The sequence below is a fragment of the Lissotriton helveticus genome, chromosome 5_1 (assembly GCF_964261635.1).
Source record: "Lissotriton helveticus chromosome 5_1, aLisHel1.1, whole genome shotgun sequence".
Lineage (NCBI taxonomy): Eukaryota > Metazoa > Chordata > Amphibia > Caudata > Salamandridae > Lissotriton > Lissotriton helveticus.
In genome coordinates, this window is record NC_136065.1 from 1,659,927,582 (window position 1) to 1,659,999,163 (window position 71,582).

Below are 71,582 nucleotides of genomic sequence, written 5' to 3' on the forward strand. Positions count from 1 at the left end.
CACTGGTACCCTACCAGAAGGGATACTTGTTTCATGAGCTCGGATGAGAATGGCTGGCCGTTATCTGAATACACGACCCTAGGTAATCCATAGCGGGGAAAATACTCACGAACCAACTGCCTGGCAGTGGTCGCAGCTGTGTAATCTGGAACTGGATATGCTTCTGTCCACCTGGACAAAGCGCATACAACTACGAGGACATACTTGAAACCTCGACATCGCTCCATCTGAATATAATCCATCTGGAGGACTTCAAAAGGGTGATCAGGAGGATGGAATCCACCTTGTTCCACCGGGACACTTTTACCTGGATTGAACTGACAACAGATCATGCAGGTACGCACTTTCTGCTTGGCTGCTGCTCGTAAATGCTTGTTGAACCAGAGGTTCTGGATACTGTCTAACATGGCTTTTTCTCCTAAGTGTGCTGGACTATGTGCGGTGTTAATAATGACTTGAACCATAGAGTCGGGGAGAAACCATGTGGCTTTTCCCTTCGTCAACCATCCTTGATCTGTCTGGACCCCTCCTTGTTCGGACCATTTCTTTATTTCATCGGGAGTAGCATGTGACTGTATATCTATTACATCTTGTGTAGGGTCCTTAACTGTCATACAAGTAGTCTGATCTGGAGTGTCTGTCTGTGTCGTGTTAACTGGAATGTCTGGAGTCTGAGCTGTGAGCTTGGCTGTTCGATCTGCTAGATCGTTACCCTGGGAAATGATGTCAGTGGCTTTCGTATGTGCCTTGCACTTCATGATGGCGATAGCTGTCGGTAAATGTATTGCATCTAACAGAGCTTGAATGAGGGGGCCATGCTGAATCTTGGTTCCATGAGAAGTCATAAAACCTCTTTCTTGCCAGAGCACTCCAAAGTCGTGTACGACTCCGAATGCATAACGTGAATCTGTGTATATGTTTACTTTCAGGTTCTTAGCTCGTATGCAGGCTTGGGTCAGAGCGACAAGCTCTGCTGCTTGAGCAGACAGGGTATCAATACGATGTGTTTCTATAACTTCAGTTTCAGTAGTCACTGCATACGCGGCTACTAGTTCTCCTGTACTTGTTCTCATACATGAACCATCCACATAAAGTGTCAGGTCGGGATCAGGTAATGCAATGTCTGTCAAGTCTTGTCTTGGCTTTGTCATGGTGTTAACAACTTCCACACAGTCATGTGTGGCAGGATTTGAAGTAACTGACGGTAACAGTGTAGCTGGATTTAAAATGTTGCAGCGTCTGATTTCTATGTGTGGCTGAAACAGTGTCAGTTCATAACCTGTTAAACGTGCAATTGTCAAGTGCTGAGTCTGTGTTCGGTTTAAAAGAACTTCCACGGAGTGTGGAACTTGTACTGTCAGGGAGTGTCCTAACACTATGGAATCACTTTGTCTGATAGCTAGAGCTGTGGCTGCAACTGACTTGAGGCACGCAGGCAGAGCCCGGGCCACCGGATCTAATGTGCTAGAAAAATAAGCACAGGGCTTGTATTGTCCTGCTTGATCTTGTGTGAGAACAGATAATGCAGTACCATCGCGTTCAGTAACAAAAAGTGTGAAAGGCTTACTGTAGTTCGGTGTTGCTAGAACAGGTGCTTGGCATAAAGCTTTCTTTAACTCATTGAAAACAAGTGTATGTTCCTGGGTCCAAGGGAGGACAGTCGATACGGCTGCCTCCTGTGTCGTTAACTGTATCAGTGGCTTGGCTAGAAATGCGTACTGAGGAATCCATTGTCTGCAGTAAGAAGTGAGGCCGATAAAAGCTCGTACCTCCTTCTGTGTCTTGGGCTGTGGAAGATGTGCTATTAACTGGATACGGTCTGGTGTCAACTGCCTACCCCTCTTGGACAGTAAGTGTCCTAAGTAGACCACTTGCTGGACACAGAATTGCAATTTGGAAGGGGACACCTTGTGCCCCATCTCGGCCAGGAAATACAAGACTGTAAGTGACGCACGCTCGCAGTCACGTTCAGAACGGGCTGTGATCAATAGATCATCGACATACTGGAGCAGGGCAGTGTCAGTTGGCATGTGAATATTGTCTAGTTGTCTTTTAAGTGCTTGACTGTAAATGCTAGGACTTTCTGTGAAACCTTGAGGTGCTCGTGTGAATTTATAGCTTCTTCCATTTAAACAGAATCCGAAAAGGAACTGGCTGTCTGGATGAATGGGGATACTAAAGAATGCGTTCTTGAGATCGATAACTGTAAAGAATGTAGCTTCAGAATCAATAGCTGTCAATAGGGAAGAAATATCTGGAACCACTGGGCACTGGGGTATGATACATTTATTAAGTTCTCGAAGGTCAATCACTAATCGATAAACTGGAGGTGCATTTGGATCAGTACGTTTCAGAATCGGAATGATAGGAGAATTACATACATTGGAGTCAGTTTCTACAACTACTCCTTGAACAATAAGCTCGTAAACAATTTTGGATAAGGCTGCTACAGCCTCAGGTGGCAATTTGTACTGTCGGATTCGTGGTAATACAACACCTTTCTTCAGAGTGACACGATGGGGTGTGATGTGCATACAACCTACATCAGTTGGACCTTGCGCCCATAAATGCTGTGGTACATTCAATAATCTTGGATCAAAATCTCGTAATACATAATGACCTTTAAAATCTCTCAGGAACAGTCTTACCCCTTCTGGGGAGCAGCATATGACGGCTCCTAATTCTTTCAGAGTTTTAATGCCTAATAAATTTTCTGGACAAGATTTCGTGAGTAACAAATCTGTAGTTCGGGACAATGGACCAACTTCTAGAGTAACTGGTTTCGATATTTCATTAACAATAGGCTTTCCTGAAAATCCAAGGGAAACATTTCTAGAGCCTGAGAGTGGAGCCCCTGGAACCTCGTCATGACTGATGGTAGTCCTACTTGCCCCTGTATCAATCAGAAACTTTCTGTCTTTCCCTAATACTTGACTGTGTACATAGGGACCCTCTTGATCTACAGGAATCTCGATGAGAGGCAAGCCTACCTCCCTCTCTAGGCTGTTTCATGAATATGGCTGATAATCTGGATACTCTGACTGTGCGTACTGGTACATCTGCTGTGTAACATGTTGTGTTGCAGCTATAGGCTGCGGTACTGTAACTGTCTGTTGTGCATTCTGTGGTGGCTGGGAATTCTGTGAAACTTGTTCTTGTCTAGGCGGACGTGGTCTTTCTTTAGTTTTACCAGTAGCTATGTTGTGTTTCAGAACTGCACATTCGTTTATATAATGACCTGGCTGTTTACAGTAATTGCATGTCCCTTTAACGGGAGCTGCAGGATGACTGGCTTGATTCGGACCCCTCTTCTGACTGTCTTGCGGAACAGACTGTGCAACTAGTACTTTCATTTTCGTGTCTTTCATACGTCTCCTTTCGTGTTCCTGCTCTTCCCTGATTCTGTTCTGGTGATACTGGAGCATCTGGAGCATCTGTGACGGAGTATTAGCTTGCAAGGTACTTTCGACTTTCAGTACTCGATTTTTAACTTGTGGACTTGAATTCTCGACTAGTTTGGTGACAAAAAGATGGGGATACGATTCACTACTTGTTTTCAGACCACTATTAATAATGAAACATTTCTCAAATCTAGAATAAAAATCACTAGTGTCTTCGTCTTGTTTCTGTTTACAGGCTGAAATGGCATCCCAATCTTCCTTTTTCGTGGCTAGTAATCTTGGCAAAACTTGTATTAACAATTCGGGCAAAGCTTTAGCTTTATCCCCAAGACCGGTACCTGGAACTCGTGTATTATCTTCAGTTTCTAATGCTGTCCAATCTATCTTTTTCTCTCCCACCTCCCATTCTTTTTCTTTGAGTTTTTCATATATGCCCGCAGGCAACAGGACCTTTAACATTTTAATGATATCTGGATACGTGTATTCTCCCATACGGAGCATGTCCTTTAATTCACGGTGGAACCCTGCTGGATCTTTATCGTGACAGGGAATTAACTTTTTCATTTCCAAGAGTTCTATTTTCGTGATAGGGGTGTAAACAAACACTCGATCTAGACCACCCCCCTCTCCCTTTACTGGATGCACTTCTCGTAACGGATTCTGTCTGTCTATGTAGAATGATTTTCTTTCTGGGGGTGAGACGGGAACAAAACTTGGATTCAGAAACGTTCTGTATTTGTGGCGCTGTTCTAATATGACGCTAATTAAATCGGTACCTAGACCTTTCCATCTGTTTTGGAGTAACTCGTTTAATACATCGTGTAAAGGACCTGGATCAGAATGCTGTTCCTCATACAGTGTAATGAGGTGCTGGATCATATACATACCCACCAGACGTTGCTCGGCTGGGGGCAGTTTCAGAAACGTTTGGGCCACTATTTCATCTGGAAACGTGGTCGAATCACTAGTCCATCGGACTGCTGATCGGGCTAGTTCTTGTTCATGCATAGTACTAAGCTCGCTATAACCTATTCGTGATTTCAGAATTTGATCGGTGGCCTGGAATACTTGCTCAAGAGAACACTGTTCTGGTGCTGGAGGAGGAAAAACTTTCTTGTAATCTAGGCGTGAATGTCGGTCGGAAAGTCTAGTTCTACCTACATACGCTATTCTGGAGGGATTCTCGCTGTCTACCTCTTCACTAAAAGAGTCATATTCTTTCTCGGTTCCTCTTTTTGCTTCTTCCTTCTGGTGTATACTTATGATTTCCTTACGAATTTTCTTGTACATACTCTCTACACTAGCTTGTGTCTTGTGTTTTCCCTCGGGTATATTGTCACTCCACTTAGTCAGACCTTTCATCTCGTCTTGGTCTTTATCTGGATAATCTTGCTCTCTTATTAAACAGTTAATCAAGAACTTTAAAATCATAAGTTGAACCTCGGCTTTCCTGTGAGCCATAGCTTCGTGAATACTTCCTGGATTCTCTCCTGTTCGAACGAAATGATATATTCTGTCTAGATGTTCCTTCATGTCGGGTAGGGTGGCCAGAAAGCTGGCAACCCGTCTTAAACGTACTGAATATAATACCATGTGATCTTCGCCGGGAACTGGGTCATATATACAGTCAGTAAGAAGTCGCTTGAGATCTGTGTATGTAGTCACTTTTGGCGTACGCTGTAACGCTGCTTCGTGCAGCGTCAGTCGTCTTGCTTGAGGCGGGGTGTCAGGAGCACTTCCCCCTACTGCCCCTGAACCAGAATCGTCGGTTAATACTGGACGTGCTGGTAAAGTAACTGGCAAAGTGACTGGCAAAACGGGTACATTTACTGTGGGCTGGTCCGGGGGTGCTGGCACATTAACCTGGCCCCCGGGACCAGTGGCTGGAGGAACAGGAATTACATTATTAACGGGAGGCTGTGGGTGAGCAGGCGGAATAGGATTTGCATATTCTGGGACTGTGTCGTCCAAGTAGGACGAAAGAAAAATTTCAGCTGCGGTCGGTTTATGACGTAGCTTAATCGGGACCAATGGTGGCGGTAAATTACAGGGTGCTTCCGGGGTTGCATTCGGCAAGCCCTCGGCAAGAAGAGGATACATACCTTTAATAAGGGCATTTCTCTGTCTGTCTGACTGTTCTGCTCTAACTCGTTCACCTTCTTCGATTAATTCCCTTTCTTGGGCTTTTTCTGAGGATTCCCTACTTAATTCTGTTTTTCTGAATTCCTTTTCGGTTCTTTTATGAGATTCTTTGCGCCATAACTCGATGGCATCTTTCTGGGACTGTCTGGCTTTCTTTTTCCATAATGCTTCTTCTACTCGCATGATGCACTCGGCATCCCATGTACCTGATACAGGCCATCTATATTTCTCTTCAAGATCTTTAGTATAATCCGCCCATAAGTCTAGATATAATATGGCATCTAAGCCATGCTTGTGATACATGAAATGTCCAGGACTGTCCCTAGGGGGGACAGGAACTGCTTCTTCGAGTAACCCTTTTCTGGTTTTTATCTGACGTAATTTCGAGAACAGAGGCATTTTCAGAAATCTACTTGCGAACACAATACACATTAATCACAATAATGAAATGGCAAACAAATCACTCATACCACGACATAGAAATACATAAATAACAGTTCGAACAGAATATTACCTGATACACTGAAAACATAACACTTGGATTTCTCGAGAACGGACTTACTAGAATTACTGGATGCACTGCTAAAACAGTACAGAACATACCGGTCCCATAAAGAGACACGTCATACCGTATCCACCTAGGTGAATACTTCGGACTGGATCTGCGTACCCAAACCCAACGGACCAGGAACAAACTAATGATCCTGTCTAGATACTTCCCCCGCAACGGTACTCACCGGGAAGCAGAAACTGGAAGGCCTCGGACTGGACTGGACTGCTACGACGTCGGACTACGAACTTCGGACTTCAGAAACAGGTGGGCCTCCGGATACCTCGGACCTTGCACTCTCGGCTTGGGCTCTGGTCGGGACGAACCGCATTCCACACCGCTTCGTCTGGATGCCGGACCGCAGTCTCCGTCTCCTCCGTGGGCCTGAGGGAGACTTGAAGCAGAAATATCTGCACGTGCACGGTATTGTTCCGTCACGGCTGCAGAGGGTCAGGGGGCCTGCGCTACATCGCCAGCGCATGGGGAAGGGGCTCGTCCCTATTCGGGCGCCATTTATGTGGTAAATAAATAATTAAATGCCGGTACTATTTTTGAATACATTAACAATGACAGATAGCTCAATAAATAAGAGGCAGGATCCGATGTATCCGAGTCGAAAGGGATTTATTCAGGCAAAAGGGAAGGGACAGAATCGGGACAGCCTGAAATAAAATAGAGAGGCAGCTGCAGCAATTCATCAACAGTTCAGGTTATATATATATAGTAAAACATTTCAATTACATTACATACAGTAGGCGTAACTAGTGACAAGCGTAAGATAAGAAGACATGGGCGCGAAAAGAAGGCGTGCACAGGGCGTGCACGTAGACATGTGATGAGAACGTCACAGAAGTGTCATGAGTGGGCGGAAACATGGAGGGGGCTGTCTGAGCAGCTGGGACCTTTAACCTAGTGGTGCGAGCAAAACGGGCAATGACGTGTTACCGGGGAGAACTGGGGGCTATGACTTCTACACTAGAAGAGGAGACTAAAGTCTGCGGTGTCAGGACAACATGTACCTATATCATATCTGGTATCTGGTGTTTGGAGTACATGTTGATAGAATCTAAAAGTTATCAGGGCAAAGGCTACTTGACACTAAGGCTGGTGCATGCATATATTCTACATGTATTGCATGTGCTATGAATCTTCTATGAATATTAATACAGTATTTCTCTTGCATGGAGACAGAAAGACTAGACTATAGCTGAAACTGTTTATGCGGTTCAGTAGCTTAGGAATGCAAAGAAGGAGGGCTGGACTGATAACTAGAAGCATAACATACTCTTGGCAGACAGGCAGGCAGAGCCAGGCCGGGCACCGCGCTGCTTGGCAGGAAGTAAGTGAAGGGTCAGGTATGCAGGTGGGGGCTGCATCGCTCCTCGGAGTGGGTTCAGGAGACTGAAGCTTGAATCTGGTGTCCGGGCCCTTTGAGGCCTAGAAACGGGGACAATTCAATGAATTAACATGCACACTGTAAAACGTGGCAACATAGGCCTAATACTCGTTGCTTTCACGAGAACTGGATACTGGCATACTAGAGTTGGACACAACTATAATTGCGTCTTTAATCGATCATAGGGGGATATATGCATATCGATCAGGCACATATAACATAGGATGGGGAACACGTAGGCACATATAACAAGGCAAAATTCAATTTTCCTCACGGCTGGTGGTGTGTGTTCCTGGTGGAAGCGTGCACTGAAGGCTGGTGGTGTGTGTGCCTGGTGGAAGCGTGCACTGACAGCTGCTGGTGTGTGTGCCTGGTGGAAGCGTGCACTGACGGCTGGTTGTGTGTGTCTGGTGGAAGCGTGCACTGACGGCTGGTGGTGTGTGTGCCTGATAAAAGTGTGCACTGATGGCTGGTGGTGTGTGTGCCTGGTGGAAGCGTGCACTGACGGCGGTGGTGTGTGTGCCTTGTGGAAGCGTGCACTGATGGCTGGTGCTGTGTGTGCCTGATGGAAGCATGCACTGATGGCTGGTGGTGTGCATCTGGTGGAAGCGTGCACTAACGGCTGGTGGTGTGTGTGCCTGGTGGAAGCGTGCACTGACGGCTGGTGGTGTGTGTGCCTGGTGGAAGCGTGCACTGACGGCTGGAGGTGTGTGTGCCTGGTGGAAGCGTGTGCTGATGGCTGGTGGTGTGTGTGCCTGGTCAAAGCATGCACTGATGGCTAGTGGTGTGTGTGCCTGATGGAAGCTTGCACTGACGGCTGGTGGAATGTATGCCTGATGAAAGCATGCACTGACTGCTGGTGGTGTGTGTGCCCTGTGAAAGAGTGCACTGATGGCTAGTGGTGTGTGTGCCTAGTGAAAGCGTGCACTGACAGCTGGTGGTGTGTGCCTGGTGGAAGCATGCACCAAGGGCTGGTAGTGTGTGACGGCTGGTAGTGTGTGTGCCTGGTGAAAGTGTGCACTGACGGCTGGTGGTGTGTGTGCTTGGTGGAAGCGTGCACTTATGGCTGGTGGTGTGTGTGCCCGGTGAAAGCGTGCACTGATGGCTGGTGGTGTTTGTGCCCGGTGAAAGCGTGCACTGACGGCTGGTGGTGTGTGTGCCTGGTGGAAGCGTGCACTGACGGCTGGTGGTGTGTGTGCCTGGTGGAAGCGTGCACTGACAGCTGCTGGTGTGTGTGCCTGGTGGAAGCTTGCACTGACGGCTGGTGGTGTGTGTCTGGTGGAAGCGTGCACTGACGGCTGGTGGTGTGTGTGCCTGGTGGAAGCGTGCACTGATGGCAGGTGGTGTGTGTGCCTGGTGGAAGCGTGCACTGACGGCTGGTGGTGTGTGTGTCTGGTGGAAGCGTGCACTGACGGCTGGTGGTGTGTGTGCCTGGTGGAAGCGTGCACTGACAGCTGCTGGTGTGTGTGCCTGGTGGAAGCCTGCACTGACGGCTGGTGGTGTGTGTCTGGTGGAATTGTACACTGACGGCTGGTGGTGTGTGTGCCTGATAAAAGCGTGCACTGATGGCTGGTGGTGTGTGTGCCTGGTCAAAGCATGCACTCACGGCTGGTGGTGTGTGTGCCTGGTGGAAGCATGCACTGATGACTGGTGGTGTGTATGGCTGATGAAAGAGTGCACTGACTGCTAGTGGTGTGTGTGCCCAGTGAAAGCATGCACCGATGGCTGGTGGTGTGTGTGTGCCTGGCCAAAGCGTGCACTGACGGCTGGTGGTGTGTGCCTGGTGGAAGCATGCACCGACGGCTGGTAGTGTGTGACGGCTGGTAGTGTGTGTTCCTGGTGAAAGTGTGCACTGATGGCTGGTGGTGTGTGTGCTTGGTGGAAACGTGCACAGACGGCTGGTGGTGTGTGTGCCCGGTGAAAGCGTGCACTGACGGCTGGTGGTATGTATGCCCGATGAAAGCGTGCACTGACTGCTGGTGGTGTGTGTGCCCTGTGAAAGCGTGCACCGATGGCTGGTGGTGTGTGTGCGCCTGGTGAAAGCGTGCACTGACGACTGGTGGTGTGTGCCTGGTGGAAGCATGCACCAAGGGCTGGTAGTGTGTGACGGCTGGTAGTGTGTGTGCCTGGTGAAAGTGTGCATTGACGGCTGGTGGTGTGTGTGCTTGGTGGAAGTGTGCCCTGACGGCTGTTGGTGTGTGTGCCCGGTGAAAGCGTGCACTCATGGCTGGTGGTGTTTGTGCCCAGTGAAAGCGTGTACTGATGGCTGGTGGTGTGTGTGTCTGGTGGAAGCGTGCACTGACGGCTGGTGGGGTGTGTGCCTGGTGGAAGGGTGCACTGACAGCTGCTGGTGTGTGTGCCTGGTAGAAGCGTGCACTGATGGCTGGTGGTGTGTGTCTGGTGGAAGCGTGCACTGACGGCTGGTGTTGTGTGTGCCTGGTGGAAGCGTGCACTGACGGCTGGTGGTGTGTGTGCCTGGTGGAAGCATGCGCTGATTGCTGGTGGTGTGTGTGCCTGGTCAAAGCGTGCACTGACGGCTGGTGGTGTGTGTGCCTGGTGGAAGCATGCACTGATGGCTGGTGGTGTGTATGCCTGATGAAAGAGTGCACTGACTGCTAGTGGTGTGTGTGCCCAGTGAAAGCATGCACCGATGGCTGGTGGTGTGTGTGTGCCTGGCCAAAGCGTGCACTGGCGGCTGGTGGTGTGTGCATGGTGGAAGCATGCACCGACGGCTGGTAGTGTGTGACGGTTGGTAGTGTGTGTGCCTGGTGAAAGTGTGCACTGATGGCTGGTGGTGTGTGTGCTTGGTGGAAACGTGCACTGACGGCTGGTGGTGTGTGTGCCCGGTGAAAGCGTGCACTGACGGCTGGTGGTGCATGTGCCCGGTTAAAGCGTGCACCGACGGCTGGTGGTGTGTGTTTGCCTGGATAAAACATGCACTGCCTTGTGGAAGCGTGCACTGACGGCTGGTGCTGTATGTGCCTGATGGAAGCATGCACTGATGGCAGGTGGTGTGCATCTGGTGGAAGCGTGCACTAACGGCTGGTGGTGTGTGTGCCTGGTGGAAGCGTGCACTGACGGCTGGTGGTGTGGGTGCCTGGTGGAAGCGTGCACTGATGGCTGGTGGTGTGTGTGCCTGGTGGAAGCGTGTGCTGATGGCTGGTGGTGTGTGTGCCTGGTCAAAGCATGCACTGACGGCTAGTGGTGTGTGTGCCTGATGGAAGCATGCACTGACGGCTGGTGGCATGTATGCCTGATGAAAGCGTGCACTGACTGCTGGTGGTGTGTGTGCCCTGTGAAAGCGTGCACCGATGGCTGGTGGTGTGTGTGCCTGGTCAAAGCGTGCACTTACAGCTGGTGGTGTGTGCCTGGTGGAAGCATGCACCAAGGGCTGGTAGTGTGTGACGGCTGGTAGTGTGTGTGCCTGGTGAAAGTGTGCACTGACGGCTGGTGGTGTGTGTGCTTGGCGGAAGCGTGCACTTACGGCTGGTGGTGTGTGTGCCCGGTGGAAGCGTGCACTGATGGCTGGTGGTGTTTGTGCCCGGTGAAAGCGTGCACTGACGGCTGGTGGTGTGTGTGCCTGGTGGAAGCGTGCACTGACGGCTGGTGGTGTGTGTGCCTGGTGGAAGCGTGCACTGACAGCTGCTGGTGTGTGTGCCTGGTGGAAGCTTGCACTGACGGCTGGTGGTGTGTGTCTGGTGGAAGCGTGCACTGACGGCTGGTGGTGTGTGTGCCTGGTGGAAGCGTGCACTGATGGCTGGTGGTGTGTGTGCCTGGTGGAAGCGTGCACTGACGGCTGGTGGTGTGTGCCTGGTGGAAGTGTGTGCTGATGGCTGGTGGTGTGTGCGCCTGGTCAAAGCATGCACTGACGGCTGGTGGTGTGTGTGCCTGGTGGAAGCAAGCACTGATGGCTGGTGGTGTGTATGCCTGATGAAAGAGTGCACTGACTGCTAGTGGTGTGTGTGCCCAGTGAAAGCATGCACCGATGGCTGGTGGTGTGTGTGTGCCTGGCCAAAGCGTGCACTGACGGCTGGTGGTGTGTGCCTGGTGGAAGCATGCACCGACGGCTGGTAGTGTGTGACGGCTGGTAGTGTGTGTGCCTGGTGAAAGTGTGCACTGATGGCTGGTGGTGTGTGTGCTTGGTGTAAACGTGCACTGACGGCTGGTGGTGTGTGTGCCCGGTGAAAGCGTGCACTGACGGCTGGTGGTATGTATGCCTGATGAAAGCGTGCACTGACTGCTGGTGGTGTGTGTGCCCTGTGAAAGCGTGCACCGATGGCTGGTGGTGTGTGTGCGCCTGGTGGAAGCGTGCACTGACGACTGGTGGTGTGTGCCTGGCGGAAGCATGCACCAAGGGCTGGTAGTGTGTGATGGCTGATAGTGTGTGTGCCTGGTGAAAGTGTGCACTGACGGCTGGTGGTGTGTGTGCCTGGTGGAAATGTGTACTGAAGGCTGGTGGTGTGTGTGCCTGGTGAAAGCGTGCAGTGACGGCTGGTGGTGTGTGTGCCCGGGGAAAGCGTGCACTGACGGCTGGTGGTGTGTGTGCCTGGTGAAAGCGTGCACTGACGGCTGGTGGTGCGTGTGCCCGGTTAAAGCGTGCACCGACGGCAGGTGGTGTGTGTTTGCCTGGATAAAACATGCACTGACGGCTGGTCGTGTGTGCCTGGTGGAAGCGTGTACCAACGGCTGGTAGTGTGTGACGGCTGGTGGTGTGTATGCCTGGTGGAAGCATGCACTGACGGCTGGTGGTGTGTGAGCCTGGTGGAAGCGTGCACTGACGGCTGGTGGTGAGTGTGCCTGGTGGAAGCATGCACTGACGGGTGGTGGTGTATGTGCCTGGTGGAAGCGTGCACTGATGGCTGGTGGTGTGTGTGCCTGGTGGAAGCGTGCGCTGATGGCTGGTGGTGTGTATGCCTGGTCAAAGGGTGCACGGACGGCTGGTGGTGTGTGCCTAGTGGAAGCATGCACCGACGGCTGGTAGTGTGTGACGGCTGCTGGTGTGTGTGCCTGGTGAAAGTGTGCACTGACGGCTGGTGGTGTGTATGCCTGGTGGAAGCGTGCACTGACGGCTGGTGGTGTGTGTGCCTGGTGGAAGCGTGCACTGACAGCTGGTGGTGTGTGTGCCTGGTGGAAGCGTGCACTGATGGCTGGTGGTGTGTGTCTGGTGAAAGCGTGCACTGATGGCTGGTGGTGTGTGTGCCTGATAAAAGCGTGCACTGATGGCTGGTGGTGTGTGTGCCTGGTGGAAGCGTGCACTGACGGCGGTGGTGTGTGTGCCTGGTGGAAGCGTGCACTGACGGCTGGTGGTGTGTGTCTTGTGGAAGTGTGCACTGACGGCTGGTGGTGTGTGTACCTGATAAAAGCGTGAACTGTTGGCTGGTGGTGTGTGTGCCTGGTGGAAGCGTGCACTGACGGCGGTGGTGTGTGTGCCTGGTGGAAGCGTGCACTGAAGGCGGGTGGTGTGTGTGCCTGTTGGAAGCGTGCACTGATGGCTGGTGGTGTATGTGCCTGCTGGAAGCGTGCACTGTTGGCTGGTGGTGTGCATCTGGTGGAAGCGTGCACTAACAGCTGGTGGTGTGCGTGCCTGGTGGAAGCGTGCACTGATGGCTGGTGGTGTGTGTGCCTGGTGGAAGCGTGCACTGACGGCTGGTGGTGTGTGTGCCTGGTGGAAGCGTGCACTGATGGCTGGTGGTGTGTGTGCCTGATCAAAGCGTGCACTGACGGCTGGTGGTGTGTGTGCCTGATGGAAGCGTGCACTGACGGCTGGTGGTATGTATGCCTGATGAAAGCGTGCACTGACTGCTGGTGGTGTGTGTGCCCTGTGAAAGCGTGCACTGACAGCTGGTGGTGTGTGCCTGGTAGAAGCATGCACCAAGGGCTGGTAGTGTGTGATGGCTGGTAGTGTGTGTGCCTGGTGAAAGTGTGCACTGACGGCTGGTGGTGTGTGTGCTTGGTGGAAGCGTGCACTGATGGCTGGTGGTGTGTGTGTGCCCGGTGAAAGCATGCACTGATGGCTGGTGGTGTTTGTGCCCGGTGAAAGCGTGCACTGACGGCTGGTGGTGTGTGTGCCTGGTGGAAGCATGCACTGACGGCTGGTGGTGTGTGTGCCTGGTGGAAGCGTGCACTGACACCTGCTGGTGTGTGTGCCTGGTGGAAGCCTGCACTGACTGCTGGTGGTGTGTGTCTGGTGGAATTGTGCACTGACGGCTGGTGGTGTGTGTGCCTGATAAAAGCGTGCACTGATGGCTGGTGGTGTGTGTGCCTGGTGGAAGCGTGCACTGACGGAGATGGTGTGTGTGCCTTGTGGAAGCGTGTGCTGATGGCTGGTGGTGTGTGTGCCTGGTCAAAGCATGCACTGATGACTAGTGGTGTGTGTGCCTGATGGAAGCTTGCACTGACGGCTGGTGGAATGTATGTCTGATGAAAGCATGCACTGACTGCTGGTGGTGTGTGTGCCCTGTGAAAGCGTGCACCGATGGCTGGTGGTGTGTGTGCCTGGTGAAAGCGTGCACTGACAGCTGGTGGTATGTGCCTGGTGGAAGCATGCACCAAGGGCTGGTAGTGTGTGACGGCTGGTAGTGTGTGTGCCTGGTGAAAGTGTGCACTGACGGCTGGTGGTGTGTGTGCTTGGTGGAAGATTGCACTTACGGCTGGTGGTGTGTGTGCCCGGTGAAAGCGTGCACTGATGGCTGGTGGTGTTTGTGCCCGGTGAAAGCGTGCACTGACGGCTGGTGGTGTGTGTGCCTGGTGGAAGCATGCACTGACGGCTGGTGGTGTGTGTGCCTGGTGGAAGCGTGCACTGACAGCTGCTGGTGTGTGTGCCTGGTGGAAGCCTGCACTGACGGCTGGTGGTGTGTGTCTGGTGGAATTGTGCACTGACGTCTGGTGGTGTGTGTGCCTGATAAAAGCGTGCACTGATGGCTGGTGGTGTGTGTGCCTGGTGGAAGCGTGCACTGACGGAGGTGGTGTGTGTGCCTTGTGGAAGCGTGCACTGACGGCTGGTGCTGTATGTGCCTGATGGAAGCATGCACTGATGGCTGGTGGTGTGCATCTGGTGGCAGCGTGCACTAACGGCTGGTGGTGTGTGTGCCTGGTGGAAGCGTGCACTGATGGCTGGTGGTGTGTGTGCCTGGTGGAAGCGATCACTGACGGCTGGTGGTGTGTGTGCCTTGTGGAAGCGTGTGCTGATGGCTGGTGGTGTGTATGCCTGATGAAAGAGTGCACTGACTGCTAGTGGTGTGTGTGCCCAGTGAAAGCATGCACCGATGGCTGGTGGTGTGTGTGTGCCTGGCCAAAGCGTTCACTGACGGCTGGTGGTGTGTGCCTGGTGGAAGCATGCACCAACGGCTGGTAGTGTGTGACGGCTGGTAGTGTGTGTGCCTGGTGAAAGTGTGCACTGATGGCTGGTGGTGTGTGTGCTTGGTGGAAACGTGCACTGACGGCTGGTGGTGTGTGTGCCTGGTGAAAGCGTGCACTGACGGCTGGTGGTATGTATGCCTGATGAAAGCGTGCACTAACTGCTAGTGGTGTGTGTGCCCTGTGAAAGCGTGCACCGATGGCTGGTGGTGTGTGTGTGCCTGGTGAAAGCGTGCACTGACGACTGGTGGTGTGTGCCTGGTGGAAGCATGCACCAAGGGCTGGTAGTGTGTGACGGCTGGTAGTGTGTGTGCCTGGTGAAAGTGTGCACTGACGGCTGGTGGTGTGTGTGCTTGGTGGAAGTGTGCACTGACGGCTGTTGGTGTGTGTGCCCGGTGAAAGCTTGCACTGATGGCTGGTGGTGTTTGTGCCCGGTGAAAGCGTGCACTGATGGCTGGTGGTGTGTGTGTCTGGTGGAAGCGTGCACTGATGGCTGGTGGTGTGTGTGTCTGGTGGAAGCGTGCACTGACGGCTGGTGGTGTGTGTGCCTGGTGGAAGCGTGCACTGACAGCTGCTGGTGTGTGTGCCTGGTAGAAGCGTGCACTGATGGCTGGTGGTGTGTGTCTGGTGGAAGCGTGCACTGACGGCTGGTGGTGTGTGTGCCTGATAAAAGCATGCACTGACGGCTAGTGGTGTGTGTGGCTGGTGGATGCATGCGCTGATTGCTGGTGGTGTGTGTGCCTGGTCAAAGCGTGCACTGACGGCTGGTGGTGTGTGTGCCTGGTGGAAGCATGCACTGATGGCTGGTGGTGTGTATGCCTGATGAAAGAGTGCACTGACTGCTAGTGGTGTGTGTGCCCAGTGAAAGCATGCACCGATGGCTGGTGGTGTGTGTGTGCCTGGCCAAAGCTTGCACTGACGGCTGGTGGTGTGTGCATGGTGGAAGCATGCACCGACGGCTGGTAGTGTGTGACGGCTGGTAGTGTGTGTGCCTGGTGAAAGTGTGCACTGATGGCTGGTGGTGTGTGTGCTTGGTGGAAACGTGCACTGACGGCTGGTGGTGTGTGTGCCCGGTGAAAGCGTGCACTGACGGCTGGTGGTGCGTGTGCCCGTTTAAGCGTGCACCGACGGCTGGTGGTGTGTGTTTGCCTGGATAAAACATGCACTGACGGCTGGTCGTGTGTGCCTGGTGGAAGCGTGTACCAACGGCTGGTAGTGTGTGACGGCTGGTGGTGTGTATGCCTAATGAAAGCGTGCACTGACTGCTGGTGGTGTGTGTGCCTGGTGAAAGCGTGCACTGACGGCTGGTGGTGCGTGTGCCCGGTTAAGCGTGCACCGACGGCTGCTGGTGTGTGTTTGCCTGGATAAAACATGCACTGACGGCTGGTCGTGTGTGCCTGGTGGAAGCGTGTACCAACGGCTGGTAGTGTGTGACGGCTGGTGGTGTGTATGCCTGGTGGAAGCATGCACTGACGGCTGGTGGTGTGTGAGCCTGGTGGAAGCGTGCACTGATGGCTGGTGGTGAGTGTGTCTGGTGGAAGCATGCACTGATGGGTGGTAGGTGTATGTGCCTGGTGGAAGCGTGCACTGATGGCTGGTGGTGTGTGTGCCTGGTGGAAGCGTGCGCTGATGGCTGGTGGTGTGTGTGCCTGGTCAAAGGGTGCACGGATGGCTGGTGGTGTGTGCCTGGTGGAAGCATGCACCGACGGCTGGTAGTGTGTGACGGCTGGTGGTGTGTGTGTGCCTGGTGAAAGTGTGCACTGACGGCTGGTGGTGTTTTTGCCTGGTGGAAGCGTGCACTGACGGCTGGTGGTGTGTGTGCCTGGTGGAAGTGTGCACTGACAGCTGGTGGTGTGTGTGCCTGGTGGAAGGGTGCACTGATGGCTGGTGGTGTGTGTCTGGTGGAAGCGTGCACTGATGGCTGGTGGTGTGTGTGCCTGATAAAAGCGTGCACTGATGGCTGGTGGTGTGTGTGCCTGGTGGAAGCGTGCACTGACGGCGGTGGTGTGTGTGCCTGGTGGAAGCGTGCACTGACGGTGGTGGTGTGTGTGCCTGGTGAAAGCGTGCACTGACGGCTGGTGGTGTGTGTCTGGTGGAAGCGTGCACTGACGGCTGGTGGTGTGTGTGCCTGATAAAAGCGTGCACTGATGGCTGGTGGTGTGTGTGCCTGGTGGAAGCGTGCACTGACCGCGGTGGTGTGTGTGCCTGGTGGAAGCGTGCACTGAAGGCTGGTGGTGTGTGTGCCTGTTGGAAGCGTGCACTGATGGCTGGTGGTGTATGTGCCTGCTGGAAGCGTGCACTGATGGCTGGTGGTGTGCGTGCCTGGTGGAAGCGTGCACTGATGGCTGGTGGCGTGTGTGCCTGGTGGAAGCGTGCACTGACGGCTGGTGGTGTGTGTGCCTGGTGCAAGCGTGCACTGATGGCTGGTGGTGTGTGTGCCTGATCAAAGCGTGCACTGACGGCTGGTGGTGTGTGTGCCTGATGGAAGCATGCACTGACGGCTGGTGGTATGTATGCCTGATGAAAGCGTGCACTGACTGCTGGTGGTGTGTGTGCCCTGTGAAAGCGTGCACTGAAAGCTGGTGGTGTGTGCCTGGGTGAAGCATGCACCAAGGGCTGGTAGTGTGTGACGGCTGGTAGTGTGTGGGCCTGGTGAAAGTGTGCACTGACGGCTGGTGGTGTGTGTGCTTGTTGGAAGCGTGCACTGATGGCTGGTGGGGTGTGTGTGCCCGGTGAAAGCCTGCACTGATGGCTGGTGGTGTTTGTGCCCGGTGAAAGCGTGCACTGACGGCTGGTGGTGTGTGTTCCTGGTGGAAGCGTGCACAGACGGCTGGTGGTGTGTGTGCCTGGTGGAAGCGTGCACTGACGGCTGGTGGTGTGTGTCTGGTGGAAGCGTGCACTGACGGCTGGTGGTGTGTGTGCCTGATAAAAGCGTGCACTGATGGCTGGTGGTGTGTGTGCCTGGTGGAAGCGTGCACTGATGGCTGGTGCTGTGTGTGCCTGATGGAAGCATGCACTGATGGCTGGTGGTGTGCATCTGGTGGAAGCGTGCACTAACGGCTGGTGGTGTGTGTGCCTGGTGGAAGCGTGCACTGACGGCTGGTGGTGTGTGTGCCTGGTGGAAGCGTGCACTGACGGCTGGTGGTGTGTGTGCCTGGTGGAAGCGTGTGCTGATGGCTGGTGGTGTGTGTGCCTGGTCAAAGCATGCACTGATGGCTAGTGGTGTGTGTGCCTGATGGAAGCATGCACTGACGGCTGGTGGAATGTATGCCTGATGAAATCATGCACTGACTGCTGGTGGTGTGTGTGCCCTGTGAAAGCTTGCACCGATGGCTGGTGGTGTGTGTGCCTGGTGAAAGCGTGCACTGACAGCTGGTGGTGTGTGCCTGGTGGAAGCATGCACCAAGGGCTGGTAGTGTGTGATGGCTGGTAGTGTGTGTGCCTGGTGAAAGTGTGCACTGATGGCTGGTGGTGTGTGTGCTTGGTGGAAGCGTGCACTTACGGCTGGTGGTGTGTGTGCCCGGTGAAAGCGTGCACTGATGGCTGGTGGTGTTTGTGCCCGGTGAAAGCGTGCACTGACGGCTGGTGGTGTGTGTGCCTGGTGGAAGCGTGCACTGACGGCTGGTGGTGTGTGTGCCCGGTGAAAGCGTGCACTGATGGCTGGTGGTGTTTGTGCCCGGTGAAAGTGTGCACTGACGGCTGGTGGTGTGTGTGCCCGGTGAAAGCGTGCACTGACAGCTGGTGGTATGTATGCCTGATGAAAGCGTGCACTGACTGCTGGTGGTGTGTGTGCCCTGTGAAAGCGTGCACCGATGGCTGGTGGTGTGTGTGCGCCTGGTGAAAGCGTGCACTGACTATTGGTGGTGTGTGCCTGGTGGAAGCATGCACCAAGGGCTGGTAGTGTGTGACGGCTGGTAGTGTGTGTGCCCTGTGAAAGCGTGCACTGATGGCTGGTGGTGTTTGTGCTCGGTGAAAGCGTGCACTGATGGCTGGTGGTGTGTGTGTCTGGTGGAAGCGTGCACTGACGGCTGGTGGTGTGTGTGCCTGGTGGAAGCGTGCACTGACAGCTGCTGGTGTGTGTGCCTGGTAGAAGCGTGCACTGATGGCTGGTGGTGTGTGTCTGGTGGAAGCGTGCACTGACGGCTGGTGGTGTGTGTGCCTGGTGGAAGCGTGCACTGACGGCTGGTGGTGTGTGTGCCTGGTGGAAGCATGCGCTGATTGCTGGTGGTGTGTGTGCCTGGTCAAAGCGTGCACTGACTGCTGGTGGTGTGTGTGCCTGGTGGAAGCATGCACTGATGGCTGGTGGTGTGTATGCCTGATGAAAGAGTGCACTGACTGCTAGTGGTGTGTGTGCCCAGTGAAAGCATGCACCGATGGCTGGTGGTGTGTGTGTGCCTGGCCAAAGCATGCACTGATGGCTGGTGGTGTGTGCATGGTGGAAGCATGCACCGACGGCTGGTAGTGTGTGACAGCTGGTAGTGTGTGTGCCTGGTGAAAGTGTGCACTGATGGCTGGTGGTGTGTGTGCTTGGTGGAAACGTGCACTGACGGCTGGTGGTGTGTGTGCCCGGTGAAAGCGTGCACTGACGGCTGGTGGTATGTATGCCTAATGAAAGCGTGCACTGACTGCTGGTGGTGTGTGTGCCCTGTGAAAGCGTGCACCGATGGCTGGTGGTGTGTGTGTGTGCCTGGTGAAAGCGTGCACTGACGGCTGGTGGTGTGTGTGCCTGGTGGAAGCGTGCACTGACGGCTGGTGGTGTGTGTGCCTGGTGGAAGCATGCGCTGATTGCTGGTGGTGTGTGTGCCTGGTCAAAGCGTGCACTGACGGCTGGTGGTGTGTGTGGCTGGTGGAAGCATGCACTGATGGCTGGTGGTGTGTATGCCTGATGAAAGAGTGCACTGACTGCTAGTGGTGTGTGTGCCCAGTGAAAGCATGCATCGATGGCTGGTGGTGTGTGTGTGCCTGGCCAAAGCGTGCACTGACGGCTGGTGGTGTGTGCATGGTGGAAGCATGCACCGACGGCTGGTAGTGTGTGACGGCTGGTAGTGTGTGTGCCTGGTGAAAGTGTGCACTGATGGCTGGTGGTGTGTGTGCTTGATGGAAACGTGCACTGACGGCTGGTGGTGTGTGTGCCCGGTGAATGCGTGCACTGACGGCTGGTGGTATGTATGCCTAATGAAAGCCAACACTGACTGCTGGTGGTGTGTGCGCCTGGTGAAAGCGTGCACTGACGGCTGGTGGTGCGTGTGCCCGGTTAAAGCGTGCACCGACGGCTGGTGGTGTGTGCCTGGTGGAAGCGTGTACCAACGGCTGGTAGTGTGTGACGGCTGGTGGAAGCGTGCACTGACGGCTGGTGGTGAGTGTGCCCGGTTAAAGCGTGCACCGACGGCTGGTGGTGTGTGTTTGCCTGGATAAAACATGCACTGACGGCTGGTCGTGTGTGCCTGGTGGAAGCGTGTACCAACGGCTGGTAGTGTGTGACGGCTGGTGGAAGCGTGCACTGACGGCTGGTGGTGAGTGTGCCCAGGTGGAAGCATGCACTGGCGGCTGGTGGTATGTATGCCTAATGAAAGCGTGCACTGACTGCTGGTGGTGTGTGTGCCCTGTGAAAGCGTGCACCGATGGCTGGTGGTGTGTGTGTGTGCCTGGTGAAAGCGTGCACTGACGGCTGGTGGTGTGTGTGCCTGGTGGAAGCGTGCACTGACGGCTGGTGGTGTGTGTGCCTGGTGGAAGCATGCGCTGATTGCTGGTGGTGTGTGTGCCTGGTCAAAGCGTGCACTGACGGCTGGTGGTGTGTGTGGCTGGTGGAAGCATGCACTGATGGCTGGTGGTGTGTATGCCTGATGAAAGAGTGCACTGACTGCTAGTGGTGTGTGTGCCCAGTGAAAGCATGCATCGATGGCTGGTGGTGTGTGTGTGCCTGGCCAAAGCGTGCACTGACGGCTGGTGGTGTGTGCATGGTGGAAGCATGCACCGACGGCTGGTAGTGTGTGACGGCTGGTAGTGTGTGTGCCTGGTGAAAGTGTGCACTGATGGCTGGTGGTGTGTGTGCTTGATGGAAACGTGCACTGACGGCTGGTGGTGTGTGTGCCCGGTGAATGCGTGCACTGACGGCTGGTGGTATGTATGCCTAATGAAAGCCAACACTGACTGCTGGTGGTGTGTGCGCCTGGTGAAAGCGTGCACTGACGGCTGGTGGTGCGTGTGCCCGGTTAAAGCGTGCACCGACGGCTGGTGGTGTGTGCCTGGTGGAAGCGTGTACCAACGGCTGGTAGTGTGTGACGGCTGGTGGAAGCGTGCACTGACGGCTGGTGGTGAGTGTGCCCGGTTAAAGCGTGCACCGACGGCTGGTGGTGTGTGTTTGCCTGGATAAAACATGCACTGACGGCTGGTCGTGTGTGCCTGGTGGAAGCGTGTACCAACGGCTGGTAGTGTGTGACGGCTGGTGGAAGCGTGCACTGACGGCTGGTGGTGAGTGTGCCCAGGTGGAAGCATGCACTGACAGGTGGTGGTGTATGTGCCTGGTGGAAGCGTGCACTGATGGCTGGTGTTGTGTGTGCCTGGTGGAAGCGTGCACTGATGGCTGGTGGTGTGTGTGCCTGGTGCAAGCGTGCGCTGATGGCTGGTGGTGTGTGTGCCTGGTCAAAGGGTGCATGGATGGCTGGTGGTGTGTGCCTGGTGGAAGCATGCACCGACGGCTGGTAGTGTGTGACGGCTGCTGGTGTGTGTGCCTGGTGAAAGTGTGCACTGACGGCTGGTGGTGTGTATGCCTGGTGGAAGCGTGCACTGACGGCGGTGGTGTGTGTGCCTGGTGGAAGCGTGCACTGACGGCTGGTGGTGTGTGTCTGGTGGAAGCGTGCACTGACGGCTGGTGGTGTGTGTGCCTGATAAAAGCGTGCACTGATGGCTGGTGGTGTGTGTACCTGGTGGAAGCGTGCACTGACGGCGGTGGTGTGCGTGCCTGGTGGAAGCGTGCACTGATGGCTGGTGGTGTGTGTGCCTGGTGGAAGCGTGCACTGACGGCTGGTGGTGTGTGTGCCTGGTGGTAGAGTGCACTGATGGCTGGTGGTGTGTGTGCCTGATCAAAACGTGCACTGACGGCTGGTGGTGTGTGTGCCTGATGGAAGCATGCAATGACCGCTGGTGGTATGTATGTCTGATGAAAGCGTGCACTGACTGCTGGTGGTGTGTGTGCCCTGTGAAAGCGTGCACTGACAGCTGGTGGTGTGTGCCTGGTGGAAGCATGCACCAAGGGCTGGTAGTGTGTGACGGCTGGTAGTGTGTGTGCCTGGTGAAAGTGTGCACTGACGGCTGGTGGTGTGTGTGCTTGGTGGAAGCATGCACTGATGGCTGGTGGTGTGTGTGTGCCCGGTGAAAGCGTGCACTGATGGCTGGTGGTGTTTGTGCCCGGTGAAAGCGTGCACTGACAGCTGGTGGTGTGTGTTCCTGGTGGAATCGTGCACTGACGGCTGGTGGCGTGTGTGCCTGGTGGAAGCGTGCACTGACAGCTGCTGTTGTTTGTGCCTTGTGGAAGCGTGCACTGACGGCTGGTGGTGTGTGTCTGGTGGAAGCGTGCACTGACTGCTGGTGGTGTGTGTGCCTGATAAAAGCGTGCACTGATGGCTGGTGGTGTGTGTGCCTGGTGGAAGCGTGCACTGACGGCGGTGGTGTGTGTGCCTTGTGGAAGCGTGCACTGATGGCTGGTGCTGTGTGTGCCTGATGGAAGCATGCACTGATGGCTGGTGGTGTGCATCTGGTGGAAGCGTGCACTAACGGCTGGTGGTGTGTGTGCCTGGTGGAAGCGTGCACTGACGGCTGGTGGTGTGTGTGCCTGGTGGAAGCGTGCACTGACGGCTGGTGGTGTGTGTGCCTGGTGGAAGCGTGTGCTGATGGCTGGTGGTGTGTGCCTGGTCAAAGCATGCACTGATGGCTAGTGGTGTGTGTGCCTGATGGAAGCATGCTCTGACGGCTGGTGGAATGTATGCCTGATGAAAGCATGCACTGACTGCTGGTGGTGTGTGTGCCCTGTGAAAGCGTGCACCGATGGCTGGTGGTGTGTGTGCCTGGTGAAAGCGTGCACTGACAGCTGGTGGTGTGTGCCTGGTGGAAGCATGCACCAAGGGCTGGTAGTGTGTGACGGCTGGTAGTGTGTGTGCCTGGTGAAAGTGTGCACTGACGGCTGGTGGTGTGTGTGCTTGGTGGAAGCGTGCACTTACGGCTGGTGGTGTGTGTGCCCGGTGAAAGCGTGCACTGATGGCTGGTGGTGTTTGTGCCCGGTGAAAGCGTGCACTGACGGCTGGTGGTGTGTGTGCCTGGTGGAAGCGTGCACTGACGGCTGGTGGTGTGTGTGCCCGGTGAAAGCGTGCACTGATGGCTGGTGGTGTTTGTGCCCGGTGAAAGCGTGCACTGACGGCTGGTGGTGGGTGTGCCCAGTGAAAGCGTGCACTGATGGCTGGTGGTATGTATGCCTGATGAAAGCGTGCACTGACTGCTGGTGGTGTGTGTGCCCTGTGAAAGCGTGCACCGATGGCTGGTGGTGTGTGTGCGCCTGGTGAAAGCGTGCACTGACGACTGGTGGTGTGTGCCTGGTGGAAGCATGCACCAAGGGCTGGTAGTGTGTGACGGCTGGTAGTGTGTGTGCCTGGTGAAAGTGTGCACTGACGCCTGGTGGTGTGTGTATTTGGTGGAAGTGTGCACTGACGGCTGTTGGTGTGTGTGCCCGGTGAAAGCGTGCACTGATGGCTGGTGGTGTTTGTGCCCGGTGAAAGCGTGCACTGATGGCTGGTGGTGTGTGTGTCTGGTGGAAGCGTGCACTGACGGCTGGTGGTGTGTGTGCCTGGTGGAAGCGTGCACTGACAGCTGCTGGTGTGTGTGCCTGGTAGAAGCGTGCACTGATGGCTGGTGGTGTGTGTCTGGTGGAAGCGTGCACTGATGGTTGGTGGTGTGTGTGCCTGGTGGAAGCGTGCACTGACGGCTGGTGGTGTGTGTGCCTGGTGGAAGCGTGCACTGATGGCTGGTGGTGTGTGTGCCTGATCAAAGCGTGCACTGACGGCTGGTGGTGTGTGTGCCTGATGGAAGCATGCACTGACGGCTGGTAGTATGTATGCCTGATGAAAGCGTGCACTGACTGCTGGTGGTGTGTGTGCCCTGTGAAAGCGTGCACTGACAGCTGGTGGTGTGTGCCTGGTGGAAGCATGCACCAAGGGCTGGTAGTGTGTGACGGCTGGTAGTGTGTGTGCCGGGTGAAAGTGTGCACTGACGGCTGGTGGTGTGTGTGCTTGGTGGAAGCGTGCACTGATGGCTGGTGGTGTGTGTGTGCCCGGTGAAAGCGTGCACTGATGGCTGGTGGTGTTTGTGCCCGGTGAAAGCGTGCACTGACGGCTGGTGGTGTGTGTTCCTGGTGGAAGCGTGCACTGACGGCTGGTGGTGTGTGTGCCTGGTGGAAGCGTGCACTGACAGCTGCTGGTGTGTGTGCCTGGTGGAAGCGTGCACTGACGGCTGGTGGTGTGTGTGCCCGGTGAAAGCGTGCACTGACGGCTGGTGGTATGTATGCCTAATGAAAACGTGCACTGACTGCTGGTGGTGTGTGTGCCCTGTGAAAGCGTGCACCGATGGCTGGTGGTGTGTGTGTGTGTGCCTGGTGAAAGCATGCACTGACGGCTGGTGGTGTGTGTGCCTGGTGGAAGCGTGCACTGACGGCTGGTTGTGTGTGTGCCTGGTGGAAGCATGGGCTGATTGCTGGTGGTGTGTGTGCCTGGTCAAAGCGTGCACTGACGGCTGGTGGTGTGTGTGCCTGGTGGAAGCATGCACTGATGGCTGGTGGTGTGTATGCCTGATGAAAGAGTGCACTGACTGCTAGTGGTGTGTGTGCCCAGTGAAAGCATGCATCGATGGCTGGTGGTGTGTGTGTGCCTGGCCAAAGCGTGCACTGACGGCTGGTGGTGTGTGCATGGTGGAAGCATGCACCGACGGCTGGTAGTGTGTGATGGCTGGTAGTGTGTGTGCCTGGTGAAAGTGTGCACTGATGGCTGGTGGTGTGTGTGCTTGGTGGAAACGTGCACTGACTGCTGGTGGTGTGTGTGCCCGGTGAAAGCGTGCACTGACGGCTGGTGGTATGTATGCCTAATGAAAGCGTGCACTGACTGCTGGTGGTGTGTGTGCCTGGTGAAAGCGTGCACTGACGGCTGGTGGTGCGTGTGCCCGGTTAAAGCGTGCACCGACGGCTGGTGGTGTGTGTTTGCCTGGATAAAACATGCACTGACGGCTGGTCGTGTGTGCCTGGTGGAAGCGTGTACCAACAGCTGGTAGTGTGTGACGGCTGGTGGTGTGTATGCCTGGTGGAAGCATGCACTGACGGCTGGTGGTGTGTGAGCCTGGTGGAAGCGTGCACTGACGGCTGGTGGTGAGTGTGCCTGGTGGAAGCATGCACTGACGGGTGGTGGTGTATGTGCCTGGTGGAAGCGTGCACTGATGGCTGGTGGTGTGTGTGCCTGGTGGAAGCGTGCGCTGATGGCTGGTGGTGTGTGTGCCTGGTCAAAGGGTGCACGGATGGCTGGTGGTGTGTGCCTGGTGGAAGCATGCACCGACGGCTGGTAGTGTGTGATGGCTGCTGGTGTGTGTGCCTGGTGAAAGTGTGCACTGACGGCTGGTGGTGTGTATGCCTGGTGGAAGCATGCACCAAGGGCTGGTAGTGTGTGACGGCTGGTAGTGTGTGTGCCTGGTGAAAGTGTGCACTGACGGCTGGTGGTGTGTGTGCTTGGTGGAAGTGTGCACTGACGGCTGTTGGTGTGTGTGCCCGGTGAAAGCGTGCACTGATGGCTGGTGGTGTTTGTGCCCGGTGAAAGCGTGCACTGATGGCTGGTGGTGTGTGTGTCTGGTGGAAGCGTGCACTGACGGCTGGTGGTGTGTGTGCCTGGTGGAAGCGTGCACTGACAGCTGCTGGTGTGTGTGCCTGGTAGAAGCGTGCACTGATGGCTGGTGGTGTGTGTCTGGTGGAAGCGTGCACTGACGGCTGGTGGTGTGTGTGCCTGGTGGAAGCGCGCACTGACGGCTGGTGGTGTGTGTGCCTGGTGGAAGCATGCGCTGATTGCTGGTGGTGTGTGTGCCTGGTCAAAGCGTGCACTGACGGCTGGTGGTGTGTGTGCGCCTGGTGGAAGCATGCACTCATGGCTGGTGGTGTGTATGCCTGATGAAAGAGTGCACTGACTGCTAGTGGTGTGTGTGCCCAGTGAAAGCATGCACCGAAGGCTGGTGGTGTGTGTGTGCCTGGCCAAAGCGTGCACTGACGGCTGGTGGTGTGTGCATGGTGGAAGCATGCACCGACGGCTGGTAGTGTGTGACGGCTGGTAGTGTGTGTGCCTGGTGAAAGTGTGCACTGATGGCTGGTGGTGTGTGTGCTTGGTGGAAACGTGCACTGACGGCTGGTGGTGTGTGTGCCCGGTGAAAGCGTGCACTGACGGCTGGTGGTATGTATGCCTAATGAAAGCGTGCACTGACTGCTGGTGGTGTGTGTGCCCTGTGAAAGCGTGCACCGATGGCTGGTGGTGTGTGTGTGTGCCTGGTGAAAGCATGCACTGACGGCTGGTGGTGTGTGTGCCTGGTGGAAGCGTGCACTGACGGCTGGTTGTGTGTGTGCCTGGTGGAAGCATGCACTGATTGCTGGTGGTGTGTGTGCCTGGTCAAAGCGTGCACTGACGGCTGGTGGTGTGTGTGCCTGGTGGAAGCATGCACTGATGGCTGGTGGTGTGTATGCCTGATGAAAGAGTGCACTGACTGCTAGTGGTGTGTGTGCCTAGTGAAAGCATGCATCGATGGCTGGTGGTGTGTGTGTGCCTGGCCAAAGCGTGCACTGACGGCTGGTGGTGTGTGCATGGTGGAAGCATGCACCGACGGCTGGTAGTGTGTGATGGCTGGTAGTGTGTGTGCCTGGTGAAAGTGTGCACTGATGGCTGGTGGTGTGTGTGCTTGGTGGAAACGTGCACTGACGGCTGGTGGTGTGTGTGCCCGGTGAAAGCGTGCACTGATGGCTGGTGGTATGTATGCCTAATGAAAGCGTGCACTGACTGCTGGTGGTGTGTGTGCCTGGTGAAAGCGTGCACTGACGGCTGGTGGTGCGTGTGCCCGGTTAAAGCGTGCACCGACGGCTGGTGGTGTGTGTTTGCCTGGATAAAACATGCACTGACGGCTGGTCGTGTGTGCCTGGTGGAAGCGTGTACCAGCGGCTGGTAGTGTGTGACGGCTGGTGGTGTGTATGCCTGGTGGAAGCATGCACTGACGGCTGGTGGTGTGTGATCCTGGTGGAAGCGTGCACTGACGGCTGGTGGTGAGTGTGCCTGGTGGAAGCATGCACTGACGGGTGGTGGTGTATGTGCCTGGTGGAAGCGTGCACTGATGGCTGGTGGTGTGTGTGCCTGGTGGAAGCGTGCGCTGATGGCTGGTGGTGTGTGTGCCTGGTCAAAGGGTGCACGGATGGCTGGTGGTGTGTGCCTGGTGGAAGCATGCACCGACGGCTGGTAGTGTGTGACGGCTGCTGGTGTGTGTGCCTGGTGAAAGTGTGCACTGACGGCTGGTGGTGTGTATGCCTGGTGGAAGCGTGCACTGACGGCTGGTGGTGTGTGTGCCTGGTGGAGGCGTGCACTGACAGCTGGTGGTGTGTGTGCCTGGTGGAAGCGTGCACTGATGGCTGGTGGTGTGTGTCTGGTGGAAGCGTGCACTGATGGCTGGTGGTGTGTGTCTGGTGGAAGCATGCACTGACGGCTGGTGGTGTGTGTGCCTGATAAAAGCGTGCACTGATGGCTGGTGGTGTGTGTGCCTGGTGGAAGCGTGCACTGACGGCGGTGGTGTGTGTGCCTGGTGGAAGCGTGCACTGAAGGCTGGTGGTGTGTGTGCCTGTTGGAAGCGTGCACTGATGGCTGGTGGTGTATGTGCCTGCTGGAAGCATGCACTGATGGCTGGTGGTGTGCATCTGGTGGAAGCGTGCACTAACGGCTGGTGGTGTGCGTGCCTGTTGGAAGCGTGCACTGATGGCTGGTGGTGTATGTGCCTGCTGGAAGCATGCACTGATGGCTGGTGGTGTGCATCTGGTGGAAGCGTGCACTAACGGCTGGTGGTGTGCGTGCCTGGTGGAAGCGTGCACTGATGGCTGGTGGTGTGTGTGCCTGGTGGAAGCGTGCACTGATGGCTGGTGGTGTGTGTGCCTGATCAAAGCGTGCACTGACGGCTGGTGGTGTGTGTGCCTGGTGGAAGCGTGCACTGATGGCTGGTGGTGTGTGTGCCTGATCAAAGCGTGCACTGACGGCTGGTGGTGTGTGTGCCTGATGGAAGCATGCACTGACGGCTGGTGGTATGTATGCCTGATGAAAGCGTGCACTGACTGCTGGTGGTGTGTGTGCCCTGTGAAAGCGTGCACTGACAGCTGGTGGTGTGTGCCTGGTGGAAGCATGCACCAAGGGCTGGTAGTGTGTGACGGCTGGTAGTGTGTGTGCCTGGTGAAAACTTGCACTGACGGCTGGTGGTGTGTGTGCTTGGTGGAAGCGTGCACTGATGGCTGGTGGTGTGTGTGTGCCCGGTGAAAGCGTGCACTGATGGCTGGTGGTGTTTGTGCCCGGAGAAAGCGTGCACTGACGGCTGGTGGTGTGTGTTCCTGGTGGAAGCGTGCACTGACGGCTGGTGGTGTGTGTGCCTGGTAGAAGCGTGCACTGAGAGCTGCTGGTGTGTGTGCCTGGTGGAAGCGTGCACTGACGGCTGGTGGTGTGTGTCTGGTGGAAGCGTGCACTGACGGCTAGTGGTGTGTGTGCCTGATAAAAGCGTGCACTGATGGCTGGTGGTGTGTGTGCCTGGTGGAAGCGTGCACTGACGGCGGTGGTGTGTGTGCCTTGTGGAAGCGTGCACTGATGGCTGGTGCTGTGTGTGCCTGATGGAAGCATGCACTGATGGCTGGTGGTGTGCATCTGGTGGAAGCGTGCACTAACGGCTGGTGGTGTGTGTGCCTGGTGGAAGCGTGCACTGACGGCTGGTGGTGTGTGTGCCTGGTGGAAGCGTGTGCTGATGGCTGGTGGTGTTTGTGCCTGGTGAAAGCGTGCACTGACGGCTGGTGGTGTGTGTGCCCGGTGAAAGCGTGCACTGACGGCTGGTGGTATGTATGCCTGATGAAAGCGTGCACTGACTGCTGGTGGTGTGTGTGCCCTGTGAAAGCGTGCACCGATGGCTGGTGATGTGTGTGCGCCTGGTGAAAGCGTGCACTGACGACTGGTGGTGTGTGCCTGGTGGAAGCATGCACCAAGGGCTGGTAGTGTGCAACGGCTGGTAGTGTGTGTGCCTGGTGAAAGTGTGCACTGACGGCTGGTGGCGTGTGTGCCTGGTGGAAGCGTGCACTGACAGCTGCTGTTGTTTGTGCCTTGTGGAAGCGTGCACTGACGGCTGGTGGTGTGTGTCTGGTGGAAGCGTGCACTGACTGCTGGTGGTGTGTGTGCCTGATAAAAGCGTGCACTGATGGCTGGTGGTGTGTGTGCCTGGTGGAAGCGTGCACTGACGGCGGTGGTGTGTGTGCCTTGTGGAAGCGTGCACTGATGGCTGGTGCTGTGTGTGCCTGATGGAAGCATGCACTGATGGCTGGTGGTGTGCATCTGGTGGAAGCGTGCACTAACGGCTGGTGGTGTGTGTGCCTGGTGGAAGCGTGCACTGACGGCTGGTGGTGTGTGTGCCTGGTGGAAGCGTGCACTGACGGCTGGTGGTGTGTGTGCCTGGTGGAAGCGTGTGCTGATGGCTGGTGGTGTGTGCCTGGTCAAAGCATGCACTGATGGCTAGTGGTGTGTGTGCCTGATGGAAGCATGCTCTGACGGCTGGTGGAATGTATGCCTGATGAAAGCATGCACTGACTGCTGGTGGTGTGTGTGCCCTGTGAAAGCGTGCACCGATGGCTGGTGGTGTGTGTGCCTGGTGAAAGCGTGCACTGACAGCTGGTGGTGTGTGCCTGGTGGAAGCATGCACCAAGGGCTGGTAGTGTGTGACGGCTGGTAGTGTGTGTGCCTGGTGAAAGTGTGCACTGACGGCTGGTGGTGTGTGTGCTTGGTGGAAGCGTGCACTTACGGCTGGTGGTGTGTGTGCCCGGTGAAAGCGTGCACTGATGGCTGGTGGTGTTTGTGCCCGGTGAAAGCGTGCACTGACGGCTGGTGGTGTGTGTGCCTGGTGGAAGCGTGCACTGACGGCTGGTGGTGTGTGTGCCCGGTGAAAGCGTGCACTGATGGCTGGTGGTGTTTGTGCCCGGTGAAAGCGTGCACTGACGGCTGGTGGTGGGTGTGCCCAGTGAAAGCGTGCACTGATGGCTGGTGGTATGTATGCCTGATGAAAGCGTGCACTGACTGCTGGTGGTGTGTGTGCCCTGTGAAAGCGTGCACCGATGGCTGGTGGTGTGTGTGCGCCTGGTGAAAGCGTGCACTGACGACTGGTGGTGTGTGCCTGGTGGAAGCATGCACCAAGGGCTGGTAGTGTGTGACGGCTGGTAGTGTGTGTGCCTGGTGAAAGTGTGCACTGACGCCTGGTGGTGTGTGTATTTGGTGGAAGTGTGCACTGACGGCTGTTGGTGTGTGTGCCCGGTGAAAGCGTGCACTGATGGCTGGTGGTGTTTGTGCCCGGTGAAAGCGTGCACTGATGGCTGGTGGTGTGTGTGTCTGGTGGAAGCGTGCACTGACGGCTGGTGGTGTGTGTGCCTGGTGGAAGCGTGCACTGACAGCTGCTGGTGTGTGTGCCTGGTAGAAGCGTGCACTGATGGCTGGTGGTGTGTGTCTGGTGGAAGCGTGCACTGATGGTTGGTGGTGTGTGTGCCTGGTGGAAGCGTGCACTGACGGCTGGTGGTGTGTGTGCCTGGTGGAAGCGTGCACTGATGGCTGGTGGTGTGTGTGCCTGATCAAAGCGTGCACTGACGGCTGGTGGTGTGTGTGCCTGATGGAAGCATGCACTGACGGCTGGTAGTATGTATGCCTGATGAAAGCGTGCACTGACTGCTGGTGGTGTGTGTGCCCTGTGAAAGCGTGCACTGACAGCTGGTGGTGTGTGCCTGGTGGAAGCATGCACCAAGGGCTGGTAGTGTGTGACGGCTGGTAGTGTGTGTGCCGGGTGAAAGTGTGCACTGACGGCTGGTGGTGTGTGTGCTTGGTGGAAGCGTGCACTGATGGCTGGTGGTGTGTGTGTGCCCGGTGAAAGCGTGCACTGATGGCTGGTGGTGTTTGTGCCCGGTGAAAGCGTGCACTGACGGCTGGTGGTGTGTGTTCCTGGTGGAAGCGTGCACTGACGGCTGGTGGTGTGTGTGCCTGGTGGAAGCGTGCACTGACAGCTGCTGGTGTGTGTGCCTGGTGGAAGCGTGCACTGACGGCTGGTGGTGTGTGTGCCCGGTGAAAGCGTGCACTGACGGCTGGTGGTATGTATGCCTAATGAAAACGTGCACTGACTGCTGGTGGTGTGTGTGCCCTGTGAAAGCGTGCACCGATGGCTGGTGGTGTGTGTGTGTGTGCCTGGTGAAAGCATGCACTGACGGCTGGTGGTGTGTGTGCCTGGTGGAAGCGTGCACTGACGGCTGGTTGTGTGTGTGCCTGGTGGAAGCATGGGCTGATTGCTGGTGGTGTGTGTGCCTGGTCAAAGCGTGCACTGACGGCTGGTGGTGTGTGTGCCTGGTGGAAGCATGCACTGATGGCTGGTGGTGTGTATGCCTGATGAAAGAGTGCACTGACTGCTAGTGGTGTGTGTGCCCAGTGAAAGCATGCATCGATGGCTGGTGGTGTGTGTGTGCCTGGCCAAAGCGTGCACTGACGGCTGGTGGTGTGTGCATGGTGGAAGCATGCACCGACGGCTGGTAGTGTGTGATGGCTGGTAGTGTGTGTGCCTGGTGAAAGTGTGCACTGATGGCTGGTGGTGTGTGTGCTTGGTGGAAACGTGCACTGACTGCTGGTGGTGTGTGTGCCCGGTGAAAGCGTGCACTGACGGCTGGTGGTATGTATGCCTAATGAAAGCGTGCACTGACTGCTGGTGGTGTGTGTGCCTGGTGAAAGCGTGCACTGACGGCTGGTGGTGCGTGTGCCCGGTTAAAGCGTGCACCGACGGCTGGTGGTGTGTGTTTGCCTGGATAAAACATGCACTGACGGCTGGTCGTGTGTGCCTGGTGGAAGCGTGTACCAACAGCTGGTAGTGTGTGACGGCTGGTGGTGTGTATGCCTGGTGGAAGCATGCACTGACGGCTGGTGGTGTGTGAGCCTGGTGGAAGCGTGCACTGACGGCTGGTGGTGAGTGTGCCTGGTGGAAGCATGCACTGACGGGTGGTGGTGTATGTGCCTGGTGGAAGCGTGCACTGATGGCTGGTGGTGTGTGTGCCTGGTGGAAGCGTGCGCTGATGGCTGGTGGTGTGTGTGCCTGGTCAAAGGGTGCACGGATGGCTGGTGGTGTGTGCCTGGTGGAAGCATGCACCGACGGCTGGTAGTGTGTGATGGCTGCTGGTGTGTGTGCCTGGTGAAAGTGTGCACTGACGGCTGGTGGTGTGTATGCCTGGTGGAAGCATGCACCAAGGGCTGGTAGTGTGTGACGGCTGGTAGTGTGTGTGCCTGGTGAAAGTGTGCACTGACGGCTGGTGGTGTGTGTGCTTGGTGGAAGTGTGCACTGACGGCTGTTGGTGTGTGTGCCCGGTGAAAGCGTGCACTGATGGCTGGTGGTGTTTGTGCCCGGTGAAAGCGTGCACTGATGGCTGGTGGTGTGTGTGTCTGGTGGAAGCGTGCACTGACGGCTGGTGGTGTGTGTGCCTGGTGGAAGCGTGCACTGACAGCTGCTGGTGTGTGTGCCTGGTAGAAGCGTGCACTGATGGCTGGTGGTGTGTGTCTGGTGGAAGCGTGCACTGACGGCTGGTGGTGTGTGTGCCTGGTGGAAGCGCGCACTGACGGCTGGTGGTGTGTGTGCCTGGTGGAAGCATGCGCTGATTGCTGGTGGTGTGTGTGCCTGGTCAAAGCGTGCACTGACGGCTGGTGGTGTGTGTGCGCCTGGTGGAAGCATGCACTCATGGCTGGTGGTGTGTATGCCTGATGAAAGAGTGCACTGACTGCTAGTGGTGTGTGTGCCCAGTGAAAGCATGCACCGAAGGCTGGTGGTGTGTGTGTGCCTGGCCAAAGCGTGCACTGACGGCTGGTGGTGTGTGCATGGTGGAAGCATGCACCGACGGCTGGTAGTGTGTGACGGCTGGTAGTGTGTGTGCCTGGTGAAAGTGTGCACTGATGGCTGGTGGTGTGTGTGCTTGGTGGAAACGTGCACTGACGGCTGGTGGTGTGTGTGCCCGGTGAAAGCGTGCACTGACGGCTGGTGGTATGTATGCCTAATGAAAGCGTGCACTGACTGCTGGTGGTGTGTGTGCCCTGTGAAAGCGTGCACCGATGGCTGGTGGTGTGTGTGTGTGCCTGGTGAAAGCATGCACTGACGGCTGGTGGTGTGTGTGCCTGGTGGAAGCGTGCACTGACGGCTGGTTGTGTGTGTGCCTGGTGGAAGCATGCACTGATTGCTGGTGGTGTGTGTGCCTGGTCAAAGCGTGCACTGACGGCTGGTGGTGTGTGTGCCTGGTGGAAGCATGCACTGATGGCTGGTGGTGTGTATGCCTGATGAAAGAGTGCACTGACTGCTAGTGGTGTGTGTGCCTAGTGAAAGCATGCATCGATGGCTGGTGGTGTGTGTGTGCCTGGCCAAAGCGTGCACTGACGGCTGGTGGTGTGTGCATGGTGGAAGCATGCACCGACGGCTGGTAGTGTGTGATGGCTGGTAGTGTGTGTGCCTGGTGAAAGTGTGCACTGATGGCTGGTGGTGTGTGTGCTTGGTGGAAACGTGCACTGACGGCTGGTGGTGTGTGTGCCCGGTGAAAGCGTGCACTGATGGCTGGTGGTATGTATGCCTAATGAAAGCGTGCACTGACTGCTGGTGGTGTGTGTGCCTGGTGAAAGCGTGCACTGACGGCTGGTGGTGCGTGTGCCCGGTTAAAGCGTGCACCGACGGCTGGTGGTGTGTGTTTGCCTGGATAAAACATGCACTGACGGCTGGTCGTGTGTGCCTGGTGGAAGCGTGTACCAGCGGCTGGTAGTGTGTGACGGCTGGTGGTGTGTATGCCTGGTGGAAGCATGCACTGACGGCTGGTGGTGTGTGATCCTGGTGGAAGCGTGCACTGACGGCTGGTGGTGAGTGTGCCTGGTGGAAGCATGCACTGACGGGTGGTGGTGTATGTGCCTGGTGGAAGCGTGCACTGATGGCTGGTGGTGTGTGTGCCTGGTGGAAGCGTGCGCTGATGGCTGGTGGTGTGTGTGCCTGGTCAAAGGGTGCACGGATGGCTGGTGGTGTGTGCCTGGTGGAAGCATGCACCGACGGCTGGTAGTGTGTGACGGCTGCTGGTGTGTGTGCCTGGTGAAAGTGTGCACTGACGGCTGGTGGTGTGTATGCCTGGTGGAAGCGTGCACTGACGGCTGGTGGTGTGTGTGCCTGGTGGAGGCGTGCACTGACAGCTGGTGGTGTGTGTGCCTGGTGGAAGCGTGCACTGATGGCTGGTGGTGTGTGTCTGGTGGAAGCGTGCACTGATGGCTGGTGGTGTGTGTCTGGTGGAAGCATGCACTGACGGCTGGTGGTGTGTGTGCCTGATAAAAGCGTGCACTGATGGCTGGTGGTGTGTGTGCCTGGTGGAAGCGTGCACTGACGGCGGTGGTGTGTGTGCCTGGTGGAAGCGTGCACTGAAGGCTGGTGGTGTGTGTGCCTGTTGGAAGCGTGCACTGATGGCTGGTGGTGTATGTGCCTGCTGGAAGCATGCACTGATGGCTGGTGGTGTGCATCTGGTGGAAGCGTGCACTAACGGCTGGTGGTGTGCGTGCCTGTTGGAAGCGTGCACTGATGGCTGGTGGTGTATGTGCCTGCTGGAAGCATGCACTGATGGCTGGTGGTGTGCATCTGGTGGAAGCGTGCACTAACGGCTGGTGGTGTGCGTGCCTGGTGGAAGCGTGCACTGATGGCTGGTGGTGTGTGTGCCTGGTGGAAGCGTGCACTGATGGCTGGTGGTGTGTGTGCCTGATCAAAGCGTGCACTGACGGCTGGTGGTGTGTGTGCCTGGTGGAAGCGTGCACTGATGGCTGGTGGTGTGTGTGCCTGATCAAAGCGTGCACTGACGGCTGGTGGTGTGTGTGCCTGATGGAAGCATGCACTGACGGCTGGTGGTATGTATGCCTGATGAAAGCGTGCACTGACTGCTGGTGGTGTGTGTGCCCTGTGAAAGCGTGCACTGACAGCTGGTGGTGTGTGCCTGGTGGAAGCATGCACCAAGGGCTGGTAGTGTGTGACGGCTGGTAGTGTGTGTGCCTGGTGAAAACTTGCACTGACGGCTGGTGGTGTGTGTGCTTGGTGGAAGCGTGCACTGATGGCTGGTGGTGTGTGTGTGCCCGGTGAAAGCGTGCACTGATGGCTGGTGGTGTTTGTGCCCGGAGAAAGCGTGCACTGACGGCTGGTGGTGTGTGTTCCTGGTGGAAGCGTGCACTGACGGCTGGTGGTGTGTGTGCCTGGTAGAAGCGTGCACTGAGAGCTGCTGGTGTGTGTGCCTGGTGGAAGCGTGCACTGACGGCTGGTGGTGTGTGTCTGGTGGAAGCGTGCACTGACGGCTAGTGGTGTGTGTGCCTGATAAAAGCGTGCACTGATGGCTGGTGGTGTGTGTGCCTGGTGGAAGCGTGCACTGACGGCGGTGGTGTGTGTGCCTTGTGGAAGCGTGCACTGATGGCTGGTGCTGTGTGTGCCTGATGGAAGCATGCACTGATGGCTGGTGGTGTGCATCTGGTGGAAGCGTGCACTAACGGCTGGTGGTGTGTGTGCCTGGTGGAAGCGTGCACTGACGGCTGGTGGTGTGTGTGCCTGGTGGAAGCGTGTGCTGATGGCTGGTGGTGTTTGTGCCTGGTGAAAGCGTGCACTGACGGCTGGTGGTGTGTGTGCCCGGTGAAAGCGTGCACTGACGGCTGGTGGTATGTATGCCTGATGAAAGCGTGCACTGACTGCTGGTGGTGTGTGTGCCCTGTGAAAGCGTGCACCGATGGCTGGTGATGTGTGTGCGCCTGGTGAAAGCGTGCACTGACGACTGGTGGTGTGTGCCTGGTGGAAGCATGCACCAAGGGCTGGTAGTGTGCAACGGCTGGTAGTGTGTGTGCCTGGTGAAAGTGTGCACTGACGGCTGGTGGAGTGTGTGCTTGGTGGAAGTGTGCACTGACGGCTGTTGGTGTGTGTGCCCGGTGAAAGCGTGCACTGATGGCTGGTGGTGTTTGTGCCCGGTGAAAGCGTGCACTGATGGCTGGTGGTGTGTGTGTCTGGTGGAAGCGTGCACTGACGGCTGGTGGTGTGTGTGCCTGGTGGAAGCGTGCACTGACAGCTGCTGGTGTGTGTGCCTGGTAGAAGCGTGCACTGATGGCTGGTGGTGTGTGTCTGGTGGAAGCGTGCACTGACGGCTGGTGGTGTGTGTGCCTGGTGGAAGCATGCACTGATGGCTGGTAGTGTGTATGCCTGATGAAAGAGTGCACTGACTGCTAGTGGTGTGTGTGCCCAGTGAAAGCATGCACCGATGGCTGGTGGTGTGTGTGTGCCTGGCCAAAGCGTGCACTGACGGCTGGTGGTGTGTGCATGGTGGAAGCATGCACCGACGGCTGGTAGTGTGTGACGGCTGGTAGTGTGTGTGCCTGGTGAAAGTGTGCACTGATGGCTGGTGGTGTGTGTGCTTGGTGGAAACGTGCACTGACGGATGGTGGTGTGTGTGCCCGGTGAAAGCGTGCACTGACGGCTGGTGGTATGTATGCCTAATGAAAGCGTGCACTGACTGCTGGTGGTGTGTGTGCCCTGTGAAAGCGTGCACCGATGGCTGGTGGTGTGTGTGTGCCTGGTGAAAGCGTGCACTGATGGCTGGTGGTGTGTGCCTGGTGGAAGCATGCACCAAGGGCTGGTAGTGTGTGACGGCTGGTAGTGTGTGTGCCTGGTGAAAGTGTGCACTGGCGGCTGGTGGTGTGTGTGCTTGGTGGAAGTGTGCACTGATGGCTGGTGGTGTTTGTGCCCGGTGAAAGCGTGCACTGACGGCTGGTGGTGTGTGTGCCTGGTGGAAGCATACACTGACGGCTGGTGGTGTGTGTGCCTGGTGGAAGCGTGCACTGACAGCTGCTGGTGTGTGTGCCTGGTGGAAGCGTGCACTGATGGCTGGTGGTGTGTGTCTGGTGGATGCGTGCACTGACGGCTGGTGGTGTGTGTGCCTGATAAAAGCGTGCACTGATGGCTGGTGGTGTGTGTGCCTGGTGGAAGCGTGCACTGACGGCGGTGGTGTGTGTGCCTTGTGGAAGTGTGCACTGAAGGCTGGTGGTGTGTGTGCCTGGTGGAAGCGTGCACTGACGGCTGGTGCTGTATGTGCCTGATGGAAGTATGCACTGATGGCTGGTGGTGTGCATCTGGTGGAAGCGTGCACTAACTGCTGGTGGTGTGTGTGCCTGGTGGAAGCGTGCACTGACGGCTGGTGGTGTGTGCATGGTGGAAGCGTGCACTGACGGCTGGTGGTGTGTGTGCCTGGTGGAAGCGTGCGCTAATGGCTGGTGGTGTGTGTTCCTGGTGGAAGCATGCACTGATGGCTGGTGGTGTGTGTGTGCCTGGCCAAAGCGTGCACTGACGGCTGGTGGTGTGTGCCTGGTGGAAGCATGCACTGACGGCTGGTAGTGTGTGACGGCTGGTAGTGTGTGTGCCTGGTGAAAGTGTGCACTGATGGCTGGTGGTGTGTGTGCTTGGTGGAAACGTGCACTGACGGCTGGTTGTGTGTGTGCCCGTTGAAAGCGTGCACTGACGGCTGGTGGTGTGTGTGCCCAGTGAAAGCGTGCACTGATGGCTGGTGGTGTGTGTGCCCGGTGAAAGCGTGCACTGACGGCTGGTGGTGTGTGTGCCTGGTGGAAGCGTGCACTGACAGCTGGTGGTGTGTGTGCCTGGTGGAAGCATGCACTGACGGCTGGTGTTGTATGTGCCTGCTGGAAGCGTGCACTGACGGCTGGTGGTGTGCATCTGGTGGAAGCGTGCACTGACGGCTGGTGGTGTGTGTGCCTGGTGGAAGTGTGCACTGACGGCTGGTGGTGTGTGTGCCTGGTGAAAGTGTGCACTGATGGCTGGTGGTGTGTGTGCCTGGTGGAAGCGCGCAGTGATGGCTGGTGATGTGTGTGCCTGGTGGAAGCGTGCACTGACGGCTGGTGGTGTGTGTGCCCAGTGAAAGCGTGCAGTGATGGCTGTTGGTGTGTGTGCCTGGTGGAAGCGTGCACCGATGGCTGGTGGTGTGTGTGCCCTGTGAAAGCGTGCACTGACTGGTGGTGTGTGTGCCTGGTGGAAGCGTGCACTGATGGCTGGTGGTGTGTGTCTGGTGGATGCGTGCACTGACGGCTGGTGGTGTGTGTGCCTGATAAAAGCGTGCACTGATGGCTGGTGGTGTGTGTGCCTGGTGGAAGCGTGCACTGACGGCGGTGGTGTGTGTGCCTTGTGGAAGTGTGCACTGAAGGCTGGTGGTGTGTGTGCCTGGTGGAAGCGTGCACTGACGGCTGGTGCTGTATGTGCCTGATGGAAGTATGCACTGATGGCTGGTGGTGTGCATCTGGTGGAAGCGTGCACTAACTGCTGGTGGTGTGTGTGCCTGGTGGAAGCGTGCACTGACGGCTGGTGGTGTGTGCATGGTGGAAGCGTGCACTGACGGCTGGTGGTGTGTGTGCCTGGTGGAAGCGTGCGCTAATGGCTGGTGGTGTGTGTTCCTGGTCAAAGCGTGCACTGACGGCTGGTGGTGTGTGTGCCTGGTGGAAGCATGCACTGATGGCTGGTGGTGTGTGTGTGCCTGGCCAAAGCGTGCACTGACGGCTGGTGGTGTGTGCCTGGTGGAAGCATGCACTGACGGCTGGTAGTGTGTGACGGCTGGTAGTGTGTGTGCCTGGTGAAAGTGTGCACTGATGGCTGGTGGTGTGTGTGCTTGGTGGAAACGTGCACTGACGGCTGGTTGTGTGTGTGCCCGTTGAAAGCGTGCACTGACGGCTGGTGGTGTGTGTGCCCAGTGAAAGCGTGCACTGATGGCTGGTGGTGTGTGTGCCCGGTGAAAGCGTGCACTGACGGCTGGTGGTGTGTGTGCCTGGTGGAAGCGTGCACTGACAGCTGGTGGTGTGTGTGCCTGGTGGAAGCATGCACTGACGGCTGGTGTTGTATGTGCCTGCTGGAAGCGTGCACTGACGGCTGGTGGTGTGCATCTGGTGGAAGCGTGCACTGACGGCTGGTGGTGTGTGTGCCTGGTGGAAGCGTGCACTGACGGCTGGTGGTGTGTGTGCCTGGTGAAAGTGTGCACTGATGGCTGGTGGTGTGTGTGCCTGGTGGAAGCGCGCAGTGATGGCTGGTGATGTGTGTGCCTGGTGGAAGCGTGCACTGACGGCTGGTGGTGTGTGTGCCCAGTGAAAGCGTGCAGTGATGGCTGTTGGTGTGTGTGCCTGTTGGAAGCGTGCACCGATGGCTGGTGGTGTGTGTGCCCTGTGAAAGCGTGCACTGACTGGTGGTGTGGGGGCCCGGTGGAAGCGGGCACTGACGGCTGGTTGTATGTGTGCCTGGTGGAAGCGTGCACTGACGGCTGGTGGTGTGTGTGCCTGGTGGAAGCGAGCACTGACGGCTGGTGGTGTGTGTGCCTGGTGGAAGCGTGCACTGACGGCTGGTGGTTTGTGTGCCCGGTGATAGCGTGCAGTGATGGCTGTTAGTGTGTGTGCCTGGTGGAAGCGTGCACTGACGACTGGTGGTATGTGTGCCCTGTGAAAGCGTGCACTGACGGCTGGTTATGTGTGTGCCCGGTGGAAGCGGGCACTGATGGCTGGTGGTATGTGTGCCTGGTGGAAGCGTTCACTGACGGCTGGTGGTGTGTGTGCCTGGTGGAAGTGAGCACTGACGGCTGGTGGTGTGTGTGCCTGGTGAAAGCGTTCACAGACGGCTGGTGGTGCGTGTGCCCGGTTAAAGGTCGCCCGACGGCTGGTGGTGTGTTTGCCTGGTGGAAGCATGCACTGACGGCTGGTGGTGTGTATGCCTGTTGGAAGCGTGCACTGACGGCTGGTGGTGTGTGTGGCTGGTAGAAGCGTGCACTGACGGCTGGTGGTGTGTGTGCCTGGTGGAAACGTGCACTGACGGATGGTGGTGTGTGTGCCTGGTGGAAGCGTGCACTGACGGCTGTGGGTGCGTGTGCCTGGTGGAAGCGTGCACTGACGACTGGTGGTGTGTGTCTGGTGGAAGCGTGCACTGACGGCTGGTGTTGTGTGTGCCTGGTGAAAGTATGCACTGACGACTGATGGGGTGTTTGCCTGGTGGAAGCAGGAGCATTCACAGTGATAGAAGAAACAAATGAAACTGACAAGGAGGAGGGGGAGAAGGGAGGGGGAGTGCGAGCAGAGGAGCAGGATTCACAGCTAGAAGACACAAATGAAGCTGACCAGGAGGGAGGAGTAAAAGGGAGGGGGTAGTGCAAGCAGAGGAGCCTGATTATAGCAATAAAAACACAGATGGCAGCTGTGCACGTGCACGAGCTTGTGAACGCAAGCTGTAGGCCAGCAAAAGCCCCTGATGGCACTTTTAAAACCCACTTACTACATTTCTCGAAGAGGCAGCGCATGCGCTGTCTCAGGCGTGACCTAATAAAAACTATGTCCCACTTATTTGACTAGACCTAGTGCCCAGAAGGAACAGATCATGTCGGAGACCATGCAAAAACTATACTGCCACCATGGAAAGACCTTTGCGCCCATACGGATTCTGGGATGAAGGCCTCACCCAACCTTTCTTTTTCTTGACCACTTTTTGGCTATTTTCAAGTGGTTTTTATGTCCCCTACCTCCCTCCCCAGGAGTGGGGTTAGATTCAAGGTAAATTGGTGGTGTTTAGTTGGCTTTCTACTAACCTGGGATGAAACCCACCAGAAAGACTTTTGTGCCTGTGGGAGAAGGCACATGCCACATCTCCCAGCAGTAATCTCTGGCTTTCAGTGCAGTGGATTCCTGCTTGGAGAAGCCCTTAGCAGGGTTCCCTCCAATAAGGAGAGACAGTGATAGAATGGGGACATTGTCTCTTTTCAGTGCTGCTCTCCCTCAGAGATCTTTGCTTGTGTTATGTTATGTTATGTTATGTTATGTTATTTATTCTTTTATATAGCGCAACGGTTACTCAAAAAGAGTGTCCCGGCGCTTTAGGTAAAGAGGGCTGCTTCACAATAACATAACACAATAAAAAGAGAATACAGAACAGACGAATAAAAGCAAGGGCTACTAAAAATACCTACTGGGTGAACAACCAAGTTTTAAGACCTCTCCTGAAGTCAAGAAGACTTGAAGCCCCCCTGAGCAGAAGCGGAAGCGAGTTCCACATCTGTGGGGCCAGAAGGCCGAAAGAACGGCCACCCAGGCGCGCTCTCTTCACTCGTGGCACAACCGCCAAGAGTAAGGATTCAGACCTCAAAGAGCGGGCCGGGTGGTAAAAGGCCAGTCTCTTTTGGAGGTACTTTGCTCCCACCGCATGGAGGGCCTTATAGGCCAAAGTCATAGCCTTAAAGGCGATCCGTTTGCGGATGGGCAACCAATGCAGCGTCCGCAATAGACCCGCAGCACCGGCACGTCTATTTAGACCATAAATGGCCCTGGCCGCCGCATTCTGCGCGACTTGAAGCCGCTGCAGCAAGTACTCTGGAAGGCCCAGGTACAGAATGTTGGCATAATCCAACCTGGAGCCTATCAGAGCCTGCACAGTCACCTTCCTGTGTTCCTCCGACAAAAGAGGCAAGAACCTCCGCAGCATCTTTAATAGACCGAAGCAGGTACCGGTCACCCCAAGGATCTGGGCTTTCATCGTCAGCCCCTTATCCATCTTGACCCCCAAGTTCTTAGCCATAGGGGAAGAGCAAGACGGAGGAAACATATCGACGGGCCACCAGGCCTGCCAGGCCGGCTCCGAGTCACACCCGAAGAAGAGTACCTCAGACTTATCGGAATTGCACTTGAGGCTGTTCTGTTGGAACCATGCGAACACAGCCCCAAGGCAATCCCGGATACTCTCCCCGTCAAAGTCTGCCCCTCTCTTACAAGAAAAGAGGAGCTGGGTGTCGTCGGCATACGATACGATCCGGGCACCGAACGACTCCGCCACCGCCGCCAGAGGGGTCATAAAGATGTTAAAAAGGGTCGGGCTCAAAATAGAGCCGTGAGGGACCCCGACTCCCAAAGGCGGCATCACGGCGGTGTCAGACGATGTCCAGACCGTTTGCCGGCGGCCGGCTAGAAAGGAAGCAAACCAGCTGAGCACCGTCCCCCGAAGACCAATCTCATAGAGTCTTGCGAGAAGGCCATCATGGGGGACGGTGTCAAAAGCCGCCGACAGGTCCAACAACACCAGCATGACTTTGCCCCCGGTATCCAACACCCCTTTGATGGTTTCAGAAACCTCAAGGAGCGCGGTCTCGGTGCTCCGGTTTGAACGGAAGCCGGACTGGGTGTCGTGCAAGATCTCGTGGGTCTCCAAGAAGTTGGAGAGCACCGACTGAACATGTTTCTCCAGTATTTTTACGAGGGCCGGCAATAAGGAGATAGGCCTGTAATTGGCTGGGGCCTTCGGGTCAAGACCCAGTTTTTTAAGCAACGGGATGACCATTGCCTGTTTCCAAACTGGCGGCACCACTCCCTGACTCAGCGAAAGATTCAGAAGAGGGTTGGCCAGTGGATTAATCACTTCCGCCATCCTACCCAGAAGCTTAGCTGGGCAAGGGTCAAGAGGAGACCCAGATTTCAAATTGCCCATAAGCACTAAGGAGGCAGAGGCAGGCAAAGATGGAAACACGGCCAATATAGCCCCGTGCGAGGCCAGAGGAGATCTATCAACCACAGGTATAAACGGACCAACGGGTGCTCCAGAAGAAAAGGAATCCTGAATAAGTTTTATCTTGCTTGTGAAAAAACAAGCAAGGTCCGCTGCCCAGGATTCTACGGGCACCTCTTCAGATGTAGTGGTCCGAGGAGAAATAAATTCTCTAACAATGGTGAAAATCTCCTTGCAGGAATTGGAGGCCGCTTCGATTCTCCCAGCAAGATAGGCCTTTTTTTCAAGGCGGATGTCCCGGTGGTACGTCTTGACCACTGCCCTGTAGGCCGACCGGTCCACGCTATCATAGTGTGCCCTCCAGGCCCCCTGGCACTAATCATAGTGAAAGCAGACTGTGCCAATAGCGTGACCTGATTTCACTTTGTTTTGCTGTGGACTATGCATGCTGCTGGTCACAGCGAAACAAAACACAATTCAAACTTAGGATGAGAGAGAGGCTTTCCCTTTGCATCCCGAATTTTATAATGGAAAAGAAACTGCTACTTGTGTTTTCATCAGAAACATTTTCTTTTCCAGTATGATGGTGGGCACGTTGACGTTCACTTCACTGTAAAGGTAGTGCAGTCGACATCAGCCGGTTAACTAAAGCAGTAAATCTTCCAGCAACTATGGCAGATTAAAAACCATGTACCAAATTAAAAAAATACAACTTTTTTACAGAGGCATGATTACATCTCTGTAGTTGGCCGGTACCAACCTCAACGTACGGGATATCAAGTAGGCCTTGTTCTTCTTTGCAGAAAAGTAGTGTTTGGTTGTATGGCCTATTAGCAGCTGCAGATTTTGGCACAATGTTTATAATTCTCAGAACTACAATTCTCAGCATGCAGAGTCTTAGGAAGAAGACACTGCTCCAAGAGTACAAACATCCTGGAAACAGAAGCAGCAGCTGTATTTAAAAGGAGCATTGTTCTCCTTGATGGTCAATCTTGCTCTGTTGAGTTTAGGATACTTTGAGAAGAATTTTTTTTCTGCTGAGTTAATAGTTGCTGCTAGAAAAAAAGTATTCAAAGTCTGAAGGAGTTTCTTCTGATTGATCAGAATTTCCACTTGCCTTAATTAAGAGTAGCTTGGCTCTGGAAACTTAATGGTTGTCTATTGTTGGGGATTAGCATTGGTTGAAACTATTTCTAAAAAGGACACAGTGTTCTGTTTTAAAAGTGTATTTTCTAGGAATGTAGAATGTTCCCTAGATGCGACAGGAGCGAGTGTGGGCGATATAGTCTTCTGCATTTTACTTTACACCTTAGTCACATTCCAGTTAGATATATCTTTTTTTATTTTTTATTTAGTAATCTTCTAGAATACAGTTTGGGAAGAGTTGTTCATTCTTCTTTTCTGATAGAGATATCTCTATTCTGCTACTGAAGATTACTGCAAAGCAGATGAGGTTCCAGTCTGCCCCTCTCCACATAGGGTTTCACTCTTGCTCCATGAGTGAAGCTCTCAAAAAAACGTCTGGTAAGATCTAACAGTTGTTAAGCTTGACTGCCACATCATAGGACAGCTCACCCTCTGCTACTTCCACAAACTGAGTTGCCATTACTTCTAGTACTAATATCGCAAACACTACTAACTTACCAGTTTAATTCCCTCCAATATAAAACAAAGGGACTCTGTGACAATCAGCATTTATGCTGACAGTGCATGCTATGGTGTCAGTTACTATCTGTGCCACATTATAACAGTTCAGACCAAACTCAGTAGATTTGGTGCCAGAGCAGCCAGTGTAAACCTTAGTAGTTCAGTCTATATCAGTGCTAGTATCACCAGTACAAGCAGCAGTGATACCAACGAAAGTCATAGGGGCATATTATCAAGGACAGGCGATACATTATCGCCGCTTTTACCGGCAGGAAACTGCTGATAAAGCGACGATAATGGCCTTGATAATATGCTCTATGAATTCCAATCGAAGCCCATGTTAGATGTGTTCACATCTAACATGGGCTTCGATTGGAATTCATAGAGCATATCATCAAGGCCATTATCGTCGCTTTATCAGCAGTTTCCTGCCGGTAAAAGCGGCGATAATGTATCGCCTGTCCTTGATAATATGCCCATAGGGGCATATTATCAAGGGGGTTTATCTCCGCTTTTTTGGCTTTAAAAGCCAAGAAAGCGGAGATAAAATCATCTCCCTATTACCAAGCTGTCGCTAACACCAGTTAGTGACAGCTAATAGGAGATAGCGACCATCTTGGGCCCCGCTTTGCATGTCAGTGATATTTATCACTAATGACATGCAAAGTGGGCGTGCCAAGATGTTAGCGACTGGAAACAGTCGCTAACATCGCTATCTCCTATTACCAACTTTTGGAGATATTCGCGCTAAGCGCGAATATCTCCAAAAGCTAACACCTGCCCTGAGCAGTTCTTAGCCATGTTATCCAATGGGAGGTGGATAACATGGCTAAGAGCATTTGCTCGATAATGCATGAATATCGCTGACTTTTCAGCGATATTCATGCATGGCTAATAGCAAGGTTTATCTGCGATAAAAGTCGCCGATGTGCGGCGATAATTTTTGTCTCTAAACAAGTTAGAGACAAAAATGATCGCTAGTTGTTGGTAATATGCCCCATAGTCCCTTAATTATCACCGCTGCCTCAGTGCAAACCTTGGTAACTAAGTCATCGTCAGTGATGTGCTAGTACAATCATAAATAGCATAACCTTTAGTAGTTTAGTCCCTATTAGTCCTACCAGAGCAGGTCTTTGTATCCAAGTTACTATCAGTAGCTGTTCCACCAAAAGAGGCCTTGGCAACAAAGTCAGTCCCAGGCCTGGCACTAGCAAAAGCTTTTGCAGCTCCGCAGTTGCAAACATGAAAATTCAGATATCTCCAGGGATATTTCTTTTTGAGCAACAGAAACAAATCTTTACATTGGGGGATGCTTTCTGTCGAACGAAAACAATGCCTGGATGGCTTGTACAACATGGAGGCCCGCCGATCGAAAGGGCTCCCTCATTGTCGGCTGAAGCACTTTAGGTGGCCGCCACGTTATAGCGGGCCTCTCGGTATGGTTTTCATTCAACGGACACAACCCCCTAAAATGTGGGTTGGTTTCTATTGCACAAAAAGAAGTGTCCCTGACAACAGGTGCTAGCGTATGTGGGCCTCTGCCACCACAGAGGTTGGGCGATCAGCACACCAGTCAAACTACATACCTGTCACTGCTGAAATGGATAGTTTAGGGATGCAGAGCCTGCCACATCTTTACCTGGATGGTTTGGAAGTAGCACTGGTACAGAGGGTCTGATATCTCTAGAATTAGATAGCTCAGAGATTGCCACAGAATAAAGGGTAAACTGACAGGTTCCACTGTGAAAGTGACAGCTGCGGGGATTGGTCGGGGAGCAGACTAGTTCTATGGGCGGCTGTATACTGCCTCAACGCACATTTTTAGGGATTGTATTGCATCCCCTCCAAAAAATAGATTGTACGGGTAGATAACTGTGAAAGCAAGAACAGAGATTGGTAGGTGCTCTCCCTTGAAGGATGGTCACCTCTACATTCCCAGACACTTGCAAGGATTCACAGAAATAATCCTGCCTCATAAATACTGATGAGACAGGATTTCTGTCCTGGATCAGTGCATCTATTGCAGTGAAGTACAAAGGCCTGGATGGCCCTTAGCACAGGTTGCTCCTGTCACAGGACTGCGCTCCAACTTCGCATGTTAGTACATTGGGCTCTGCATGTATTGTTCAACATGCTCTCCCTGCTCGGCTGGTTGGGGTTCTCCGTTTATGAAGCATAAGGACAGACAGACAGGCAACTTCGGTGCTTGGCCTTCTAATATGGAATTCCTTTTGAATCAACCCTAGATATAAAGCTAATCTAATTCCATTTTGTAAAACACTGAGAGGCCTTATTACTCTGTAGTCGTCCCATAGTGAGTAATATGAGTCAAAAAGCACCAAAAAACCTAAGTCATGTTCATGCTCTCTGTACAATTAAAACATGCACATAATGTCCTGTATTTTGTGTGCATTCAGGAGAGGGTGGTTCCTTACTAATGATGATAGGGGTCCAGTCACCGAATAACTGCTGATCAGAATCCTTTCCAGGGGCTGGGGAATGTCATTGGGACACTTTTGAGATGCGCAGAAGATCACTCTGTGTGATGTATCTCATCTACATAGTGTGTTTTGGGGGCTTACGCTGACAGCACCAACAGCCTATTCTACGGACACAGGCATAGGTCCCGTTTACAAGTTGGGTGGGATGTCGATCCGCCTGACTGTAACTCACTAATGTTCCCATAACTGAATTTCACGGGTGTGTGAACATTGGGCTCGATAAAGGCCAGCTAATTTGGCCGGTAAAATCACACGAGGCTCAGAGTACAACATCAGCTGCCCCCCATCACGCTTCTGCTGGGGCAGCAGTGAGACCCCATTGCAGAAGGAGCATTTCTGGTGGTTCTTTCCACCCTATAAACACCAAAAGTTACCGGTATGATTCCCAGCATCTAGGGGGTTGGAGAGAAAAAACGACTGGAGTATATCCTCCTTTGAAGCTTTATCTCACTAAAGATACTCCAATAAACTCACCAGTGGCAGAATAAGGTGGTGTGTTACCTGTATTAATGTATTAAAATACAGGAAGATGGCACTAGGGTCTTAGGACCATTAAAATCCAACAAGACCCATTTTTTATAATTTTATTGACCCAGCCAGACCCAAGAATAAAGGGAAACCAGGGGTCTGACTGAGGTTTTTTAATCTTTAAGGCCCCCTGCCTTCATCTATCTAAAGAGCTCCCAACACTGTGGTTGAGCCCACCCCGACTTTTAGGGGTCGGGGTCACCCGATGATGAAGTATGACACCACTAGGCTGTGTGAGGGCAATTATAAACAAGAGGTGTTTTTCCCCCAACACACGGTTATGGTTACCATAACCTTCCACGGGTCCGAAAAGCTTAAATCTTCTTTTGAGAGGTTCCCTAAATCTATAGGTCCCTCTCATGCGGGTTCCGGTTCTTTCCACTCACCAGGCCTCCAGTCTAGGCCACAAAGTGCGTGCAGTCCGAGATCATGGTGCAGGGAATGCTTTCACATTTAATTTTATGGAGCACAGAAAAGTATTTCAGTGTAATTTGTCTTTATTATTCTAAATTCGTTTTACTTCCTCTTTTCCTATTTTGAGTTGTTTTTTCTCACACTTATGAACTCTCTCCTTTTGATTCTTTTTTCGCTTTCACTACATCTTTGTTTCCTATTTACATTTGTGTTCTTTCGTTCTAATAGGAGCTTAGGCACAGTGGCCAATGTCAGGATAAGAACACGACTCTGGTCATCTCACGACACTAAAACACTTCCCACTCTAGCTCCACTGTAATTAAACATTCTTCCAACCAAGCACCCTACAGTGGAGAGTAATATATATGTGGCATATAAACATAAAATATAAAAAACAATGATATAGTTTTCTCTTTCTTGCGCATTGTCTTTCTCGATAAGTGTGCTTCTTTCTCTTCTTTGTCTCTCGATCCCTCCCTTCTCGCAAATGACGTTGCCTCCCTGCCCAATCCCCCCCACTTGTTTTCATTCTCTGTCTTTCATGTAATACTTTGGCAGCTGAGCACGTCTTGTGATTCGGAAAGGGGTCCAAAAAACGGAATAATAATAATAATGAAAAAACCACTAGAACATCAGGACGTCTCCAAAACCGCGAGGGCCCCAGCCCCATGCCAAGGAATTCTCCTGTCCCAGCTCTCCCCCACCCTACCCCCTCCCCCACAGCCCAGCTGTGTGCTTATACGCTCCTTTTGGAGCACAACTGTAAAGAGATCCAGATGTGCCACATCTGGAGAAACATCATCCAGGGGTTTCTTAGAACTTGTAAAAATAATAACATTAAAACGGAGAAAAATGAGCAAACCTAAGGCACGTGATGCCGCAGCGCCTGCGTTCACCTTGGGCCTGTTGTCGCTGGGGAGAGGGAGGGGAGTTCTCTCTTCCTCCAGCTCAGACTCATGAGAGACTTTCCTGAAGCCATTACCCACACCCTGGTAAACGTGCCCCCTGCTGTCAGTGCCCTCCCCCATCCTGTGAGTCCCAGCCCTCCCCTGGGGTCCATAAGGCTCGGCGTTCTTGCTAGAAAGGCCCTTGAAGTCACTCTCTCAGCCAGAGCTCCTCTCCTCCATCACATGCTGCAATGGGACATATTTCCTGACACACTTTCTCAGTCAGACCTCTCTGGGTCTATTCTGAAACACCATCTTTACAACCTCATCACTGGGGCATTGATCAGCCATATTAACATCTGAGCCTTCCCTACATCTGACTCTTTCATCACAATGACTTCAGAGCAGAGCAAGGACGGGTTGGGTCTGCCCACTCTTAGAACGATCAAAGGAACTGGCCTCAGGAAACCTCTCCCTTGTCATACTGACTGCAGAGCATGGGCTCTCAAGCGTCTCTATCCTGTCAAACTGAGTCCATCTAGTCATACTAGCTGTGCTACTACCAGGACTTCCTGCGCCTATTCTGCTCTCTCTGATCTCTCCTTTCCTCTCAATCATGCTGACAGCACAGCCTGGCCTTATTATGGCACTTCTCTGTCAAGTAACTGCAGTGCCTGACTTCTCATACGGATGGATATATTAGAAGTGAATGAATGCATATGAATATAATTTTAGTTTCTTTCTATTCAGAATATAAATGGTATGGTGGTAAGGAAGGGCACCTATCTACGTCAGATTGATCTCTCACTGACACCCATATTTGTCTGAGTGTAGAATGTTTACAGTTTTCTCTTGAGCTTAGCCCGACTCTATCCTTCACAATGGGTCTTATTTTTGCCACCAACTGTACTATTTTTGGCGATCTTCATTTTTTTGAACATTTTAAACATACATTTTATTGTTGAAAAAATGCAACCAATTACAAACAATCAAAGTAGCTAACAGATGATAGGTAAAAACATTAAGACAAATTAAAGCTTACGCAATATGGAAACAAGAAATAAAGAATCAAAGAATAGTTGCATATGGAACTTTTGGTAAAAAACGTAGGAAGGAAAAGAGAAAAAGAAAAAAGGGGGGTAAAGGGGAAAGAAAATATTCATATTGTAAATAAATAAATACATGTGCAGGTAAAATAGAATAATACATTTTAAAAGGTATCGAACAATATAAGAAAGAGATTGCTGTTTAACAATGTAAGATAAAATGAGAAAATACATAATTACAACTATAAAAGCAACAGTATATCATTATTAACAAGTCATGGTGGCTTGGGAACCCCTTCAGAGGAAGGATGACGATGGGTAGACCTTCGTGCAGAGACGTCTAGGAAAGTAGTCATGGGAGACCATATGCGTTCTCTTTTGAGGAGTAAAGACATAGGAGAAACATAGGCGCGATCTATTCAATGATTATAAACTGTACCACCAGGATTGAAAGGAAAGTTGCGTAGAGTGTTTCAAATTTTTTGTTATTTGTTGGAAAGCAATTGCAATCAATAAGTCCACAATGTCCATGTTATGAGAAAGGGTTTGCCAATAAAAAGATAATGAACCTAGAAATACAGCTTCAGGAGAAAAAGGGAAATGTGTATGGCAAATTATGTTAATTTGAGCCCATACCTTCAACCAAAATTGATGTGTAGAGGGACAGAAAAAAAGCATATGAAATAAGTCTGCGTCAGAAGCAATACACGTCCAGCAATTTGAAGAAGATGCAGGTTGAAATTTATGCAAGGATAATGGTGTAAACAAAAGTTGGTTGTAAATAAAGAAAAGATTTTGGGTCGTACTAGCTGATCTTGAGGTCTTGCAGAGTTTCAACCATAATTTATCCCAAAGTATAATAGGCCATGAAAAATGGATATTATATTCCCATTGGAGTTCTGTGTGAGTCTTAGATCTTTGTATAATTGGAGTACTGAGAAATTTGTAAATGGATGAGGCACAAGCTTGAGCACTTAAAATGGGACGCCGGTACTCGCTACAATGTCGCCAAAAGCATCCCATAGAAGCATCAGGGGTCGCGGCTCATCGCCTGCCCCAGGCAACCAGTTGAAAACTCCCCGCTGCTGACACTAGCACCAAGAACAGGGAGGTCGGCAATCCCCAAACAGTGCCTGCTTCTGTGATGGAGCCTACCGTCAAAAATCATACCGCTAGCCGGGGGAAACAAACCATACCAGCGCTGTTCAAGGCACAGTCACTGAAGGCCAAACCGCCGATCAATGCCCCCGGGGGGAGGGGGGGGCAGAGGATCCGCACAACCAAAGTCACCAGCTCTCACTTCAAACGGGTGTGCAGAAATACCGTCAGCTCATATCGGAGGGGAATCTTCGTCTTCACTTGCACTACTGCCGATGAGTGAATTGACACTTCAAGATGCAGAATCCTCAGTATCCAGTCATACAGTATCAGGTGGAGATTCCGGCTGTACTCTGACTGACTTCCCAGAAAGGTCAGAATCCGATTTAATTTCCATTCAGCAAATGCAATGCATTCTGGTACTGCAGTACCCTCAGTTGGAGCTCAAGATTTAGGGTACTCAGACACACCTAAAACAGAAGACTTGAACATCCAGAAGGAAGGCATTGATCCTAGAAGGGAGGATGACACAGTTGATAAATTCTTTTCTTTATCTGGCATATCTAATTCCTCAGAAGATGACACCCAGGACAAGGACTGGGCTTGTGATGGGAGCGACATCAGCAGTTTGCATTGGGAGGGTGACGTTGATCACTCTCAGTTGAACTCAGAGACAGTTAAAAAATACTAGAGCAATCTCTGCTTGTCCTACCCTGACGGAGGGGGCCACAGGAGCTATGTCCTGAGACTATTCTGATTCACCAGACTTGGGAGATAAAATAATGGACGGAGCAGTATCTGTTAGAACGACTACAATTCCTAACTCCCCTGAAGAAATCACTTTATCCACAATCTACCAGGTGATCATGGAACATAGGGAGGAGTCAATGGCTCAAAGCTCCAGCACACAAGGGGCTTGTAGGAAACTACAAAATTCTATTTGCAGGATAGCTAAGACATGCTCAGATTTGTCCACAAGAATAGGAGAAGCAGAAACTAGGATCTCCCAACTTGAAGGCAAACTGACCTCGCTATTTTAAAACTAAACTTGCGAATTACGGCATTGCTTTTAAAACTTGTGCATTTATTTTAACTGTTTGGAGACAACGTACCTGGGGCTGGAAGCTTGCCAGTGGGAGGGGGTGCTGACAAGATGCTTCGGGGGCCTTTGCTCGACTGTTCCCTCCTTCCCGCCTCGGTCCGACGCGGCGAATAGCGCAGTTGCGCGGAGGGTGTGGAAGGGAGAGCTCAGGCACTTCCGGTGGTGGTCAGCGCTCTAGTCGCTAGGATAAAGGGCACATGCGTGAACGGCCGCAAGCGGATGCGCGCAGCGGGCGTGCCACCGGCGCGCCAAAGGCAAGCCCGTCTGCGCCCGTCCGCGGCCGATGGGGGACCGGGGCCATAACCCCTGGTCAAATTACTGCTCGAGTTCAGTGGAGCTTTAGTCAACTCTATGAACTCTGCCCCAAGATTTATAGCGCATGTTGCCATAGCATGAAGGTAGATCATGATGTGAGATGTAAACATTGTCCATTTAGCTACAGCGCGGTGGGCAAGTTAAAGCGAGGGGCAACAAGGCTCTCTTGCGGTCTGCTTAATTCCAGATGGATGTGTAAACACAAACTAGACATTTTTGATCTATTCACAGACAAAAAGCTCGACCTCCAATTGCTCATGGAGACTTGGCTGGATTCTAATTTCGAGCCAGAAATTCTCGAGGCCCTTCCCACGGGGTATATGATTGTCAGGTTGGATAGGACGTCTGGTAGAGGTGGTGGTATAGCTATTGTTTTTAAACTTCCATTAAGCTGCCAAATGGAACCTATGACTATAGCAGATAGTGAGGCAGGTGCATTTACTATCAAGGTTAGTCCACACCTCACTGTGAAAGGACTCCTGGTCTATAGACCTCCTGACCCACATGCACGCTTTGTCTCCAGCCTGTTGGAAGGTATTACGGAATCTGCCCTACGGAAGGATAAATTCCTTCTGCTGGGGGACCTTAATATGCATCTGGAGAATTTCCTTGATAGGGGGGCTGTAGATTTATGCCAGTAACTACAGTCATTACAATTAGGCCTGAACTCCAAGGCCCCCACCCATCAGCATGGCCATTTACTGGATCCAGTATTTGCTAATTGGGGGGAAGTTGAAGTGAGCACTCCCACCCCCATCCCCTGGTCCGACCATTTTTTTGTTCCCTTTGTGGTAAAGATCCCAGAATCCAGAGCCCCTGAGCAACCCATGCTAAATTACTCGCGTCGCAAATGGGCTGGCTTCTCACAGCTGAAGTTTAACGAAGCTCTGACCAAAGGAGGGCAGCCGGGGGGTATCGATGTTGAAACTGCCTGCTGTAATCTTGAAAGACGCATAAGAGAAGCCCTTTATAGCGTAGCCCCGCTACGTCTGAATAAAACAGTGAATAGACCTCAGAAATCTGCACCTTGGTATAACGACGATTTGCGCCTAGTAAAGACAGAATGCAAACGTCTAGAGAGGCAATGGAGGATAGCCTATCTTAGTCAGGCCAAGATGGAGTATCTTAAAAAGCGGAACCTACCATGGGCAAATTAGACGGGCTAAAGCCACTTACTATGCCAAGAGAATTGGGGCAGCAGAAAACTCCACGAAAGAATTATTTAAGATCTATAAGGAGATTTCCTCACTTAAGTCGTCTACTATTCCCATGGAAAGTTCTGGGGAATCCTGCGACCGTATCGCGGGTTTCTTCTCAGAGAAAGTGGAAAAAATATACTCTTCCTTTCCGGGAGCCAAAAAAACGGGTGCAGAGTATGTGGAGCCTTCGGGAGATGCTGGGGGAAATCAGAGGCTGGATAGTTTTTTTAACCCCCCCCACCCCCCCACCCCACCCCCCGAGTCGCTCTGCAGGATCTGCTGTTCTATAAAGACTGGCTCACCCAGGGATCCTGCCTCACCAAAACTGCTTGGGGAGAGCATTGCCATTCTTTAGCCTTATATCAGACATCTTCTAGATGTGTCATTTAGTATGCACGCGGTGCCTGATGGCTGGAAGCAGGCTGTGGTACTTCCACTTCAGAAGAAGCCTAACATCAGCATGGAGAAATTGGATAACCTTCGCCCTATCTTGCTGCTACCCTATTTGGCAAAAGTGGCTGATAAGGCTGTAAACCTACAACTCATGGCCTATGTGGAAGAAGCAAACCTTCTCCATCCCATGCAGTTTGGATTTCGGTCACTCCACTCTATGGAGTCAGCTCTACTTATGGCCACTGAGGTCATCAGGCAGGGAGTAGATGAGGGGCAGACAATGGCTCTCATCCTTTTGAACCTGAGCGCCGCCTTTGACACTATAGTACATTACACCTTGCTGCAGTGTCTGAATAAGGGCGGCGTCTCAGGCGCGGCGCTAAAATGGATACAGTCATTTCTGACGGGACGTAGTTTCCAGATCAGACAGGGCGCCCATTACTCTAGAGCTGTGAAACTGGATCAGGGTGTGCCTCAGGGCTCCGCCCTGAGTCCCACCCTATTTAATCTATACGTATCCCCAGTGGCAAGCATAGTGGAGGGTTTTGGTATTCGAATTGTGTCATATGCTGATGACACACAGCTGGCTATCTCACTATCACGGGCGCCTGGGCTGGCTGCATCTAAATTCAGAGCATGCATGCAGGAGCTTGCCTCCTGGATGGCCAACAACTTCCTGAATTTGAACGGTAGCACGACGGAGGTGCTCGTGGTCGGGGGGGGCGTCTCTGTGGTCATCTGCATGGTGGCCATCTTGCTTAGGCCCAGCCCCTACCCCGTGCTCCCAGGCTAAGAGCCTGGGTGTATGGGTGGATTCGGACCTTACATTCAAACCTCAGATCAGACGTGTGGTGGGGACCTGTTTTGGGGTCCTCAAGGGTCTACGCAAAACTATGGACCTTCTTCCTATAGAAGATAGGAGGACGCTGGTGCATGCTCTTGTCCCCTCACGATTAGATTACGGCAACATACTGTATCTAGGTGCCACGGTCAAGAGTCTTGACCGGCTGCAGGTGTTGCAAAATGCGGCGGCTCGGTTGGTCCTTAGGCTTCCAAGAAGGGCAGCCTCCAAAAGGGCCTTGGACGCTCTTCACTGGCTTCCTGTCAGGAAGAGAATTGTGTTTAAGGCCCTCTGCACGTGCCACCGTATCATTCAAGGCATTGGGCCTGGGTACTTGCATAATTTCATCACTGTCTATAAGCCCGTCCGGTCCCTTAGATCTACTGGGACTGGCCTGATGGTGATTCCTAAAGTTAAGAAGGCCCGAATGGGTGGCAGATCATTCCGGCTCCTGGCGGCCAGGAGCTGGAATAAACTCCCTCTTGAGCTTTGGTTGGAACCTTCTGAGACCAGGTTCAGAAGAGAGCTTAAAACACACTTGTTCTTTCACTAATGAGCCGGGCGCCTTAGTCTGGGTAGGGGGTTCTGGGATCTCTCACTTACCATAGCGCGGGGACACGCCTGTGGGCGTAACCAGGCGCTTTACAAGCTTCCTTATTATTATTATTATTATGCCTGCAGGAGACTCACGTCTCTTGGAACAACCGTGCCTGGCTAAAATAATTGGGTCTAGATCCTATTGCATGTACTCGACAAGCCACAACTACTAGGGGGTAGCTATAATGGCCAGGCAAGGCACATTTATTACTTAGCAAGTGAAGGTGGATAATTTAGGCCGTTAGGTAATTGCTGACATACTAATTAAGGGGTCATCATATACTATCTGCTCTTTGTATGGCACCGAACTTGATGACCCTTTTATCCTAAATTTCCTGAGTATTGAACTTGCTTTATGGCCCTCTCCCAAAGTTTTATGCAGAGATTTTAATATCCATTTGAATGCTAACTTTGATTTGTATAGTAGTACCCAATACTTTGGGAGGAAGGGCAAGACATTCAGAGCCATTTGCGGGCTTTGCCACAAACATGCCTTGGTAGATATCTGGCAAAGATTGCGTCCATCTGAACCCAGCTACACTTTCTTTTCTGCTCCCCACAGGAAATTTGTAAGTTTAGATTATTTTTTTGTGTCGGACCCGATTCTGGAAGGGACTGGCTGTAAAATACATCCTAGATTAATCCCGGATCATAATCCGTTAATAATGCAAATTCCTTCTAGTGGCCCAAAACAAACTGTGGCAACCTGGACATTTGAGCGAAAACTACTGCTAGATCAAGAGTATTGTAGTTAAATGACAATCTGGATAACAGATTTTTTCTGTAGGAATAAGGGTACAGCCCCTGAGCTAATCGTCTGGGATACCTTTAAGGCAGCTATGAGGAGGGAGACTCTTAGTTTCTCCCTTTATCGTCAAAAGGTGATCAAAGAAAGGGTTAATGGTTGGGTTAACCAGCTTCGAGAAGTAGAGGAAGAGGTCAGTAGAGTAATTGCAGATCAGGGAAATAGAGAGGAATGTCAACGCCAGATAGCAATTGTGAGAAATAGAATACATCAATATTTCGGGGAGAAACTCGCTGCTAAGTTGATTTATTTATTTATTTATTTATTTATTTAATTTGTATGGCGCGATATAACCACAGGGGTCTCTAAGCGCTGTCTGACCATATTTACGTGATAGATGTTATATTCACTTGAAACCAGCTGTACACCTAAGGTCTACTCCATGCTTGTTTGAATAGTGCGGTTTTTAATTTTTTTCTGAAGGGAAGTAAATTACTCTCCTTCCTGAGCTCTGGATCCAATTTGTTCCATAGGGCTGGGATTGTGTTGGAGAAAGCACGGCCCCCCACCGTGGTCAATTTAAAGCGGGGCTGAGACAGGAGAGTGGCGTCCGACGAACGCAAAGTCCTACCCGGTATGTAAGGGGATAGTCGGGATTTTAGGTATTTTGGTGCTTTGCCATGCAAAGCCTTGTGAGCAATGCACATCCCTTTGAAGACAATTCTCTGGCGAACTGGTAGCCAGTGTAACTCTTGCATCAGGGGAGAGGCATGGGCATTTCTAGGTTTTTTAAATATCAGCCGAGCTGCATCGTTCATGACTCCCTGTAGTTTGTCCAGCAGCCGCTGTGGCAAACCTAAATAAAGGGAGTTCCCGTAGTCCAGCCTAGCCAGAATTGTGGCTGAGACCACGTGTCTCAAGGTAGAGAATGAGAGTAGGGCCGCGATCTTCCTAAGTTGTCTTAACAAGCCTATACTGGTGCCTACTACGGTGGTAACTTGTTTTTCCATGGATAATTTATTATCCACATATAGGCCTAGGCTTTTGACTGCAACTGCCGGCTTTGGGGGTACACCCAGCTCCATTGGCCAAAATTTATCACTCCAAGGGTTACCCGAGATGGAAATGGGTAATACTTCCGTTTTATCCGGGTTGACTTTTAAGGAGTTCTCGGACATCCAATTGACTGTGGTTTTCAATATGTCCTGTAGCCTGGTGGGAGCTCCTGGCCCATCATCCAGCCGGATGATTATCTGGGTGTCATCGGCATAGTTGTACACTAGGCAGTCCATCCTATTCAGGAGAGCAATTAGTGGTTGCAGGTAGATGTTAAAAAGTAGTGGAGACAAGGCAGATCCCTGGGGGACCCCGCAGGTGATCGGAGCAGGGGTGGAAAATAGATCCCCCAGCTGTACTCGTTGTGTCCTACCCTGCAGAAATGAAGAGAGCCATGCATGTGCTGTACCCACGACGCCAAAGGATCTCAACCGCGACAGAAGCTGTTTATGGCACACGGTGTCAAACGCCGCGGAGAGATCCAATAGTACCAGGGCGCTCGGTGTTTTTACATCAGCTCGCATCCTTAGCTCATCCAAAATGGATAGCATAACTAGTTCCGTGCTGTGATTAGCACGGAACCCTGCCTGATTAGTCTCCAACAGGTTGTTACTCTCTAGATGGCCTGATAATAGAGCTAACACATGCTGCTCAATTACCTTGGCCAAGAAAGGCAACTGGGAGATGGGCCGAAAATTTTTCAGACATTTTGTGTCTGCTCCAGGTTTCTTCAATAAAGGGATCAGGCGAGCCTCTTTAAAAGCTGAAGGGATCTGTCCTGTCCGGAGAGAGGTGTTCAGTAGGTGCAGAACCTCTTCCTCTATTCCTGGCATTGCCATCTTGAATATGTCAGGCGGGCAGGGGTCCACCAAGGAGCCTGATTTGACTCGGCCTGTGATTTTAAGTAATTCCTGTTTGGAAATAAGAGATAGCTCAGCTAGAGGTGGAATGTTTAGCGGGCCAGTGAGGTCCGGTATGTGCGGACATTCGAGGGGTGCAGTTTCTGCAATTTCATCCAAGATGTCGGATATCTTCTTTACGAAGAAATCCTGGAACCTCTGACAGTCCTCCTGGGTGAACTCAGGACTTTGCTCCTTGTTCACCCTGAGCTCCGCCAGGACCCGGAAGATTTCTTTTTGCGGATTTCTAGCAGTGGTTATTCTTTCCTCAAAGAAAGCAGCCTTCCTTGATTGTATGGCTAGTTTGTACTGAGCTAAGGATGAGGTATATTCTTGTTTGGAGATAGCGTCGTACTTTTTACGCCATGCCCGTTCTTTCTTCCTCACCCCGCGTTTCATCTCTCTAAGGGAATCATTATACCAAGGCGCCCCGGCTCCTCTCGCCACCTTCTTCATCCTGCGGAGAGGTGCCACCACATCAATGGCACTCCCTAGTTTATGCTGAAGATGTCTGCATAGAGCATCAACGTTGGCATCCTGCTCTATGTCTGAGGGATGGTGTTCTAAGAGGTGGACCAGTTTTTCCCCATCAAGGTTTCTCCATTTGCGGGCCGTTTTCCAGCCCTCCTCAGGTTTGGACAGGGGGCCCCTCAATGTGAGTCTACCCTTAATTAAAAAATGATCAGACCAAGCACAAGGAAGAATTTCCGTGATACCCTGCGCTGGCATGGTAGTCCAGACTAGGTCGAGCACATGACCTTTCTCGTGTGTTGGTCCCTTTACCTGTTGGATGAGACCTAAGGAGGAGATCGCCTCCTCGATCTGTAATGCTTGTCCTTCTTTAGGGGACTTTTCCCAGTGATAATTGAAGTCTCCAACGATCACCAATTTATCGTATCTTGTACACAGGTCCTGGACCAATCTTACAAAGAGGATAGGGAAGTCAGGCGATGCCCAAGGTGGCCGATAAACCGCCAGGCACACCACACAGACTGCTCCCCTCCTGAGCTTAACCCCCATAACCTCAGCTCCTCCAAGGGTTTCGAAGAGGAACCTATTGGCACGGAGGCATGACTTATAAAGAAGGGCTACTCCTCCTCCTCTCTTAGCTCCCTCCCTGTTAAAATGAATAGCCAAATAGTTATCTGGGAGGGCCGCCACCAAGTCGGGCGCTGAACAGTCCTCCAGCCATGTTTCAGTAAGCGCGAGGACATCTAACTCCCCGTCTTCCAGGAGTGTAAAAACCTCTAACCTATGGCTCTGCAGAGAGCGAGTATTCAGTAGACCGTAGCTCAGGGTGTGTATGTTGGGCGTGCGCTGGCGCCCTCTGGCGCCTCTAGGTGACATAAGCAGACCCTCGCAGCCCAGCCGGTGTAAGGTAGCCGGCTCCGGAAGGGACTTGCCCAAATTAAGTTGTAATAGATCGGCCCTTGAGTAAACCACAATCTGGTCAGGGGTTCTGGCCCCAGGCCCCGGAAGGTCACGGATGGGCAAAGATGGGCTCACCTCTGGCGAGCCTCCGGCGCAGGTCCGGCGCGTCCGCTGTCCGCGTCCGCTGCGCGGAGGCATGACTGGCCGTTTAAATAGAGCGAGTAGAGCGCTCGTTCAATAGCGCCCAACCTAAGATGGCCGCCAAAACCAACAACCCGGGACCCGGTGACTTAGCCTCGAAAACGGCCAAGCAACACCTGGGAAGCGGGGAAAAATGATTTAAAGCTGCTGGCGTGTCCTAACAAGAATTATCGACCCCTAGGTGTGCAAGAAATAACTCGAGGGGGGGGGGGCGGACACAAAGGGAAATTCTACACACAAATTGCAGGCTTATTTGTTAAAAGTCTAAAATAACGTTTCCAGTAAAAACGACCGCTCAGGAGCAGCCTTAAGCGTCTGTATGGGCAATCTCCCGATTTGGTGGAGAGCCCTTCCTTAAATAGAGCGAGTAGAGCGCTCGTTCAATAGCGCCCAACCTAAGATGGCCGCAAAAACCAACAACCCGGGACCCGGTGACTTAGCCTCGAAAACGGCCAAGCAACACCTGGGAAGCGGGGAAAAATGATTTAAAGCTGCTGGCGTGTCCTAACAAGAATTATCGACCCCTAGGTGTGCAAGAAATAACTCGAGGGGGGGGGGGCGGACACAAAGGGAAATTCTACACACAAATTGCAGGCTTATTTGTTAAAAGTCTAAAATAACGTTTCCAGTAAAAACGACCGCTCAGGAGCAGCCTTAAGCGTCTGTATGGGCAATCTATTATCTAAATCTATCTCAGTTTATTCAATATAGAACTGATATTTATGAATTTGGTGAAAATACAGGCAGATTGTTGGCTAAAAGACTACAACATAAGGGTGTTTCAAACCGGATATGCCGAATCAAAGATAAAAAGGGCCAGATTCAGGATCGACCAAGTAAGATGCTGGGGGTATTTCAAGAGTTCTATAAGACTCTCTATTGTCCAGATGAGGACGACGAAGATATATCGGGTGAGGAATTTTTTGTCAGTATATAACATCCAAGGTCACACTGGAACAGAGGGTTATGCTCTCCTCTCCGATAACCAGGGAGAAGATGTAACTAGCGATAGCCTCACTGGCAGCGGGTAAGGCCGCTGGTCCTGACTCATTGCCCCTCAAATTTTACCGAACATTCAGGCACACTCTATTTGGAGAGCTTGAATCTTTGTTCTCACTTGCTCAGAATGGCCGGACCCCTGACTCATGGCACAAGACTACCATTGTAGTCTTGAAAAAAAAAAGATATAGCAGAACTCAGCCCTTTTTCCTATCTTCCGATTTCCCTAATCTGTGCTGATAGCAAAATCTATGCTAAAATTGTCACACTCAGGCTAGGAAAGGTTATTGCCCCCCGGGTTTCCAACCGCCAGCACGGTTTTATACCTGGTTGCGACACATCAGACCATATCAGGTGGGCAATAGAATTATTCAACTGGGCCCAGGTCTGCAAACAACCTCTGGCAATGATCCTGTTGGACACCGAAAAGGTGTTCGACAGGGTCTCTTGGGGTTTTCTATGGCTGTTGTTAAAAAACAAGGGATTCCCACAGGAATTCATCACAGCTATACAAGCTCTATATACTTCCCAGAGGCCTGTGTCCGAATTTCTGGTCAAGAGTAGCGCTCCCTCTCTATTAGCAGAGGAACCCACCAAGGGTGCCCCTGCTCTCCACTCCTATTCTAAATTTATATTGGCCCTTTCCTGAGTAAATTGGACAACAATCTACGGATTAAGGCCGCTATTGTTAACAGCGTGGCTTATAAAACACTAGTCTATGCCGACAATGTCGCCATCTTCACGAAGGATATCAGCTCTGCTCTTCCTGCAGTTTATGATTTAGCCAAGCAATTTGGTGCAGCCTCGGATTAGAGGCTGAATGTCGACAAACCCCAAGTCATACACTCAGATTCTTCAAAGCCGGTAGGGTTTCCAATAGCCCCAGCAGCAACTTACTTGGGGGTGAAGATCACGCCATCTGTAGAGCAGATACCAGAAATCAATATGTTACCGATTATTAAAGATGTGAACCAGACTTTGGAAAGATTAGACCATTTGCACCTCTCACTCCATGGTCGTTCCAATGTCATAAAAATGTCCATATTTCCTGAATTCTTATATCTATTTCGAACCATCCCCATAGAATTTCCAGCACATTGTATTTCTAGTGCAGAAAGGGCTTGCACAAGATTCTTGTGGGGTTATCATAAAGCCAGAAAGGCAGCTAAATGGCTAATACTTCCAAGATCAAGGGGTGGCTGGGGGCTACCTTCCTTAAGGCTATATCATTGGGCTGCACTGTTACAGCAAATGGGGATATTATTGGTTGGGGGAAAGGCAGAGGTGCCAGAATTTGCCAGACCCACAATTTTTGAGGTTCTACTTTGGGAAGACGCTCGCAATTGCTTAGTCAGAAACGTGGAACCAAGTTATTATAAGAAAATCAAATTCAAAGTTATTTAATCTGCCTATTCTGTCTGGAAAAAAATTAAACATCGATCCGGCATATCGAATATTAATGTTCACACCCCTTTGTTGTCACATGGTCTTCTGCCTCCAATTTTTCAGAACTCGATCACTATCAGTTGGGGTATTCTAGGAATTAATGTATTGGGTGATTTGTTTTCCAAGGGCCAAATTACTTCTTTTTCTGACCTTCAAGATAAATATGGGCTGCCAACCATGCATTTTTTAAAGTTCTTACAAATCAGGAGCTACCTGCTTAAGCTTGTAACACCAGGAGAAGACAAATTTGGGAAATTCCTTTGGTGGGAATCATAGAGAAAAGATCTCGGATTGGGCCAATATATCTAACGCTTATCTCTGGCTTGCCCGATGACTTAACTATTCAAAATGATAGGTGGGACAGGAAATTTGGACAAGAGGGTACTGACTTGGTAGCTTCTTTGGAGCTGGCCAATCAGACTTTAATAACTGGTAGTTGGAGGGCCCAGCACTACATGTCAGCCTTTGATTTATATTATACCCCCGGGAAAATCTCGAGATGGTCTGGTAACCGTGGGAACTCGTGCAGCAGATGTGGCACCTTGGCTGCTGACAAGATCCATATGTTCTCTTACCGTCCCACACTGGCCAAATATCTACAAGATATTGGATCATTTCTAGTCCAGATCACTGGTAAAGTATTGAGGCTAACACCTACCTTAGTGATCTTGGGGTCGATCAGATGCAAAATATGTCAGGGTGGAACAAAGCTGAAGAAGGTTTCCTGTTTATTGCCATGTCTATTCTGAGAGCGGGTATAACTTCCCAATGAATCAGTCCTGACTCCCCTACATTCATAAATTGGAGGGCCCGGTTGTTGGCTATATATAACATGGAATTACCTGTATATAGACTAAAAGGACGCAAAGATGTGAAATGGGTTGGAAAATTTGGGGCCCAATTACTGAATGGATTGGATGAATCTTCTTTTTTTTTCTTTATCACACTTCGAGACAGTCTTTTCTTTCTATTTGTCGCTTCATTCTCTGTTTCTTTTTTTTGGGACATTTTGTATTAAATGTTTTGATAGTTTCAACCTATGTTTTGCATAACATATGTTTTTAAGATGCATTAAAAAAAAATTTAATAAATAAAAATAAAATAAAAAAGAAGTGGTAGATAGTCTATTAAATGTTTGATCAGTAAATTACATTTAACAGAAAAGGATTTTGGTCATTGATAAAGTGATTGTGCATCAGAGAAGGTAAGGAAAGAATCGTTTGAGTATAACTGATGGATCCAATATAAACCTCTATCTCGCCAAAACTTCCAAAAAATGGCTTTATTTTTAATTATAAGAAATGTATTGTGGCAAATAGAGGAGTTAAGAAATTGATCTTTGAGTGAGAGGTAAGATAGCATAAAGGAATGAAATAATTTGTGAGAAGTGTTATGTATGGTGAAGATAGAGAACGAGATTTATGAGTGAAAGTGAGGGATTCATCAATAGAAAAAGGGGATAAAAAAGGAATGTTCTAAATCCTTTCATACTGGCATACTGGAGAGGGATTAGGAGCAGAGTCCTTTAAAGATTTAGAGAGTTGCCTAAGAAGGAAGGCGTTATGGTAAAGTTGAAAATCTGGAAAATTAACTCCACACTGAGATTTAGGGTGCCTTAACTTAATTAAAGACATACGTGTTTTTTCTTGTTCCATAAGAATAATGAAAGAATAGAATTAATTTTTTGAAAAAGTATGCAGGAAGAGTGAGAGGGATAGCTGAAATCATATAAAAAGTGATGGGAGCAAGCATCATCTTAATAGTATCAAGTGTGCCCCACCAGGACAAATACAAAGGATGCCATTTATCCGTGGAAGAAGACAAAGTAGAGAAGAGACGGGTCATATTTAGAGAAAGCGTTTTCTTTATAGAGGAAGCATACAGGAGACCTAAATATTTAATTTGTTGAGGGTTCCATGAAAAACTCGTAGAGAGAAAATCTTGTTTAAAATACCAAATATTCAAGGGTAAGATTTCACATTTATCGTTGTTTAGCTTGTACCCACAAAGTAAAGAGAAAGCATTGACTTCTGCTAAAAAGGCTGGAATGGAGAGTTGTGGTTTAGATAAAAATAGAAGATTGTCATCTGCATATTCACTCATTTTAATATGGAGTTTATCATGTTGGAAACTATGTATTTCAGAGTTTTATTTGATTTTAGCTAAAAATGGTTCTAAAGCTAAAATAAAAAGGAGAGGGAAAAGAGGACATCCTTGGCAAACTCCTCTCTGTAGAGGAAAGGATTCAGAAAAAGAGCCATTGGTAAAATTGGTAGCTTTGGGCGAAGTGTATAATAAAGAAATATAAGAAATTAAGTTGGGACCAAATATGAACCAGGATAAAGTATGAAAATAAAAGACCAATCCATTTGGTCAAAAGCTTTCTCTGCATCTAAAGAGATGCTGCAAGAGAGTGGGGATATTTGTTAGCTTTATGCAATATATTAAAGAAGGTTCGAGTATTGTCTGAGCTGTATTGTCCTTTAATAAAGCCAGACAAATAATAGATAGTAAAATAGGTTCCAAACGGAGAGCAAGTTATTTAGCAAACATTTTAGAATCAGAATTGACTAATGATATCGGCCTATAATTTTTACAAAGATGAGGGTCTTTTCCATCTTTAGGGATTAAGGAAATAAGAGCATCTTGAAAGGTGCCAGAGGAGGCATTAGAAGAGATAACATAGGAAAACAAGGAAAGGAGATGGGGAAGTAGGGTTGTGGAAAAATGGGAATAAAATTCCAGAGGGAATCCATCTGGGCTGGGTGCTTTCCCCGTTTTGAGAAGTTTTAAGGCATAAGAGATGTCTTTTATGGAAATATCTTGTTCTAATGAAGATAAATTAACATGGATCCTCATTTTAATCTTGAGAAGAGTTACAACACTGACTTACCTCCCTTAATCGACACTGCAAGTGTGATAGGTCCCCATCTGATGAACACCTCATCCACCAATTGGAGAAGTCACACTCAAGACCTATTTTTACTAACTTCGAGTGGGCACCTCTCTGAATTTGATCTTTAGAGATCAATATGCAGTATATTTTCACATTCCACTATTTTTATCTCAAATTCCTACTGTGTCACCTCCTACACCACTGATCACCTGCACATAAGCCAGGATCAACCAATCTAACCTCTCAAAGCTTTAGCAGTAGCTCCCTGTGCATACATTGTTGATATTTCGGCAATAGTAGAAAATTGTAATCGCCAAATTTCTTCTACCCCATAATATTACTCCTCAGAAACTCCACTGCCCCTCTAGGAGATCCCCCTCAGCTCCTTGTTTTTACTGCTGAAGTACCCAAAGCTAAATTTCATTGTAGAGCTCTGGAGGGGGCATAAGCGAAACCTATAGTCTAGACTCTAAAGAGACTTACAGGGCAGCTGTCAAAAATGACTCATTCAGACTACCCACGTTTACAATAATTCATTGAAAATAGATATGACTCTCAACTCTACTAGGAAGGTTATTTCCAATGTCAAATGTTTACTGAATCGAGGTGCATTACCTCATCAAAAGAATTATGCGTCACACTTTCACTCTTCATTTAGGACAAAATGTCTTAGATTCAGGCTCAGTTTGTTAAACAAACCCCTCTGGAATCTTTAGATATTTTTTAGCATACTTCTGCATCTAGCATGGGTTCCTTGCTCACCAAATTCTCCACTCTACCATGTGAGGCAATTAAGAACACTCTCTCTCTCTTCTAAAAAATGTGGATCCCGACTGGATCAATGTCCCGCTCATACTTTATTCTTTGGCTACCAATACCTAAGGCAATGCCTGCACTCATTGACATATGCAATCTTGCCCTGTCTTCCTTCCAGTGTCCCTCTATTTGAAGACATTTCATGGTCTTATCACTTCTTAAAAAGCTCTCTGTCAATCCGAACACCTTGAGCAACTCCCTATGTTGCCTACTACCCCTCTCTACTGAGAGTCTTAAGAAAGAAATCAACAAGCAATTTTCAATCGCCACAGCATGGAACCCGCTTTATCAGCCATGTACGACAACATCAGAACTCGGGTCCTACTTGATCTTTCTGCGGCCTTCAACAAATTCTCATGTTACCCTTATTAAGCCCCTCTTCTCGAGACCTAGTGTAGACAGCTGAGCATAAAAGGCTGCAGAATAAATTTATTTGGTATTTGTTAACATAGTTTTCATTCCTGTTTTGTTTACATTTTTAACCACTTGGCTGCTAAGGGGTGTGCATGTAGGTCCATTGACTTTCCATTAAAATCAATGGGCCCTACATGACGAGTTACCCTTGTCATTAGCACTGAAGGGGTTAAAGTAAAATGATTCTGGATTGGATGCATTGAACCCTGAAAAGTACGGAAATTTCCTAAAAAATGTTTTTGAGCTACCCTTTGGTGGCGTAGGACAATGTTCCCATTAGTTATACATTAATACATTTCTAGGATTTGCAGATTTGTGCAAGAAATGATGACCATAATGATTATACCAATACATTTGTTCATAGTCTGATGAGCCTTCTAAATATTCATGATTTGTAAATACCGCAGACATTTCTAAGTCTGACATCATATTATGAACAGTCTCGAAGTCCCAATCATCAAAAAGGTACTAGATGAAACAAAGTCATAATCTTAAACTGGTGTGGAATCTTCAACAGCTCAGACGGGCCAAAAATGTCAAAGTCAGTTCTGTCCCAAGCTATACCCACTGGTATAGGAAAGGCTGTGATGTTCACTGATGACAAGTCTCTTTGTTCACGATGAGATGATTTGTGTGGCTTGAGGAGTAAGTTGATGTTCTTACTTGCTGTGTCCATTTTGACATATCTTCCATTGATCTGTATTGCCAAAGTTATTACCAGAGTCAACCAAAGTAGAAGAAAAAGCACACCCAACACAATCCAAAGTTCAATCCATGTGAAACCAGATAAGTTTTTTCCAGGTGATGAAAAGTCTGTTGCTTGTTCTTTAAAAGTTCTTTTTGCTGGCGTTGTTTCAGGCTTGCTGAGATCCTCGGAAAATGTATCAAAGTTAATGAAGTGGCCAGAGGCAGTTCTGTCAATTGATGGGATTGCATCAGGATTAGTTGAAATCGCTGGAACCACAGGATCACTTTTTACATTTGTGTAGTCAAATGCTACTTCGTTCTAGACAGGTGTTTCTTGACAAACTGTTATTTGGGTTTCAAGAGGTACAAGTTCAATAGCTTTGTTGCTTAGTCCTTCATTTTGCAAGGCAGATTCTTCAAAGGTGATGAGTCTCTCGGTTTGAACCTCTTGGATAGTAGCCAGACCTGGACGTCTGCTACATTGGCGGAGTCCACTTGGCCTACTGCTTATGATTGGCCACATGATGTGGTTTGACCAGGCAGATGGACACAAACCTGTTTTCCTTTTTACCAGCAAGGGGCGGCAGAAAAGCTGTTATTGATCCGAGGAGGGAGGAAGAACTGCTATTAGTAAACCCTTACCGTTGATTAGATCGGTGGAATCGGTGCCGGGAGGAGGAGGTCGGCGGACGTCCAATGAGAGCACAATGGCTTAATGTGAACACTGGATTGGGTCTTTAGGAAAACAAGGGACCCCTATAATTACAGCTAGCTATAACATAGGGAAATAAACTGAAGTAAGGAAATTATAGCTAGGAAAGGATATCTATAAAAGAAATTATTTTTAGTTGCAATTACCAGTCTTGTTGGTAAAATATATGATTATCTCAATAGGACACCCTATAACCACAATAAAGACTCTAGAGAAGAATATAGTTATATATTTATTGGTTTATTTTCAAGTATAACATTTTTTTTTGTTCTATATTTTTTGTCATGATTTAAGATTCCATATACATTTCACATTTAGTCATTTCACGAGGTAAATTTTAACAATCAATATGTACAAATCCACTTAATGGACGGAGCGTTGATTCAGGCAGTGCGGCAGATGTCTATAACGCGTGTTTCGGCATACACGCCTTCATATTGCACAAAGTAGCCTATTAAGGATATAGAAGATGTACTATGACTTCAAGTGTATCTCGTAGTAAATTATAAAAACACAAATAGCTACGATTGGGCGTTAATGTCTCAGTTCATTACAAGTAATGGAAAACTGTGGCAGCCGGGCATTGTTATTCTCTAAAAACGGAAGAAATTTCGGAACAATTCATGATAACTTCATGGTATAGGGGGGATGTGGGGCATCATGAACCCGATTGTCCCAGCCCAGAATTAGAAGGTGAGTGTCTCCTGAAAATGGGAGAAGCCGTTGCCAATGTGTACTCGTCAGGGCGTCGCAGACTGCGCGTCAACTGGTGATCCTAACGGTCTGACCTGGGCCGTGCGTACATCTACGTTTTAAATATAACCGGAAACATTTAAAACGTAGATGTACCCACGGCCCAGGTCAGACAATCGGGTTCATGATGCCCCACATCCCCCCTATACCATGAAGTTATCGTGAATTGTTCCGAACTTTTCTTCCGTTTTTAGAGAATAACAATGCCCGGCTGCCACAGTTTTCCATTACTTGTAATGAACTGAGACGTTAACGCCCAATCGTAGCTATTTGTGTTTTTATACTTTTCTATGAGATACACTTGAAGTCATAGTACATCTTCTATATCCTGAATAGGCTACTTTGTGCAATAGACGGCTACCTGATGAAGGCGTGTATGCCGAAACGCGCGTTGTAGACATCTGCCGCACTGCCTGAATCAACGCTCCGTCCATTAAGTGGATTTGTACATATTGATTGTTAAAATTTACCTCGTGAAATGACTAAATGTGAAATGTATATGGAATCTTAAATCATGACAAAAAATATAGAACAAAAAAAAAATGTTATACTTGAAAATAAACCAATAAATATATAACTATATTCTTCTCTAGAGTCTATATTGTGGTTATAGGGTGTCATATTGAGATAATCATATATTTTACCAACAAGACTGGTAATTGCAACTAAAAATAATTTCTTTTATAGATATCCTTTCCTAGCTACAACACTGGATTGGGTACCAGCTGGGAGTGTTTTTAAAATAACGCTGAAGAGCGCGAGGGGGCAGGGACACTAGTGCGGTGATTTTCAGTTCCATGCAATCATTACCACCAATTGGTTCAAATGTATTCTTTTCCATGTTTGCCCATTATTCACATTACTTCCTAATTCACGTTAAACCCGCTCCTATCACATCGCACTCACCGAGCAGCACGTCTGGTCTATTCCCTTTGACATGCTAACTCCACACCCACACCTAAGATGGCCACTGCAATCACTGCACTAGTGTCCCTGCCCCCGCGCTCTCCAGCTTTATTTTTAAAAACACTACCAGCTGGTACCCAATCCAGCGTTCACATTGAGCCATTTTGCTCTCATCGGACGTCCACTGACCTCCTCTGGACCTCCTGCCTCCCGGCACTGATTCAACTGATCTAATCGACGGTAAGGGTTTACTAATAGCAGTTCTTCCTCCCGCCCTCTCCTATGAGCGACCGCCACAGCAGCTGACACTCTGGTCTATTTCTCACGCAGGCATTGTTCCGTCCCCGTTTTCAACCGAGCCCCGCGTTTAATACTTAAATCAGGGCCAGGACTCCCACACCATTGGCACAGCCCCACTTATCTTCTATACTAATATTATAAAGAGAGAGCCCTAACCTTTGAGGCGGGTAATCTCAGTAACCACAGCACCAATCACCACACCCAATACAGCATTGGAAAGGGCAGTTGCATCAGGAGGACAGATGGCCACCATATACATTTGAAAGGTAAAAGAACCTTGCCAGAAAAGTAGTCCCTTGTGGACGTGTGCGTGGGCGGGGCGTGGCATGACGCCCAAAAAAAGCGTTCCTTAAAAGTGTGCGTTATGCTGGGGGCGTGTGCTGGGGGCATGACAAAGGCTGGGGGCGTGTGCTAGGGGCGTGACAAACGACAATGGGCACGGCAATTGCGGAATTGCACAGGAGCAAGGAGAGTGGCCAATGTGCGTGGAAATGCACGGGAGCAAGATCGTTCAATGGGCATCTGAGTTCAGCTGGAGGCGCACCAATTGCGGAATTGCACGGGAGCAAGGGCCGTCACAAACGACAATGGGCGCGGCACTTGCGGAATTGAACAGGAGCAAGGGCCATGGCCAATGGGTGCGGCAATCGGCCGCCAACAATCGCGCCACATTCCTAAATTATGATGCCAATCGCACAAGCGTTCAATGGGCGTCTGCGTTCAGCTGGAGGCGTGGTAAGTAACCGTTCGCTCTACTCACTTGTGGGCCTGCACGTTGTGCTGGGGGCATGTCACACATACTGGGGCCGAATGCAGTGTGTGCCTTGTGCTGGGTCACATAATTCGCATTGTAATACGGTCACCTCTGGAGCCGGGCCTCAAGCGGGGGCACACGCCATTGAGCGTGCCTGCGGGGACAATAACTGCAGCGTCTCCTGCGCGCTGTCACTCAACTCTCTGCATAAACGAATTTACACACGGCGCACAACATCAACCAGGGCTGGAGCCGGCCTCAAGCGGCGGCTGACGCGACTAAGCGGACCTGCTGGCACACTAACCTTGAAACTGACTGCACTTTCCTACATGCGCAGCGTCTCTAGCGGGACCTGTCACCCACTCATCTCTTCATACCCGGACAACGTCGGGACGGGCTGCTAGTCCTCCATAAAGGTAAGCACTGTGGTTGCTGTTTTTCTGCACTACTGGCACAACCTCCACGGGCACTCCTCTAACTATCGTCCCATTTTTTCCGACTAAGTGCCCTTGCTACAAAGACCCTCTGTGATCTTTGCATCCTATTGACCCCCATATTCCACCATCAACAGGCTATTTAAGGTAAGCCTCCCGCTCGCCTTCGCCAGAATCACACCTGCGCTTGCTTAGCCTTTTACTGTCCCCACGCATGTCCATTCTGTGCTCCACCGCTTATTTAGTGCAGCTCCCTCACTTTTATTAAACACACCTTACACAGTTCAGGATATTGTTTGCTAACCATCGACCGCATATTTAGCAAAACTAGCGCAGTACCCTTATACCATGCACCACTCAGGTAGTTGCATGCCCACCATCGGCCACAATTCTAGTGCGATTACCCTCACTTCCTAAAACACACCCTGCACAAATTAGGGTCTTGTAGGCTCACCACCACCACCCCCAGCCATATTCAATATCAATTGTCTCAATTGCCGATTAGCATGTATATTGGTCCTTACCTCCTGCACCTAATTACATTAAGTGTTCCCCCTAGTTATAATTCCTTCTGCTTGCACTATGCTAATAGGGAAGTGTCCTTCATTAACCTATGCACTCTTTCCTTCTTTCTCTCCCAATTTTTGGTTTGTGTTTATTCAGCTGTCCATACGCAAATTGTTCAGGCTAACAGTATGCACACAAACAATTTTTTTACTATGTTTAAAGGCTGTTGCTATTTATCATGCTTGTCATATCTTTCACATTTTAGAACAAGCAACCTTTTCTGTTTCGCCTGATTGTTATGTTTTCTGTAAACTGTCACTTTGTCACTCTTTGTTTATTTCTGTAATATTTGATACAGGACTGTATCCCACTGTTTATTACGTTTGTGTTTTGACAGTACTTAATAATTCTTATT